The sequence below is a fragment of the Odocoileus virginianus genome, chromosome 29, assembly GCF_023699985.2.
Source record: "Odocoileus virginianus isolate 20LAN1187 ecotype Illinois chromosome 29, Ovbor_1.2, whole genome shotgun sequence".
NCBI classification, from domain to species: domain Eukaryota; kingdom Metazoa; phylum Chordata; class Mammalia; order Artiodactyla; family Cervidae; genus Odocoileus; species Odocoileus virginianus.
This window is the reverse complement of record NC_069702.1, coordinates 30,006,950-30,079,038: the sequence shown is the minus strand read 5'-3', so window position 1 is coordinate 30,079,038 and position 72,089 is coordinate 30,006,950. Positions and strand designations below refer to the sequence as shown.

Sequence of the window (72,089 nt, the reverse complement as noted above, 5' to 3'; positions counted from 1 at the left end):
ACAATTAAGAACAGATAGAGTCAGACATTATTTTTAAAAATGCATGATGTTAAAAGGTGATTTCATTTTGGTTATGATTTCTACTCCTCTTATGTGAAACCTACAGGATGAAGCTATGTTAAGACATGTTCAGTTCAGTTCAGTTGCTCAGTCATGTCCAATTCTTTGCAACCCCATGGACTGCAGCACACCAGGCCTCCCTGTCCATCACCAACTCCTGGAGTTTACTCAAACTCGTATCATTGAGTCGGTGATGCCATCCAACCATCTCATCCTCTGTTGTCCCCTTCTCCTCCCACCTTCAATCTTTCCTAGCATCAGGTCTTTTCCAATAAGTCAGTTCTTTGCATCAGGTGGCCAAAGTATTGGAGTTTCAGCTTCACAATCAGTCCTTCCAATGAATACTCAGGACTGATTTCCTTTAGGATGGACTGATTGGATCTCCTTACAGTCCAAGGGACTCTCGAGAGTCTTCTCCAACACCACAGTTCAAAATCATCAATTCTTCAGCACTCAGCTGTCTTTATAGTCCAACTCTCACATCCATACATGATTACTGGAAAAACCATATCCTTGAACAAATGGACCTTTGTTGGCAAAATAATGTCTCTGCTCTTCAATATGCTGTCTAGGTTGGTCATAACTTTCCTTCCAAGGAGTAAGACATGTTAGATAGTTTAAAATTGAGTCCCAGTGGCCAATGTGGACTTCTACAGTAGTTGTTCTGAAATATCTGTGTAGGACTGGGAGTGTGTTGGGGTGATAAACTAAGTCATCTCTTTAGATGAGAAGTTTGATGGCCAATGTACCACATTGGAACAGAAAGAATAACCAAAATCAAGACCTCTCCCCAGGGCTAACCATTGCTCCTTAAAAAGAGCCCACCAAGCTGAGTCACTTGAGAGCTCTCCCCAGGAAAACCCAACTTTATGCTATTGAGAGTTGTTGCAGAGACCCTGACCTGGAAGCTCTGGGAGAACAGAAAGTGACCTCTCATTCATGTTAGTTCCAAACTCATTGCCTGACCAGAGGCCACTGCTCCTGCTGAGATGCCTCCTTCTGGAAGCCTCCTTGGTGTGGTTCTTACTTCATTGTCTCTACTTTGACAATTCTGTGTTGTATGTAAATAGTGTGTAATAAGCTAAGTGATTCACAAATTGAATGTTTGCCACTCTCTCATATACCTCCAATAGATGATTCTTATCTGTATTACTTTGAGAATCACAGAAAATCTGACTTTAGGAGAAATTACTCGGTCAGAAGCTTCTAAATTCCATATGCTCTAATCATTCCTTATTGTGTGAAAATAACGGTTTGTGCGCTGTAAATCTTACACAAGTTCCTGTATTGAAGATAAAACTTTTAGTCAACAGCTAAATAACAAAAAAAGAAAAGAAAAGAAAAAAAACAGCAGAAACATGAATCCAGGAAGGTGGCAATTTATTTTAAACAAGTTAAATTTTAGAGTCAGAAGGGTCTGTTCTGCCATAAACAATTTGTACTTGCCTTTTCCAGGCACTGTATGCCTTTCATGTAGATGAAATTCAGAGGTAATAGAGAAGCAACAGAAAAAGCAACAGTGAAAACCAAGCATGTCAGGCTGTGGGTTTAAATATTAATACCTTAAAAGTTATTAAATCCTGGTGGGACCATTCATTTTAATTTAAATATATCTTTCTTTGCTTTTTGAGAGACATTTGTAAGTCTTGAGTTCATATTTTCACTTATCATTTGTTAAATTCTTTAAACTGAGAACTTAAGGAACTATTGTGTTAGATATTTAGATAAAAATGCAAAATCAGAAAGTCATGTTGAAACAACTTAATATTTTTACAACTTTTAGTATGATCTATGAATCTGCAGTTCCAGCAAGCTCTCAGGTGATACTCATTCTGACTGTCTCATATACCAGACTGAGTGAAAGTGGATTAGAAAATATAATTTAAATACTGTAGATGATACCATGATATTCAGATTTTCGTACACTTTATTATCCAACTAGTATCAAAAAGGTACATATTAATACAATTTCCTTAGATACTTAGTAATAACTATTTTCTTCTACTATCCTGTATAATCCTATTATCACATGGCTTTCCTTGAGAAACACAAAACCCTAAAGACTTAAAGAAAGCAAATTCAATTCCAAAAAAAACTGCCTACAGTTACTATATGAAATATAGACTACTGAGCTCCATGGTCATTTGACTTTGAAATAGGAATTTTTTAAGTACAATCCTAAAAGATTACCACATTTTTCTGAAAATTTGACTATACATTAAGACTTAAAATATTACAAAGTTATTTTAATAAAAGTGCAATTTAATAATTTGGATATGTTTATAATCAATGATGATTCCAAGTTACTATGCCATTTATCATCATTTATTAGACAACGGTAACATTTTTATTAGCTGTTATATTTTTGGAATAGACTTATTCCACCTTGGGCACGCATTTTATGAAGTAGGATAGCTGGTGTTCTACAGAAACATTTTTTACTATTCCATTTATTTTCTAACTTGAATAACTCAAGCATAGTTTTCCCTTTGTCTTATTCACACATGTCTAGGCTAATGCTGGGATTAACTTTTGATAACTCATTTGTTATTTGGTCACTCTACTTATCTTCTATTGTAAAAATCATCCTGTTAAGTTCATTTATAAATCTTTTCATTTGGTTATTTCTTCTAATTATTTTTATGGAATGTTTTCCCCCAAATATAACATTAATGTTCTATGGTTATTGCTTTACTTATTATCTGACTGCATTTTCCCTACGGATCGCCAATCCTGTTCGTGATGCCAACTGTCTTGCTGTATCGCACTGTGCGCATTGTTCGCGGAACCCAGGGAAGGCAAGGTGCAAGCTGAGAGGCTGGAAGAAAACGGGGGGCCGTAGCAACTGCAGACACGTTTATTCTCCCCTGGCTGGCACGGCAGCCACAACACAGCCTCTGTCCTGGCTGATGCAGCAACTGAAGCAGCAGCCACAACATAACCATAACGGAGCCATAATAGAGCCATAACATAACCTCATATAACATAACCATGATGTCACTCCAATGCAGTCCCAATGCAGCCTAGCTAGGGCTTTGGTGGTGAAACTTACAGGCATATATCATACACAGCAGCCCACGACCAACCGAATACCTCGTGACACGCATGTGCAGTGCCATAGGTGATCTCAGCTGCTACATAATCATTATTTACAAAGCATGGAGAAAGGGTGAGAGGCCAAGGGGCAAGAGAACCTGACCATGCTATCTTGGCTAATTTGCTCTTTCCCTACGCCCTATTTATCTTAATCATGTTCATTAGCATCTATATACTATGATGCCCTAAGACACTCGACTATATCCCGGTAGTCATGTACAGATTTGAGAGCTTGGACCATAAAGAAGGCTGAGTGCTGAAGAATTGATGCTGTCAAACTGTGGTGCTGGAGAAGACTTGAGAGTCCTTTGGACAGCAAGGAGATCAACCAGTCAGTTCAACCCTAAATATTTATTGGAAGGACTGATGCTGAAGCTGAAGCTCCAATACTCTGGCCACCTGATTGTGAAGAGCAGACTTATTGGAAAAGATCCTGATGCTGGGAAAGATTGAGGGCAGGAGGGGAAGGGGGCGACAGAGGATGAGATGGTTGATTGGCATCATCATTTCAATGGACATGAGTTTGAGCAAACTCTGGGAGATAGTGAAGGACAGAGAAGCCTTGCATGCTGGGTTCCAGGGGATTGCAAAGAATCAGATACAATGTAGCGACTGAACAGCAACAATCTCCTAAAAGTGTTAGTCACTCAGTTGCCTCTGACTCTTTGCAACCCCAAAGACTGTAGCCCGTCAGGCTCCTCTGCCCATGGAATTCTCCAGGCAAGAATACTGAAGTGGGTTGCCATTCCCTTCTCCAGGGGATCTTCCCAATCTAGGGATTGGACCCAGATCTCCTGCATTGCAGACAGATTCTTTGCTATCTGAGCCACCGCAGAAGCCACATCAATTTCCTAGACATCTCTATATATTCATTTGTTTCCCAGAATAATATATAAGCACCTTAGTATAGAGTCAATATAATTTTCTTTGAATCCTCTGAAGTCAAAACCAAATCTTCAATCTAATTGCACTAAAAGCTTTTTTCAAATCTGTCATCTCATATTTCTATATTACATTAAAATGAAACTGTAATATAACATACACCTAAATTCCTTGATGGCTTAAAAAATTTACTTCAAGAATCCTTCAGGGATTCAGCTTTGGGTTTCTTTCACTAGTATGAATTGATAGTTAAAGATCATCTTGTCTTTGGAGGAGACCAAAAACAGGAAAGTGCGTATTAAAGCCGGCTCTGGATTGTATCCTTATGGCACCACACTCATGAGATAGCAATATCTCTTTGTTGTGCTATGTTGTAAAGGAAATATCTTGACATTTTCAAGAGCCTGATATTTGGCTTTGGAGAACATTCTATCATTCTTTCTTTATCTAAAAACAGAAAAACAAGCTCTGGTCTATCAGTTTTATAAAGCCATCGGCCTGTCATGAAGTTTAAGATTATAGACAAAATAAGAATGCTACTCCTATGAGTACAGTCAGCAGTTTTTATTTTGAATGTCATGCATATTTCACAACTTTCTATCTTGTTGAGTACAATTTTAATATATCTTCTTGAATATATTAATATAACACTTTAATGTAGTATTCTAACCTAAAATATTAAATTTCAGTGTGGTTTATGTTTCCACTTACATTACACTCAAGTAGGATCATTTGAATTTTATTTGAAATCTCTTGTATTCACTTGAGCCATATTATTGCTTTAAATCCACTCAGTAATATGACTAATATCTATAAAGTTTCTTTGTTTCAAAGAATAAGGAAAAAATAAAAGTAAGAAGAAAAGAAGGGAAGGTAGGAGGGGGGGAAAGATGGAAGGAAGGAAAAAGGGAGATACAAAAGAAAGGAAGAGAGAAAAATGCAATCAAATATGTTAGAATAAACCTTGCATGTGACTTAGCAATGTAATTTTTAAAAGCCAGACTTATTCCAACAGTTATTTAGAAAGAGTCTCCATAGCTATGATACTTAGAAATCAAAATGCCAAAATTATTTGAATTATATAGCTGCCTCAAACATATGTATTTCTCTATGATCCAAAGAAAAAATACAATCTCAATAAAGAGGATGTTACTACTTTATTGTTTGAGTACCTAGAACCTTATTTATTATCTGAAAGTCTAATATATACTCAGTAAAATTAATTGTATTTTAACCTCAAGATAAATTCAGAATTTATGTGTTATTTCTTTCTGCTAATAACATGGTGGATTTGCAAAATTACTTTGTTTTTAAGGTTGACATGAACTTTTCTATGCTATTTTATTCTCATATCTAACTTTGCCTACTCTTCACATTTTTATTTCCATCGTTAAAAACTTCATTTTGCATAAATAATGCTCACATCACTTATTCATTCCTATTTTATTCAATTATTTTATCTATTATCCCAATTGCTGAAAAAGAAAGAAATTTTAATTTTCAAAAGATTTTAAATGTGTCCTTTGAATTTGTTTTTAACTTTTTCAAAGTTAGCAAGTAGTATTTTTTGGCAGAAAAAGATCACTTTCTCTAGACTTCTTTTCTATTCTAATTTTAACACAATATTATAGTAAAGTAAATGTGATTGCATCTTTTCCTATATCATGACATGGTTTAAAGATCTGTACAGTGCCTCCAAGTTGGAAAATTTCATTAAGATACTCTAAATACTTTGCATTCTGAATAACATCCAGTGCTCTTGATATGAATAAATAAGAGAAATTGACAGATAAAAAGCAAGTAAAACAACATAGTGGGCTTCCCTGGTGGCTCAGTGGGGTCTCAAAAGAGTTGGACATGACTGAGTGACTAAACAGCAACAAAAAACAGCATAGAAGTCACTATGTTACTTCTTCATGTCTTTGATTATTAAATTTTTAACAGAAATGTACTATTTACTTTTCAGGTGCAATATGGTTCTGCGATATTGTATCATTCTTGAGAGAAAAAGTTCAAGAGAAATCTATTACTTCTCTTACATTTTTCAATTAGGTAAAATATTAGTTTTATAAATTCTTTAATTATTAAATATTCCTCACAACATATTTTAATTTTTAGGTGTATAATTCAAATATAGTTCATATTTAACTTGCTGGCTCTGAATTCAATTGCATACAATTGAGCGAGGGGATTATAGCAAATAGTGCCAGATTAAGCTCTTATTTTCCTTTTAATAGAATTTTGGGACAATTTAATTGTTTTCTCCAATTCCATTTCTCATAGCCAACACACAAAACATCCTGCATTTTTGATCAGTTGTTTAATAGTCTGTCATTTATTCTTTTAAACATTTCTTCAACCTGTTCCTTAATCAACATCATCAGTGCCATTTTCAACAAATCAGCCCTTATAATTGTACTTTCTTTGGCACACTCCCATAAATGGCAATGCTGTCTGCTATTTTACACCACTGTCAATCTTTCTCTGTAACAATTTTTCAGTAATTAATACAAAATTCAACGCTTTCTACCTCACATGCTGATGAAGAGTCTTCCATGCCACTCTCAGCCCCCAAGAGGAGACATAAAATGTTTAGCCTCCCTGAAAACTTTACACTCAATTCTTGCCTCTCTTTCTCTTGAACTCAAAATTTCTGCTTCTCATTTGGCTACCCTCTCTGATTTTTCCTGTCTTCTCAGGCTTCTGACACCTTCCTTTTCCTCACTTCCTTCCTCTGTGACTCCCCTCATTTTGTAGGACATAGCACTACATTTACTCTGATCCTTTCCTAGATGTCCCTGCTTATCTGATTTGGTTGGTATGAACACTTTCCATATTCTCATAACATTTTGAGTATACTCTCACTACAACATTTTGCTTAACTTATCTAGTATGAGTTTATTAGAAAATATGTTCCTGAAATCAGGGAATATAATCTTAATTTTCTGTATATCACTATTATCACAATTCTTTAGCATGTAGTATGAGCCACAAGAAATGAATGAATTACTACTTTATTATATCTACTTTATTAAGATTCAAATAAAATCAAGTTTTTATACACTATCTTTATTCTTGTTCTGGTGGTTGACAAGGTGGTCCTCATGTAAGTATATGACAAAATTGAGAAGACACATTCTTATTAACTACACTGATGGGATTTCATTCCTATTAATTACATTAAAATATCTAATATATTTATGTTCTAAGCTACATTTTAGTAACCCCTATGTTGTCTACGAAATTTTTTCACACAAATATTTTGCTCAAGTTAGATCACAAAATTTTCTGGTGAAAAAATATACTCTCATACACACATACTGAGATGTATTTGGCTCAAAATCAAAATCAAAAAAGATTGCTCAATAAAGAAGTGGGGTAACAGAATAGAGTACTCTTGAATATAAAAATCACTGGCATAAAAGTCAATGTTTCCTGAGTCGAGTCCAACTGTGTCTTTATGCCCATCACACAACTTCCTTGAATCTCTGTTCCTCTTCTGGTAAAATTAGAGAACATTCCACCTTGAGTATACTGTGTATCTAGTTACCGGGAAAGTCATACAAGATTAGTGGACGTATTCCAAATGCTAACATATACTCTATTCTGAGTTTAAAATTGCAAATAACTGTCTGACGTGCTATGAAAATATGCAGTGTGCATCTACCATATGATTCCTCTGTCTTACCCGAGACCAAAAAAATAATTGTCTTCAAAGATCCTTGTACAAATAATATTATAATATCTTTATTCATGATATTCCCAAACTAGAAGCAGCCAGGGTGTCATTCAACAGCATTTCTATAATAGGTGGCTCAGCAATAATTGCAACAACATGGATAAATCTCAAAAACATTATGCCATGAGACAGAAGCTAGATGTCATACAGTATATGCTGTATGATTACATACAAATGAAAACAGGAAAAAAATGAATTATTGAACATTTCAGATAAGTGACAGTTTCTGAGAGAGGTGGCCAAGTGGGACAGGGCAGGAGGGAACTTCATGGGGTGATATAAAAGTAGCATACTTCGACCCTGGTAAATGATCCACCTATACAGTTAAAACATGTGCATTTTATCACACATAAATAATACTTTAATTCAAATACTTTAGTTCATGAATAGAAAAAAAAATTTATCACTGCAACTGAAGCTTCATTGTTGTTACTCAATTTCAGTCCCATCCATAGCTCCTCAGAGGTAACAGAATTTTGAAATTTGTATGTCAGTTTTCCAGGCATTATATTATGCCTGTGCTATACATGCATACAGTTCTTCCAATATATAGCAACATTTAGTTTAAAAGAGATTTTTCTGCATGATAAAGTAACATTTTGACTTTAAAAATAGAGATAAATATATGACTTGAGTTTCCATAAGATTTCATTCATAGATTTATCAAAGCATATCAAAAATACATTGAATTAAACTTCTTTTTAGAAAAAATGATTAGATACATTTCTCATGTCATTCCTCACAGCTCACATCGCTAGTGTTGTTTTTTCTGCCAGAGACCACTTTGTTTTAGTTAGAAATTACTGAAATTTTCTGCGTTATTTCCTATGAGCCAATATTCACTAATCAACTAGTAACATTTATAAGATAACATATCAAATTATCTTTAGCTCTTATTAACCTGCATTCAAGTTCTGTTTCCATCCTCAGGGTTGTTGGCCTTTTTGATTACTAATGACCTAACTCTCTGTTCCTTCAACTTTGCACAAACTCCCTCCATACATTATCTTCTTTCTGGACTACCTGGTTCTTTTACTTAAAGATATTTCTGTATGTAAGTAAGTGTCTTGATGAACTATTGATATAATCATTGCAATTTATTGAACATATGACAACATATATATGTCCACTGAAATAATATATGACTTTCAGTATTTTAGAATTTCCTTTCTTTCTTTCTGTTCATTTATATCCTACAGAACTTATCTACTCCAAGTCTTTTATTTCTAAGTGTAGTAAGAGCTTCCTTTTCTTTATGTTCTCATTTTAGCTGTACATCAGTTCAGTTCAGTTCAGTTCAGTCACTCAGTCATGTCCGACTCTTTGTGACCGCATGAACCGCATTGCTCCAGGCCTCCCTGTACATCACCAGCTCCCGGAGCCTACCCAAACTCATGCCCATTGTGTCGGTGATGCCATCCAACCATCTCATCCTCTGTCATCCCCTTCTCCTCCTGCCTTCAATATTTCCCAACATCAGGGTCTTTTCAAATGAGTCAGCTCTTCGCATCAGGTGGCCAAAGTATTGGAGTTTCAACTTCAGCATCAGTCCTCCCGATGAACACCCAGGACTGATCTCCTTTAGGATGGACTGGTTGGATCTCCTTGCAGTCCAAGGGACTCTCAAGAGTCTTCTCCAACACCACAGTCCAAAAGCATCAATTCTTTGGCACTCAGCTTTCTTTATAGTACAACTCTCACATCCATACATGATTAGTGGAAAAAACATAGTCTTGACTAGACGGACCTTTTTTGACAAAGTAATGTAATCAGTAGCATTAGAAAATACTGAAATCATGATAATAAGATTTTTCAATGATTAAAGAAATCAATCCCACTAGATAATTTTGTATTGTTGTACACTGTTTATATTTCAACCTAAATTTCTAGTTGGAACTTCAAATTTAACATTTATAAAACTAAGCTTCTAAAAGTATAGATATATGTTTATGTATAATTGAATCATCTTATTGTATATCTGAAATAACACATCATTGTAACTCCAATATAAAGGAAGATTTTTAAAATAAAAAAATTAAATAAATAATTTAAGGGGGGAAAAAAAACTAAGCTCCTAATGGTTTTCCCACAAACCAGATCCTCCCTCAACATCTGCCATACCAGTAAGTAGTAACTACATTATTCTAAATGATCAAGCCAAAAATCTGGAGTAATTATTGACCTTTTCCCTTTTCTCACACCTCACCTATAATCTATTAAATTCTACATTCTCTAATTTTCAAAGTATATCTAGAATGCTACCATTTCTCACTATTCTCTCTGCTGACATAATCACATGCCTATATTATTACAGTAGGCTCCAAATTGATCATATTTCTTCTCTTGCCCCTTCAGTCTGCTTTTAGTAGATAATCCCAAATTATCTTCTACTTGACAGCATCTTCCAATCAGTGTAACTGTTTTCTTAAAATCCTTTCAATATTGAAGAACCTTGCATTATGGGTCCCATTTTCCCCTCTGACTTCATTTCGACTAAATTCACTATTTTTCAGCCATGTTGCTTTATCCAATATTTTTCAAATTTGTCAAGTCGACTCATAAATCAGGGCCTTTGCAGATTAGTTCTTCCTGAACTATCTACAGTAAAATGTTTACTTCCTTCAAGTTTTTGCTGTTTTGCAAAATATTCCTTGGTCACCTCATCCCTATTCATACTTCCTGTACTCTTTCTCCATTATTCCCCTTACCATGCAAGATGATAAAAACAATGATGTGTTATTTATCATGAGATCATCTCTCTCAGCCAGTTGAAATATAAGCTCCTTGAAAGCAGAGATTTTTCATTTGTTTATGACTTTCTCCTAGATGCTTAGAACAATTCCTGGCTTGTACTCAAGAATTATTCACGGAATAAAGAAAAAAATCTTAACTACATTTCCAACTTCAGTATCTGTTCAACTATTTCATTTGTCACATTTATTAAAAAGTTCAAGTATGTGGTAGATTTGGGAGACCTTTTCACAGATGGTTCAAATCTCAACCAAATATTTAGGAACAGATTGGCATTTACTAGGTAGAAAATGTGATAGAAAGGCATTTCCAGTCAGAATGATCATGGACATTTCATGGTGCCCTGGAAAGATTGTGAATGTGGAATAAGACATGTTGAGAAATGAAGGCAGAAAAATTTCCTGAAAAGATTTTGAATGACCTTGAATTTTACGTTAAATATCTTGAACATTACCCTAGACAGTATACAAAACCTCAGAAATATTTTGATTCAGCAAAATTGCTTGTTACATTGATTTTGGAAAGAAAATATTTGTGAGGAAGTTAATGGAAAATGCATTTTGGAGATAACAGATGAGAGGTTACAAGATGTATTAGAAAGCTGTTAATAATTATCTAAGCAATGGAAGATAAACTGGGACAGAAAAAAGTAGGTAGCATGTAGTTACCAACTCACTTTATATAAACTATTTCTAATTATTATAATATTGGCTTTCCTGGTGGCTCAGCTGGTAAAGAATCTGCCTGCAATGTGGGAGACCTGGATTTGACCCCTGGGTTGGGAAGAAACCCTGAAGGGAAAGGCTACCAATTCCAGTATTTTGGCCTGGAGAATTTCATGGTCTGTATAGTCCATGGAGTCACAGAGTTGGACTCGACTGAGCGACTTTAACACTTAACAATATTATAAATTGGATTAAATCAGATAGTATTATTTGACAGATTCTGAAACTAATGAGAAAAGTTAAAAAAGTAAATACTTATAAAAGTTACTGCTAGCAAGTAGGAGAGCTGAGTTTCCCAGTGTATTACATAGACTTGCATATGGCTAACCCTATTTTTAGAGTTAGCAAATGATAAGCAGTGAATAGGAAGAATGTATTTTTCACTTATTAGTGAAATTTTAATTAACATATCCAAAATATAATTTTAGATGCTTATTTAAAATGGTCGTGACTAGAAGAGGCTCTATGGTATGTCTAGGCAAAAAATAAACAAAAAAAGCCTTATGTTGAGCCTCATAACTAGTATTAAAATGTGGAAGAACTGAGCTACACAAACATGAAATATAGACAATCATGACACATTATAAACCCCACTTTACCTGTTATCATGTTCTAAATCAAACTGAGTAGAAGCGTTCCTTGGAATATGGCGTACAAAAATTCGACAGAAAAGCAATTCTAATCATCATGACTTCTTAGAATTCAAATTCTCTTCAGGTATTTCAAACCACAGAATTACCATATTATGGAGGAACAAGATATAAATAGTGCTGTGCTAAACCATCAGAGATATTCCATTGCCTGGACTACTTGTTTTCCTTTCAGGAAACAAGGTAATATTTTCATTTATCTTTTTGCTAGTCTATGTACCTTGTAATATTGTAAAACCTAATAACATTGTTCCAAAAAGTATTTTTGAAAGAAACTAATGTCAGTGTACCTTAAGATTCTTTGAGAAATTGTTTGATAGCTAACACAGTTACTGATTTATCTCCTTTTCAGTGCTTCTTAAAAAAATTAACATACAGATGCTAGAAATTGTTATACTGCTCTATCTTATGATGAAATGTCACAGTCTTATTTTAAGGATGAGCTAATCATAATGAGGTTTTTGAAAATCCAGGGTGCTGCACATTAGATATATGACCTCCTGGATCACTTTCTTCATCTGTTAATCAGACACTTGTACCTAACAAAATTGTTCCACAGACTAGAGAAAGAATTTACAACATACCTAGCACAATGTCTGGCAATAGCGGATGCTTCATAACTACAACTATTTCCATGGTTCTCATTTATCAACATGCAAAAAGCATTTCTTTAACTCTTAGTTAATATTTGTCCATGTTCCAGTTTCTTTCATCCATGAAAAATAAAATATCTTATGTAAAATTAAGGTATGTGGCTATATATAATGAACTTATTTCAAAAATTTAAATTATAAAATTTAATATATTTATCATCTTAATTTAAAACATTATTATGAAATGCTTATAAAGTGAATGTCATGTGCATTATCCTGTAAGAGGAAACAAGAATATCTGCGATTCTTTAGTAGGAATGATAAATTAATAACAAAAGCAGGCAATGCTAATCTTAAGACAGAGAATAATTCTCACGCATACACATTCTCTAAATTTGCACAGGCAAAGATCACCAGCAAATTTAACAATTTTGAGTCAAATAAAATCTACCTGTTTAAAAGTAATTGATTTCAAATTTGTAGATCTACAGAGTAAAACACTATTACATGTCAAAAAGGCATTAGAATAACTTTATTTCACTTTTTAGTTCTTTGCTTATGCACTGGAAAAGTTGCATTGATATGTAGTCAGCAAACCTTGGGAACTTATATGTGGTCATAGTATTAGAGATTGAGATGGAGGGGTTCTTAGAAATCAAATCTTCTTAGTTAAAAATCTCATTTGGTGGTTATTCTAAGTCAGGTTCAGTGATGTTCAGTGACTTGCTCGAGGTTCAGCAGCCTGTCCCAGACTGAGCTGGGATCAGCAGGCTTCTTGTCCCCAGCACAGTGTTATTTTCACCTGCCAATTCTTCCCCTTATGAGCCATGTTTTGGCTCACCTGGAATCTGATTTTAAAATGATTTCTGTTGTTTTTTGCATTTCTGATATGACTCTCCATAAAATTTAAGAAGAATTGTAAATAATATGGCATTATTAGTATAAACATCATTATTTTTCATCACTGTATCTTTGTCTGAAATAGTACCTGACACAGCAAGTAGTCATTGAATAAGTGGGTAAATTAATAAATAAATTAGCCATTTATACATAGGGTCATTTATGCCACTAATTTGGTATACCCAAATGATCCTCCACAATTTAGAAACTAAGATTTTACATTATGTTGTGTTAATTTCTTCTTGTAAAGAACTCATCGTATTCAAATCATGTGTTTCTCAATGAATCTGCTTTTATCAGTCTTCATTGCCCTTTTCTAATTATCTGAAGATAATTTAATACATAATTAATGAGGAAATGTGATTATAAGGAGAGTAAAACTGTTATTAATTAGCTTCTTATCTGTTTCACAGGACCAAATAAACATGAAGTTCTTCATTTTTACCTGCCTTTTGGCTGTTGCCCTTGCAAAGCATGTAAGTATAAGAAGATACAGATGAGAATATTTTATGTAAATATAAGGATATTAAATTGTTTATGAGGATAACGTCAGGGGTAGACAGCAGGGAATAGAGAAGTGCATAAACTTTGAAACTTATAATCAAAGATGGCCTTGGCCCTGCCTTATGTAAGTTATGAAGATGGACAAAAATACCACTTCTAAAGTGCTCTCCTTGTAGGATTGGAAAGATTTTTTAGGTCTAAGTTAAAAAGCATACACTTTCTTCATAAACATTTGAATTTATTGGGGAAATATTTTCACTCCAAGAATCACTTCTTAAAAGTAAGAAACATGAAACCATAACAAGGACTTCTTTGAAAGTTCAGGAGAGTCACAGAGAAAATGTGGATTCCCAAACCATCTCTCAAGCACATGTCAGAATTTCCTCATTCCTGACTCCAGTAGCTCAGCAACAATGATGCTTTGATAGGAAACAGTGATGTGTTGAACAGTGCTAACTTTAGGAGTTGGGCTTCACAGGTGGCTCAGTGGTAAAGAATCCACCTGCAATGCAGGAGACTCCAGTTCCATCCCTGGGTCGGGAAGATCCCATGGAGAAGGAAATGGCAACCCACTCCAGTATTCCTGCCTGGAGAACTCCTTGAACAGAAGAGCTTGGCAGGCTACAGGCCGTGAGTTGCAGTCAGACAGTACTGAGAGACTAAACAGCAACAACATTTGAAAATGACTTGCCAGATAACCTAATGCAAAGTCAACCCTTCACTTCTCAAAGCAACATCTTCTAGTGAGAATGTTATAGAAATATTCATATCATACAATGATAAAGAAGGACTAGATGCTTCACATGAAGCGCTTTGAAGATACAGGCATGTAATCTGTTAGCTCCCTCAGGAGCAACTGGGCTTCTTCCCTTATCCTGCAGCCTGTGCTGCCAACACCTCTCCCATGCCCAGTTCTCACTTAATTCAGATTGGGCTTTTCTTGGGGCTCAAGAATCTTGTGGCTTAAGACTCTGCCTGCAATGCTGGAGACCTGGGTTCAATACCAGGGTTGGGAAGATCCCCTGGAGAAGGAAAAGATTAACCACTCCAGTGTTCTGGCCTGGAGAATTCCATGGACTATACAGTCCAGGGGGTCGCAGAGTCAGATGCTTTCACTAACTTTCACTTTTCAGATGTACCGTATCATCAGGGTGACCAGAGTTCTTTGCTTCCTTTCCATTTCCACACCTCACACATCAGTCTTGTAAAGTTTCTGTTAGTCCCTAAAGTTAAAGCCAAACCAAGAGCTTAGCTACAGTAAGAATTCCAGTTAGGTGAATATAAGATAAAATAAGCTTCAGTGGTCAATCTTACACCAAGTTTCATTGTTTCTTATTTATAATCTCCTAGTCTTAATTACTCTTCTCTGTAAATCAGTAATTGTCCTCAATCTTTCCCTTAAGAGTGATTAAATCTAGCAATTAACAAAAACTAAATAAAACAAAATATCATGGTATTTTAAACACTTTAAGATTCTGTAGCACATGTGCATATACATTATATTTTAAACTGTGATAGGATAAACTAAGAACCCAACACTTCCTAAAAGCAAGAACTACATTAAGCTATAAAAAGGATCTGTTTGAAGTACAGAATGATTTGCTGGTAATATTATAGGATATATATTATAATAATAATGAAAAATTCAGCTAAACATCATGCATTTCCAGAAACAAATTCCTAAAATTCTCTTGCCATCAAAACAACAGGAATAATGATAAAAACAAAACAAAATAGTGAGATATCTTGGCATTTTAAATCTACCATAAAACTGAAAACTGTTTTTGCTTTTGTTTATAGAAGATGGAACATGTCTCCTCCAGTGAGGTAAGATACTTTAGTATCAACAGAAAATCTTTTCAGTTAGTAAAAACAGAATATGCCCTGAACTATTGTCTTTAACATAATTTTTCACCAGTGAGTCTAGAAATATAGAATTAGAGAAAATTGAAAGTGCAACCATAGCGAAAAGGTATATAGAGAGGAATAAAAACCAAAAATCTACACATTCAAATCACCAAGATTAGATTAGTACATTTTTTTCTGAAGATGTCTCAATATTAATGACATATATTCACAAGTCATGATGAATATTTTGTGAGTACAGTGACAGAAATCCATTCTATGTTTCTGCAAAAAGGACTAAAGCTTTTCTGGAGCCACATTACATGCTACTTCCTAAATGACTTTCCAGCTATGGGTACATAACAGGTTCCCACAGCCACCTCCGGTGTCACCTAAGCATTTTCTTGTTTTCCTGTGATATGTTTAATCTCTTTTAAAAATACAGAAGAAAAAAATGTGATAATACTAAATGAAAAAGAACACTGACAATTGTACAGAGGAAATAGAAAACCTATTCTTTCTTCGCTGTGGATGATACTTAGGAAAGTTTTTGATTCAGATATTCATAACCCAAAGCACAATGCAAAATGAGTTAGGTATATGAAATATAATAGTTATGTAGAGGCAGTGAAACTTCAGTTAATTTTGTTCTGTAATTCAGGTAAAGACTAATATGTTATCTACCCCATGGATAATGGTTGTAGATCAATATATTATTAAGCTAATATGAGTTCAATTTAGGTAAATGAGTAATATTGTCTCTATTTTTCTAAGGAATCTATCAACATCCAGGAAGTAAGTACCAAATTCTTAAATCAAATATAATATATTTTAACTTTATTTAATCATAGTTATAAAATAAATTTATTTATTTTGTAGACATATAAGCAGGAAAAGAATATGGCCATTCATCCCAGCAAGGTAAAGTTTGATTACTTTAGTCTATTAATCTTCCACTGATGAGACAGCTTTTCTATCAAACATCGATCACTTTCTCATTCAGTCAAAAAGAGAATTATGTTTGTGATTCTGAATACGATGATGTTTTCATTGTTTTGTTTAAAATGCTATATACTAATGAAAGGAATTCTGGGAAAAGATTTGAAAGCCGTTTTTGAGCCACAATGTTAGAGCAGAATATCTTTGAAAGAATTTCTTGTTAAAGATTCATCATCTTTACTTTTCTTCCTTAATTCTGTACTCTCTTAATCACAAAATCATATTTCTTTGCTATAATTGTATGCTCAAGAATATTACACTACACTTCAATAAATGTTGTATCCTTTTGGCTTTGTTTTCTTTTAGGAGAACCTTTGCTCCACATCCTGCAAGGTATACACTGATTTCACATCTGCAGCATAATGTGAAGCAAAATATTATAGTATCAGAACTACATTGAAATTAACTTATATTTGGAAAATATATTTCAAATCAATCAAATTTGAAAACCAAGATTTTCTTTAAACAATGAGACCAAAATTATAGTCTTCTCAATTTTATGACTAAATTAAATGAAGAAAATATATCTTTGCATGAATCAACTAACACATTTGATTCCCAGATTCTATGAAGAATGAAGAACTTATCTTTCAGTGTTTTTCAGTATCAAACTTATCTTATTCTTTTTTAAAATTCTTTTTCTGTTGCAATATTTTCTTAAAACTGACTCAATCAATTTATCACAGAAACAATATATATTTGCTTCCTAATGCATGTCATTTGGCCTAGTGATATATTTTTCCTAATACATAATAAGTAATGACTATTAAAATGAGAAAGAAAAATGTATTCATGCCTTGCCTAAAGTTATCTTGTATATTCATTCATTCACTTGACAAATCTTTTATTCAACAAGAACTATGTCCCCAACATTATCTTAGTCTCTAGGAATACAATAATAATTATGAGACTCACTGACAATAAACACAGTAAACAACAATAAATACCACTGTCATCAAATAGGAAATTCTGTTATAACTTATACAAAACTCATATAATGAAAGTGAATCCAGTCTAATGCATCTTTTTATGAGAGAGGAATTTTTCCTTTTATATTCAGGAGAAAATAGTATAGCAATGCTGTGGGGAAATACATCTAATTGTTTTTCTTCTCTCTTTAAGGAAGTTGTAAGGAATGCAAATGAAGAGGTGAGAAATTTTTATATATTTGAACACATTTTTGTTCATATTACCAATATTTAATACTCTAAAATTAGTAATGGCATATGGGAACATGTTTAAATTTCCTTTTTTAGTAAACTGGAAAATAATTTATAAGTTGCTTCAAAATGACAGTTTTTCCCTGTCCACGTGAGTAATGTCCACTGTGTATTCTCTTGAGCCACTTACATTTAAATATATGATTGTTTTTATCCTTTCCACTTATTTGCTAAAGATGATTAAAAACAAGCAGCCAAGAAGCCTGGTTGCATTGCTTTTATTTCAATCCTTTTAACTTATCATATTAATGATCGTGTTTTTAATAGGAGACATATCCCAAGTAAACATTAACATGCAAAGAATAATGTTTGCATTTCTTCTGGTAACCTGATTTATATTGTATATATTATTTTTTTCAAGGAATATTCTATCAGCTCATCTAGTGAGGTAAGAGAACTTTTCTTTTAACATCAAATAGCAAGTTCATCCAAAATGGATTTTCAGCAGTATGTAGTAATTTGTTGTTAACATCACAAATAGGGTGAGCAATGGAGAAATAATTTACCCAAACTTAATGTCATATTGGGGAGACTGGAAAGTGACTATCTACACCCTGGTGTACATGGCTGTTCTTTCACAGAGATATCAAATATCTGACTCCAGAGGAAAGAAAGAAAGACATGCTCTGGTACTGATAGAAATACCCAAGCAGTGAGCACAATGGGGAAAGGTGTCTGGGAAAGGGAGAACCAAAGCCTTGGCTCAGAGCCTTGAGGCATAGCCTGAAGACTTCCTACTTAACATCTAGGAAGTCTGATTTACTGTTTCTCTAAGCCACGGGTCTGTCTGGAATGGAGAGCAAATGGCCTCCAATAAATAGCAATGTGTCCTCTAGAAAGGGTATGTTGGATCCACTTTGCCACATCTCACTAGGCTGACTTTGTAAACTTATTTGTCACCTGTCTGCACTTCCTAAGCATTTGATATTGAATGAATAATGCAGAATTGATGAAAACTTTAAAATGAAACATGTTTTCAGTTACATGTTATTACTTTGAAACTGAGGACTCTGAATTTTCAATTTATCGAATCTCTAATAAATACTGTAATTTCTCAGTAGTAGTAGCTTGGACTCTAAATATACTTAATGAATTGCCCTTTCTACTCTAGTACAATGCTAAGACTAAATCATGCAAGTTAAGTTAATCCTCCTTTTCTTCCCCGAAGGAATCTGCTGAAGTTGCCACAGAGGTAACTAATTTTCATTCAAATAAAATGAAATTCATATCGCCCAGCTTTGCTTTCTTTTTGTGTATTTTTATAGCAAGTGTTTTGTTTTCTTAACAGGAAGTTAAGGTTACTGTGGACGATAAGCACTACCAGAAAATACTGGTAAATTTCTCATACAAACTATAATTTCAAGTAAACAGTCATGGTACTGCTGCTTCTTCTCCAAATGTTCACATAACTCATTCCATCCCAGTTACAGAAAATTCTATGTTACTATACTAAACAACCCTTGTTAGGTAAATTTGCCATGTTGCATAAATTATCTAATTAAATAAAGTTATAAGAAACTTGGTTCTTCTATAGTCTACTTTTGACACAGAGAAGATTCAATAGGAGTAAATATTGATAATTTTCTTTCTCTCTAGAATGAAATCAGTCAGTTTTATCAGAAGTTCCCCCAGTATCTCCAGTATCTGTATCAAGGTCCAATTGTTATGAACCCATGGGAACAGGTTAAGAGAACTGCTGTTCCCTTTACTCCCACTGTGGTGAGTGCTGCTTTTTTATATGTTGTTTCTTGTTTATTTGGTTTTCTTTTTGTTTTTGGTGAGGAATGAGTTCAGGATAAAGATTTGTAAAATATCTAGAGATAAAATGTCCCAACAAGAGAAGTTTTAACTTAGAAAGTAGAACAACTGCAAAAATCTTATAGTCCAGAAATTAAATCACAAACAAAAATAGCTCAATATAATAACAAATAACAATAGCAACCATAGTGACAAGTAATTTAATTTAAATTGAACATATCTGTCCTAAGAGTTTGCTTCTATATCATTTTGCTTGGCTTCTCAAACAATTCTCTAAGAGGAGATGCTGTTGCTGCTGCTAAGTCGCTTCAGTCGTGTCCGACTCTGTGCGACCCCAGAGACAGCAGCCCACCAGGCTCCCCTGTCCCTGGGGTTCTCCAGGCAAGAACAGATAGTAATCATTAATTTCATGTAACAAAAAGATTGCTTTGTTAAGAAAATATAAAGAAATGAAGTAACTTACCTAGGTTCCAGGTTCTGTCTACCATTTTCTTTCATAAAACAGTCTATCTTAAGGAATGTTTTCTCATACAGGAAATAAATAATGAAAGTTTTCATGGTCCCTTTTTTTTTTTTTTTTTTTTGATATAGAACAGAGAGCAGCTCTCCACCAGTGAGGTAAGGCATTTACCTACAAAGGCAATAATCTGGTAACTAGCAAGATATTATTCACTTATTATACACTATATTAGACAGTCTCTGATGCAGTTGCTTAAGCAAAAACTGGATTTATATGAAAATTGAGAAACTTTTTCTGATTGGAAAATTGGAACTTTAGATCCCTAAGAAAAACCTGAGGAAGGCAGAACGAAAATGTACACATTGAAGGATACAAAGATTGGATCTGTGCTAGTATACTTTGCCAAAATGCTGTTACTACTTCTTTTTTTATAGCTCACCATTAATATTTCTATCACACCATGACACCTGGTATAGATCTTACATTTTAGAAACAGAGTGGGAGAAATCCAATGTATTATTCTGAAATAAGAACTCTGAAATAAGAACTCAAATTCATTCAGATGCATATAAATTGCTGTTATCCAAGGGTCTTCCTGCACATCACACATAATTAAACACATTTTCACATCACACAAGAAATTGCCTACTTTTATTCCTACTTCATAATGAATAAAATATTTGAGAAAAGAGAAATAGCAATTTCATAAGTAAGACTAAAATGTATCATTTCAATTTTTTCTTAAGGTATCTGCCAACTCCTCCCAGGAAGCAAAGCAAAACCACTTACATTAAATATAGTTAAGAAATTACTTTTTATGTTGTTACAGTTATAAAATATTATTTATTTGCATAATCAGGAGACAAGGTGGTTATGCATACCAGTCAGATAAAATGTATTTACATATTTATTGGTTTACTGATGAGATATGCCATTCATAATTCACTTAAGAAATATGCATTTAGGCAGATTATGCCCTTTACAGGAGAAGGCAATGGCACCCCACTCCAGTACTCTTGCCTGGAAAATCCCATGGATGGAGGAGCCTGGTAGGATGCAGTCCATGGGGTCACCAAGAGTCGGGTCAGACTCGGTGACTTCACTTTCACTTTTCACTTTCATGCATTGGAGAAAGAAATGGCAACTCACTCCAGTGTTCTTGCCTGGAGAATCCCAGGGACTGGGGAGCCTGGTGGGCTGCCGTCTATGGGGTCTCACAGAGTTGGACACGACTGAAGCAACTTAGCAGCAGCAGCAGCATGCCCTTTACATTATGTTAGACTCTTGGGATACAACAGCGATTTATAGGGCAATAAAAATAAATTGAATTGTTCTCTATAAAAGAGGAATTTTTCTAAATATAGTCAAAGGAAATTATGTATAGACAATACAGTGGGAATTAAATGTCTAATTCTTCTTTCATTTTTTAAGGAAAATTCAGAGAAGATTGTTGATATGGTAAGATGTTATTTCTATATGAAGCTATATTTAATTAATATTTTCAAAATCTAATATCAATAATTAGGCCTATCTGAAACATCCTGCTTTTAATAAAATAATTATATTTGTAAGTTATTTAAAAATATGATTTTTCTCCAACACTTAACTCTGTTCCTCTCAATTGTCTTAAATTCTTTCTGTTAAGTCCTTCCATGTGAGCAAGACTTTTCTATATCACAAAAGTTTTATATTATTTTCACTGCTTCTTTCTTTTTTAAATCAAATTTTTACTATTTTTGAACTAGATATTTTACTTCAATTCTTTTTACCTATTGTACTATTATTCTTTTTGTAAAATGAGAAAGAACTGAAACTCCACAAATATTAAAATTATATTGCTACTGCTAAGAATTCAATTATCTTGGTCCCCAAATTTTGACTAGTTTTTTTATTTCGACAAGAATCTTCTAGTAGTTAGTCCAGTGAGAAAAAATATACTTTTAAAATAAACAACCAACTAGTTTATTGCACTTTTCTGCTGTTAATTATTTTAAGCAAATTAGGTATCACTAATTTTTTAACAGAGCCACATCAAAATAGCCAATAAAATAAAGAAAAACACATGTAAGAAAAATACACAGATTCAGAGTCATTTTAGAGATCTGGAAGGAAGTATATCCAAAGGGTTGAGTAGCTGTTCTAGCCATGCTTTTGATAATGTTCAGCTGGACCCCGATTCATTGATAACAGGCATTTTTAAAATAAGCCAATGCCAAATAAACATCGTCAATTACCTTCACCATAGTTCTACCCTGAGCCTCCCTGGTTGTCTAGGGGGTTGAACACTGGATTTGGTCATGGGTTGTGTAAATCACAGTTACAAGAACACTTGCTGTGTTAGAATGAGTCAAGAGGAAAAACACAATGGGAAGACGTCCCAGAAGAGGATGAAACATGGATTGCGGCCCACAGTCTTGTGGCCTGAAGCACAGTACAACATCATCCTCCTTGAGAGCTTTAGGAGCATGCCTTACCCTTTCTTTCAATTTGGGGTTGAAACTCCATTAAAAAGGGCTTCCCAGATGGTGCTAGCACTGAAGAACCAGCCTGCCAATGCAGGAGACAAGAAACACAGATTCGATCCCTGGGTCAAGAAGATTGACAGAAGAAGGGCATGACAACCCATCCCAGCATTCTTGCTTGGAGCATCCCATGGACAGATGAGTCTGGCAGGCTACAGTCCATAGGGTTGCAAAGAGTCACATAGGACTGAAGTGACTCAGCATGCAAGGAGGCACAGCCATTAAAAAAGCAATGGTCTTGCCAGAAAGGATATGCATTCTTGGCTACATGCCTCAGGAGCCTGCTTTGTTTTAGTTTTCCCTCTCTCTCCCCATTTCTCCTCCACTCCCTTGCTTTGCATCTGCTATACTTGATGAGAATTTGACATTATATGAATAATATACATAAATGGAAACTCAAAACATATTTTCAGTTAATTATCATATGGACACAGAGAATGCTCTGATAGTGCATATTCAAACTCATTAAATTCATAATAAATTTCTATAAAATAGCATTTTGTTACCTGGTAGCAGTGATTTAGCCTTGAAATGTTAAAAATAATTAGCTCTAGTTCTCTACTGTAATGATACAGACAAAATTACTGGTGGGCTATTCAAGTAAAGCTGATCATTTTTTTTCCTAAAGGAATCAACAGAAGTTTTCACTAAGGTAAGTAATTTCCCTTCAAACAAAATTAATTGCATGCTATCCTATAATATTTGCTTTTGTATTTATTGCAGTTTATTTTTATTATTAACAGAAAACTAAACTGACCGAAGAAGAAAAGAATCACCTAAATCTTCTGGTAAATTTTTATACAAACATTTGCACCACATTCAGACTCAGCTTGGACACCACTGAACCACAATCCTCTCAACAACAACAAAGCAAATCAAAAATACTCACCTTTTTAAAACAAATTCTAATTTCTATAAGTCTTCCTTATACTTTATGAAAACTATTTCAAAAACATTCTTCCATTGTACCAGTTGTACTATTGCCATGTATCCACCCAACCAGTCATTCTAAAAACTCACTGACTTTTCATTTTGTAAAAATAGGAAATTATCCTGAAGACGGATACCACCATGTTTAATCTCTATAATAATCTATAGTTGTACCCATATAAATGGTTCAAAATAGAACACAGAGTAGAGGGATATTTAATTACAGAATAGGTGACAGGCAATATATTAATTCATTTACTTCTACAAGATAAATGACACTCAGAGATTAACAATTGGCTCAGTGTCACAGATTCTACTGAGTTAAATCACACATTCTATATGACTCTAAGGACTAAGATATTTCTACGAGATATGGAAAAGAAGCTGCAATCTAAGACACTGTTAAGAAATTATCCCCTTGCCTTCTTACACATTTTTTTTCTTTTTTTCCACTTAAGCATTTTGGCATTAGAATTTGAAATAACCAAAGAATATTTTTAAACCTACCGTTTATTTTATAAAAGTAAACATAATTTTATATGAATAAACTTTACTTCACTTAAATTTGTTTGGTATCATTTAGAATTTATCCAAGTAAAACTTTATTTGGTTAGGTCCAGGTGTTCTGACACATGGGATAATGGAATAATTATAATTGTCCTAGAAAAAAATCAGCCAGTATTACCAGAAATTCGCCTGGCCCCAGTATCTCAAGACTGTTTATCAGTATCAGAAAGCTATGAAGCCATGGACTCAACCTAAGACAAATGCTATTCCCTATGTGGTGAGTTCTCCCTTTTATTTTGAGTTTTAAAAATCGAGTTGTCGTTTGTAATAAAAATAAGATAGGGAAATGAAATATGTAAATGAAATTCTAAGTTCTAAAGTAAAAGCTAAGACAAAATTAAATAAATGTTCTAGGCTGGAAATTGAATTATAAATCATATAGGATGAATAGAGCTACAATAAGAAATAGTTATCATGATACATTGTACTTGCATTGGATTTAAATGTCATAAGTATTTGCTTATAATATTTCAGTTGATTCTATAGCATTTCCTGAAGGTGGGTCAGCATAGAGAATATCACTTCCATTTCACAAAAGTATCTGAAATCCCAAAAAGTAGCCTGACCAAACTCTAATTAACATTTCTCTCCTTTGTTTCATTTTTTAAAAAGTGTGACTGAGGAAATATATTTTAACATAAGGAATAAGGGAGAGAGCAGGAAATTGAACCTAGAGAACCAATAAGTTAATATAAAAATATAGGATTGGAATCCAGAAGACCTGACATAAATAAACTTTTGATTTGGGGCAAGTCACTTCATTTATATGGATTTTTTTAATATGATTTACTTTATTGGATATATACATAGCATTTAATGATATCTTTCCCATGATTAGAGAAAATAAGAATTTAGTATCTGTAGTTTGAGTATAATGTGTCAAAAATTTTTCTAAATATTTCCACAGAGTTGTAAATATTCTTTTTGTTTGTTATTATAAGCAATTAGCTAAAATATGTTATTTCATTTTCTTTTGAAGAAATACCTTTAAGATTCTTGAATTAACTGCTTCTACCTGGTTATGGTAAGTAACTTCAGGCTTATAATTTAAACAGTAAATGGGATTTTTGTGTGAAGGATGACTAATATTAAGTAATATATATACACGTGTTAAATTGCTTCAGTCATGTCTGACTCTTAGCAACCCTATGAACTGTAGCCCACCAGGCTCCTCTGTCCATGGGATTCTCCAGGCAAGAATACTAGAGTGGGTTGCATGCCCTCTTCCAAGGGATCTTCCTGACCCAGGGATCGAACCCATGTCTCTTACATCTCCTGCATTCGCAGGCAGGTTCTTACCACTAACACCACTTGGGAAGTATATAGCTTCAACTTTAAGTCATACTTGGTTTATGAAATGTTTTAAATTTTGCTTATACCTCTTGGATTCACAAATGTAAGTGATCTGTATATTTGCATGCATTTTATACATATTTTGAAAATAAATTATAGAGAAGGTTCTCTATAGCTGATGATAAATTCAGTCAGAAGCAAGAGCTCTGGGTGGAAATTGTCACAAGCATAATGGCCACAGGGATGTTAACCTGTCACCTTAGAGCTCAGATCCAGAATTTCAGTTTGGTGAAAGGTATACAATATAAAGTTTTCTTACACAAGTTAGTTTAAGGCAAGCATTATTTTCTCTGGAAAAAAATCATTTTTTTTTTAACCACATAAAACCTACTTCTCCTAGTGATTCTCTTTGACATTTTAAACATTGCGTTAAAACCATGATGAACAGTAAAGGAAACAAGTATACATCAATGTTGCTTTTTTGTGTAGTCACTTTTTCTTTTTTTGATACTGTCCTTGCAGTATATAAGTTATCTCCAATCTCAGCATTCTGTCTCACTCCAGATTTCTTGTTCTTTGTATGTGTCCTGTGATGGGACAAAGTAGGTTTCAGAGAAACGAGTAGTGACAGTAGTAGTGATTTATTGAGGCCTTGCAATGCTTGTCACAATACTAAGCCCTTTGCCTATATTAAATTTCATGTTCACAAAAACCTACATAGGCAATACTATTAGCCACGTTGAGATAAGGAAACAGCTGCTGCTAAGTCGCTTCAGTCGTGTCCAACTCTGTGTGACCCCATAGACAGCAGCCCACCAGGCTCCCCCGTCCCTGGGATTCTCCAGGCAAGAACACTGGAGTGGGTTGCCATTTCCTTCTCCAATGCATGAAAGGAAAAGTGAAAGTGAAGTCGCTCAGTTATGTCTGACTCTTAGCGACCCCATGGACTGCAGCCTACCAGGCTCCTCCGTCCATGGGATTTTCCAGGTGAGAGTACTGGAGTGAGTTGCCATTGCCTTCTCCTAAGGAAACTGAGCCCCATAGAAATTAAATAACTTGTTCACAATCACCATGTAAAAGTGGAAAAGCCAAGAATCCAATGCAGATTTCCAGCTCTGGGACTCAAACACTCCACTATTGATGCTAAGCTACAACAAAAGTCCAACTAGGGGATTTTTTTAGAACACTTTTTTGGCTTCAGGTTATGTTGTCACAAACTTGATTTGCTTTGTCATATCATTTTTTCTCTCTGAATGATGAAAAGAATTAGACAACTTTGCAAAATAAATTTCTGTGAAAAAAAATAATAACTATTATGAATATGAGCTGAATATTCAGTTGTGTTTAATAAATAGTTTTATTCCCTTTGCTATCACTATTTATATATTTATTCTACATTAAAAAAAAATTGATCATGTGTTCCATAATGTAGGAGAAATGAAGGAGACAAAAATAAGGTACCAAACTTATCCTCATTAAGCTCTATTCTAGACAAAGTCACAGAAATGCTATACAAGGTGCCAGATGCCAAGTTAGAGACATCAGAAATATGTGGTAGTACAAAAAGATCCAGTGATGCATTAAACATAAGTCCTAAAGTAAGTCTTTTCAGATAATTAGAAATAGGCTAAGCAAAGCAATGGCAAAGGGGGGGGAAAAAAGGTATCAAACTGATAGGAAAATGACAAAAGAAACAGAGAAACCAAAAATGCAAGTCAGTTTTAAAGAATTTAATAATTTTAGCAATTTCTTAATGTATCAGCCCATGGTCATTTTGCATAAGGATTTTGTTTTATTAAAATCTAGAGTTCAATTACATTAAAGGGTTTTAGGTGCAGGAAGCAATAACATTTTATGTGTAACAAATTATTTAGAAAATAAGAATAATTAAATGTTCCTTCAAAGTTGCTGAAGTGTAAATATTTACCACTTTATAAATAAATATAAATATTAATACTACTTTTATTTGTTGGATTAAAGAAACTGGCTATCAGTTTTCACTCATACATTAAATTATTTCACAAATAGTTATTAAAATCCTACAATGTTCTAGGTTATAATGTTGAGCACTAGAAAATATTAACTAATAATAGTTACAAATAATAACATTTTGGATACATGTATATGCATGGCTGAATCCCTTTGCTGTTCACTTGAAACTACCACAACATTGTTAATCAGATATACTCCAACACAAAATAAATTTTAAAGTTTGAAAAAAAAAAATAACATTCTGCTAAACTAGTATGGATGAGTATGTGTGGGTTCTGTATACAGACATACATTGTTTCTTCAATATAGATCTATAGGTAATATAGTATTCTGTTTTCCTTTTCAGGTTGAACTGGAAAATCTATCTTCTACAGTTTCATATCTACCACTTTACTTTATACAACCAGCATGTTTGGAGTGGCCCATCAATAAGACAAATCTCAGAGTATTTCCTGAATTATTTATACTCTCCCTGTTAGTTTATATTGAATATACTGGGTTTATATGGTGGTTTCATACAAACTTAGCTGATGATTATTTAAAATACTTTCCCTACTCTTTCTGAGTTATAGAAATATTTTTCTTTCCCTCTGAAAATAAAATTTCAAGTGCATTCTTTGGTGTGTAATCATCATTTCCATCATTCATACTAGCCCATGAGGCTGTGGATTATAATATTGTTTGTTCTTTAGTTGCTAAGCCATGTTCAACTCTTTGCAACCCCATGACCCACCAGGCTCCTCTGTCCATGGGGTTTCCCAGGCGAGAATACTGGAGTGGGTAACCATTTCCTTCTCCAGGGCATCTTTCTGACCCAGGGATCAAACCCTGGTCTCCTGAATTGCAGGTAAATTCTTTTCTGCTGAGCCACTGGGGAAACCTTCATGGATTATAACATAAAGAGTCTTATAATATAAACAGTCCTGACAATAACTCTGAACCAGCTTGACTACCATCAAAAGAACCATACACTTTCTGAGTAATTCAATCTTACTTCTCATAAATACTACTTATTATATTCTCCAAACACAGCTAGGTTTATAGTATTATTCAATCATCATTCTACCTTTTTTTGTTACTTTGTGCTCATCATCTGCCACAGCATTAACCCTGAACCTTCACCAGAGGCCCCAGTCCTCCTCTCTCTGGTCACCTTGTCACACTAAAGTAGGGAGTCAGGCACTGGGAACATAAACCTTCCAAAGCCCCCTATTAATGGTATAACAACTGGAGAAATAGAAAAAACAAATGGGTTCATGCATGGAACATAAGAAAACATAGCCAGAGAAGACAGAGGGATAAGGAACTTAAAGGAAAGTGAATTAAAGAGGAAAGAATAAAGATGAAAGCTATTTGAGCTTAGAAATTTCTGTGAAACACTTGCTTGTTATGGGAAGACATTGGAGGAGTTTTCACAGGCAAGTGACATTATATGATATGTATCTTTGATGAAAAGATTTGAAAATTGAAGACTTTTTCTTTGATTCAGTAGACTACTCCAGTCCTTAAACCTTCTCATTGTACTCCATTCTATCCAAGCCCTCTTAACCTCACTTTTTTTCCTATTCAGGCTGACCACTAAAGGGTTTTTCAGAAGAAGGGTACACATGGCATATATTTTGAAAGAGTGGAAGAAGTAGAAGCTAAGAGAATTTTACTTTGTCTTCATAGAACACTCCATCCCTTAACACTCTGAATATATTCCATTCTATTTCTTGTTCACCTCACTTCCTTTCTTACACAGCCCAGACTTCACCCTTGATTTTTTTTTAAAGTATCATTTTGATAACTCATGTAACTCTTCTGTCCCTCTGCATTTGGTGCTACTGGAAAGCATCCAACCATGAACTAAATTTCTACTGCCACTTCATGCAAAGCAGCTAAATACGAAAGTAAGTTTGTTCTTTAAACATTTCTAAACATGTTAGTCATGAAAGACTGCTCATCAATCTTTGTTGTCTTGGTGTTAGAGTTAGCTGCCTTCTTCAACTCTCTCTAAACTCCCAATTCTCTTACTGAAAAAAAACTACCTTCCTACTTTATTGACAAATATTGAGTTCATCAAGCCTAAACATTTTTTACCTCGCTAGCATAACACTTCACTAACTTGATCTAAATCTGAACATAACTTTGACTGTCTCCTTCAAATCTCAAAGGCTGTGGTGATCTTTCTCTGGTTCAAAGCTAATAGCTCCTCTGGTGCTTTTTAAAACTTCCTCTGTACTCTATCCTGTTCAGTGTTGCTCACTGGGCAAAGTAATAGTAATGATTATAACGTCTGAAACTTATTGAACAGCTATGTGCAGGGCAATTTATATATTTGTCTCAATTATCTTTATAACTATTAAATTATTAATAACTCTTAAGATTATACCTTATGGATGAGGAAATTTTAGCAAAAAAAAAAAAGGAATATGTTGTCTCCAGGGGCAACATTTTATTTGGATCTATTAATATTTATGACCTGGTGATTCTTACAATTATCTTTATTTAGCTATTTCTTACTGGAAATACTCCATTTCTTTCTCCTACACAAACATCAATGGTCTCTAGGCCTCTGGCCACGGCCACTTCTTTTCAATTTCAACATATTTTTTCCTAAATCATATTGTCCACTTTAAACATTTTAATTGCCACATACAATTGGCTGATTAAAATCAGCTTCTAATTATTTAGATAAATTCAGCTCTAAATTACTGTTCTCCAAATTTAGACAGATATACCCAGTTGACTTCTGAAACCCTGTCTATATTTTTTGGCTCTCCAAATTAAAATGTAAGCGATATCAGTGGCAATGTGTAAGCAGACATCAACTCCTCAGTAGTTCAATAATCAAAACATTATCTGGCATTTGAATGAATTCCATATGTTCCATATACTCCACACCTAATATTTTATTTGTTTTGTTGTTTTAGTCGCTAAGTTGTTGTCTGACTCTTTCTGACCCCAAGGACAGTAGCCTGCCAGACTTCTCTATTCATGGGATTTTCCAGGCAAGAATACTGGAGAGCGCTCCCATTTCCTTCTCCAGGGCATCTTCCTGGATCAGGAATCCAACCTGAGTCCCCTGCATTGGCAGGCAGATTCTTTACCACTGAACAATTAGGGAAGCCTGATGGCAATATTTTATTACCACAAATTAAACTGGAGCATAGCATTTATCATAGCTGCGTTTTGCAATCAACAAATAATCTTCAAAGATTTGTCAAACACTATCTAGATGCAAGTTTATATTATTGGTACAGAGAGATACCTAAAGAGTCTCTTATAATTGAAAAAGACTTAAAACATATGAAAGCAGGAAAACACATTACAAAACTTTGCAGATGGATTGTATACCTGTGGCAGCAATAGTTAGTGGCATATCTTTGTTGAGTATTCCTCTTGTAAATTAAACATCTTGACATTTCCAAGAGCATAGCAGTCAATAACAAAATATAAAGTATCCTATTTCCATTATTACAAAATAGCAAGATACATTCTGCTCTATCCGTATTTTGAAGTCACCTACTATTTGTGGATATTAGGTTGTACATAACAGAAGAGTACTCTCATGTTTATTCATGTCTATTCTTTCCACCTGTCAAACATAATCTGCAGATTTCCTAACTTGTTGACTCACAAAGTAATGGACTTAATTATACTAATTTTCAGTGTAACAGTCAGAAATAGAGGGTCAACGAAGTTTACATGTGGGCTTCCCTGGTGGCTCAGATGGTAAAGAATCCACCTGCAGTGTGGGAGACCTGGGTTTGATCCCTGGGTTGGGAAGATCCCCTGGAGGAGAATTCCAACATCTGTATAACTGACTCTGGTCTGATGGCTTCTTTTTTATCTTCATAATTTTTTCTTGACTTTCTGTGTGTCTTGTAACTCTTTGTACTGAATGCCAGACATATGTTATAGTTCAGAATAAGATGAGGAAAATATTTTATGCTTGTATATGAGTACTTTTTTTCCTTCTATGAGGCCTTTAGTAGTGGGATTTGTATTAATTGACTCCACGGAGAGAATATTATGCACTTGAAGAAAGGATTCTCTTGCTCTGAATAAACACTGCAGCCACTATTATGATTCAAGAGTGTATCAACCTAAATCACTTCATGTTGCTCTGATGATGACTTGAGCACTGCCAACCAGTACGATATCTTGTTGTCATTTCTTATTGAGTACTACGTATAACTGGAGATACTGTGGTCAATAATAAATTCACAGGATGGAGCAGCTCTTCTAAGTTTTAATGGTTATAATTATTTTGGTAGGTAATTCATATTTGTAACACTCAAACTGTAGAAAATTCTGAAAGAGATGGGAATACCAGACCACCTGACCTGCCTCTTGAGAAACCTGTATGCAGGTCAGGAAGCAACAGTGAGAACTGGACATGGAACAACAGACCGGTTCCAAATAGGAAAAGGATTCCGTCAAGGCTGTATATTGTTACCCTGCTTATTTAACTTATATGCAGAGTACATCATGAGAAATGCTGGGCTGGAGGAAGCACAAGCTGGAGTCAAGATTGCCGGGAGAAATACCAATAACTTCAGATATGCAGATAACACCACCCTTATGGCAGAAAGTCAAGAAGAACTAAAGAGCCTCTTGATAAATGTGAAAGAAGAGAGTGAAAAAGTTGGCTTAAAGCTCAACATTGAGAAAACTAAGATCATGCCATCCAGTCCCATCACTTCATGGCAAATAGATGGGGAAACAGTGGAAACAGTGGCTGACTTTATTTTTGGGGGTTCCAAAATCGCTGCAGATGGTGATTGCAGCCATGAAATTAAAAGACCTTTGCTCCTTGGAAGGAAAGTTATGACCAGCCTAGACAGCATATTAAAAAGCAGAGACATTACTTTGTCAACAAAGGTCCATCTAGTCAGGGCTATGGTTTTTCCAGTGGTCATGTATCGATGTGAGAGTTGGACAATAAAGAAAGCTGAGCATCGGAGAATTTATGCTTTCGAACTGTGGTGTTGGAGAAGACTCTTGAGAGTCCCTTGGACTGCAAGGAGATCCAACCAGACCTGGGTGTTCATTGGAAGGACTGATGTTGAAGCTGAAACTCCAATACTTTGGCCACCTGATGCAAAGAGCTGACTCATTTGAAAAGACCTTGATGCTGGGAAAGATTCAAGGCAAGAGGAGAAGGGGACGACAGAGGATGAGATGGTTGGATGGCATCACCAACTCAATGGACATGGGTTTGGGTAGACTATGGCAGTTGGTGATGGACACGGAGGCCTGGCGTGCTGCAGTCCATGGGGTCGCAAAGAGTCGGACACAACTGGGCAACTAAACTGAACTGAACTGAACATAAGAAGAGAGACCGTACTGTTAATTTTTAAACTATTTGTTTTTCAATTGTATTCCATACTTAAAATGAAATAAAGCATAAGATTCTTTCATTGCAATTACCAATTGATGTCAAAAAATCAGTCAAGTAGTGCATATTTGGTCTTCCCAGGTGGCTCCAGTGGTAAAAAAAAAAAAAAAAAAAAGAAAAGAAAAAAACCCACCTGCCAATGCAGATTCAATCCCTGGGTCCTGGATTGGGAAGATTCCCTGGAGGAGGGCATGACAACACACTCCAGTATTCTTGCCTGGAGTATCCCATGGACAGAGGAGCCTGGTGGGCTACAATTCGCAGGTCACACAAAGTCAGACTCGACTGATGTGATTTAATACACACATACCTAATACATATTTGCAAAGTGCGTTTTGGAATTACATTTAAACTTCCTTAGTTTTATGGTTCAGAAATAAGCATGTAATTTACACTCAAATCAGCCAAATTGATAGGTTTTTATTTTTTTAGTTTTAATGTTGATTTATTTCAAACAGAAGAAGAAACATTAGATTAAGGATTTCTTATAAACACCCCTGGAGGAAAGGGAGTGAGGCACATTGTCCAGATTAAGACAAGACTGGTACCCCACATCCCCATCCCGGCACACACACTCTATTAAGATGCTCACATTTTTAAAGAGTTGTTTGTTGTTGTTGTTTTTTTAAATTCTCTAGTGGGTCTCAGATAAATTTTAATAGAGTGTGTTGCCTGCAAGAGGAAATGGCAACCCACTTCTAGTAATGCCAGGGAAGCCTGGTGGTCTACAGTCCATGGGGTTGCAAAGAGTCAGCCAGGACTTAGGGACTAAACCATCATCAGTGTCTAAATGCATGGCACATTTATATTCTTTCCTGGTTTGGAGAGGTTGGTAATACAGGGTGTTATGTAAATCTAACCACCAAATACTTAAATTCTCACATCAAGGCTGCATGAGAGGAGACGTATCAAAGAAAAATTTGTCTTCTCTAGGTGTAGATTGGACTTAAGAGTTCACAAAACCTGAGACGGATGGGTTTCTACTGAGGAATTCTCATGTTCTTCTGAAGGATTGAAAAATGGGGTCAAGTAAGCAGTTCTCACTTTAAATCTATTTGAAGAAAAAATAAAATCTGAGGGAAAGAGAGGATAAAAAGCATTACTTGAATGGGTCATAAATGTTCTTTGTTGTTTTTTTTCCTTTTTGGAGATTTCTAAAATAATAAATTACAAGTGATACATGGGTAGATAAGTGAATTGAGGCAATGATACCTTGGTGAGATTTTTAAATGCTGATACATCTGAGACTTTTCCATTTCTCAAGTTTTCATTTTAAGGAGTCTGAAATTATAGTTCTATTATCCTTTACTAGCTATCAATTTTTCTGAAAGGAATAAAAATTTTATTTTTACATTCTTTATGAAGAAGAAATATTTATTTCTCTTCAAGAGAATTGTTAATGCATTTAAGCTAATTAATAGTTGTCATATTAAAAAAAAAGGTCAAATTTAATTTAAAATATGATACAAACATCTCTGCAAGGTGATCTAACCCATCCATCCTAAAGGAAATCAGTCCTGAATATTCATTGGGAAGACTGATGCTGAAGCTGAAACTCCAATACTTTGGCCACATATGCTGCGAAGAATTGACTCATTGGAAAAGACCCTGATGCTGGAAAAGATTGAAGGTGGGAGGAGAAGGGGATGACAGAGGATGAGATGGCTGGATGGCATCACTGACTTGATGGACATGAGTTTGAGCAAGCTCCAGGAGTCGGAAATGGACAGGGATGCCTGGCGTGCTGCAGTCCACAAGGTCACAAAGAGTCGAACAGCACTGAGCAGCTAAACAGAACTGATTATAATATATAATAATTTAAGTTGATGTTAAACAACTTATGTAGGATTTCTTTTAAAAGCACATCAAAAAATGTAAATGTGCATTTTCTGACATAATTTATTTTATCTTTATTTATAGATTTTGGCCATAACATATGATCAAATTGATAGGTTTCCAAAATAATGGTAAGGTAAGGGAGAGGTTCTTCTAGATTATTCATCATATGATATGTCAGTTATCAAATAATTATTAGACAATATGATAATTATTGATATAGCAAACTAGACAGCTGCCATATAATTTGTCTTTGGAAATTGACTGCAGCCAATAAAAGATTCATATTTCAAAAACCTAGATAGGGGTACATGGAGTGATTTAGAAAGACAATCAATAGTTAACTTTTCATTGTTCATCTTTAGGACTCTACAATGAGGTATTGTTGTTTAGTTGCTAAGTCATTTCTGACTCTTTTGCAACCCCATAGACTAGCCTGCCCAGCCCTCGGGATTTCCCAGGCAAGAATCCTGGAGTGGATTGCCATTTTCTTCTCCAGGGTATCTTCCCCAACCCAGAGACTGAACCCACATCTCCTGCACTGGCAGGCTAGTTATTTACCACTGAGCTACCAGGGAAGTCCACAATGAGGTAAAGGCTACTTTAAAAATAATTAGACTAAAAAAATAAAAAATAAAAAAAATAATTAGACTATAATGAGGAATAAAATATTGTCTCCTTTAGGTATAAATTAATTATATTTTTTGTTTAGCTAATTAAAATTTTTCATTTTCTTTACAAAACATTAAAATATAACAGAGGGAAATTTTGATATTCTAAACAGTTTGGGAAAGATTCCTTTGATTGGTGAATTTTTTTCTTTTTCTTGTTCATTTATAATATGACCCATGTTAAAATGACAAGGCAGCTTGCAAAATAGGTAAAACAGAATTTTTTGAGAAGTTAAAAAGATTTTGATGAGGGAAAAAATAAGGCTAGAAAAAAAAGATAAAGCCAGACATGAAGTAAGTTCACCCAGATGAGGCACCACAACACCCTATAGAGTTCTAAAAATGGCCAAGACATCTGACTCTGAAATTCTCTGTACACAAAGAACAAAAATAAATGCAAAATCAGAAATAAGCCATGTCAGTATCAATAGGACATGAAAACAGTAATACTTCAAGAAATTCTGGTCATTGAAAGACATCTGCCATGAAGATACATTTGGCTTTGGTGTCATTCACATTAGGTAATGCTGACAGTAGATGAACAAGGTGATCAAATTTTCTGTGAAGATTCTTCCTAGTCAGACTAATAAGGCCATAGACACTTTTATTATTCTGTAGAAGAAAAATATGAGATATATTGTATGTTTTCTGAAACAATCAATTTATAACATTAATGTTCATAGGGTCAACCAACATGAAGTTCCTCCTTTGGGCCTGCCTCATGTATGTTTCTTTTGCAAGGGTAAGTAAACGGACTTTTAAAATTGTAGCAATAGTATAATCATCAAATAGTTGTAGACAGCTGTTCTACAATTGTATATTGTAGTTATAGTGTTGATAATGATGCAGAGACATGTTAATGAGTATGTAGTTTATTGTACCAAACTTTTCAAAAGAAATTTTCAGATGCCAAAATAATAAAAGTTGTGTAATCTGAAAATGAATAAGCAGCAAGGAAAAGAGGTGAATTCAGAAAGGCAGTGGGTTGGAGGAGAATAAAATTATAGGGAACCAGAATTCCAGGCAGATGATCTTAATAGTTTACATCTTCAGATTATACAAAACTGAATTAGGCTTCCTCTGGAAATGAAGTCCCATTGCTGGAGGTCTGATGTAGTTGCTGTTTTTCAGTCACTAAGTCATGTCTGACTCTTTATGACCCCATGGACTGCAGCACTCCAGGCTTCTCTGTCTTTCACTATGTCCCAGAGTTTGCTCAAATTCATGTCCATTGAGTTGGTGATGGCATCCAACCATCTCATCCTATGTTACCCCCTTCTCCTCCTGCCTTCAGTCTTTTCCAACATCAAGGTCTTTTTCAGTGAGTTGGTTCTTTGCATCAGGTGGCCAAAGCATTGGAGCTTCAGTTTCAGCATCAGTTCTTCCAGTAAATATTCAGGGTTAATTTCTTTAGGATTAACGGGTTGGATCAACTTACAGTCCAAGAGACACTCAAGAGTCTTCTCCAACACCACAATTCAAAAGTATCAGTTCTTCAACTCTCACCCTTCTCTATGATAGGTCCAACTCTCCCATCCATACATGAATACTGGAAAAACCATAGGTTTTACTATACAGACCTTTGTCGGCAAAGTGATGTCTCTGCTTTCTAATATGCTATCTAGGTTGGTCATAGCTTTTCTTCCAAGAAGCAAGCATCTATTAATTTTGTGACTACAGTCACCATCCAGTGATTTTGTAGCCCAAGAAAATAAAGTCTGTCATGGTTACTATTGTTTCCCCACCTATCTGCCATGAACAGACGGAACCAGATGCCATGATCTTAGTTTTTCAATGTTGAGCTTTAAGCCAACTTTTTCTCTCTCCTCTTTTATATTAATCAAGAGGTTCTTTAGTTCCTCTTTGCTTTCTGCTGTTATAGTGGCATCATCTGCACATCTGAAGTTGTTGATATTTTTCCCAGCAATCTTGATTCCAGCTTGTGCTTCATCCATCCTGGCATTTTGTATGATGTACTCTGCCTAAAGGTAAGTAAGTAGGGTGACAATATACAGCCTTGATATACTCCTTTTCCAATTTTGAATCAGTCTGCTGTTCCATGCCCAGTTCTAACTGTTGCTTCTTGACCTGCATAAAAGTTTCTCAGGAGACAGGTGAGGTGGTCTGGTATTGCCATCTCTTTAAGAATTTTCCACAGTTTGCTCTGATCCACACAGTCAACAGCTTTAGCATAGTCAACGAAGCAAAAGCAGACATTGTTTTGGAATTGCCTTGCTTTTTCTACGATCCAGAAGATGTTGGCAATTTGATCTCCGGTTCCTGTGCTTTTTCTAACTCCAGCTTGTACATCTAAAAGTTCTTAGTTCACATACTGTTGAAGCTTAGCTTGAAAGATTTTAGCATTATCTTGCTAGCATGTGAAATAAGCCCAATTATATAGTAGTTTGAACATTCTTTGGTATTGCCTTTCTTTGGTATTGGAATGAAAACTGACTTTTTCTAGTCCTGTGGCCACTGCTGAGCCTTTCAAATTTGCTGGCATATTGAGTGCAGCACTTTCACAGCATCATCTTTTAGGACTTGAAATAACTCAGCTGAAATTCCATCACCTCCTCTACCTTTTTTCTTACTAATTATTCCTAACGACCCCTTGACTTCACACTTTGGCATGTCTGGCTTTAGGTAAGTGATCACACCATCATGGTTATCAGGGTCATGAAGACCTTTTTTATATAGTTTTCTGTGTATTCTTGCCACCTCTTCTTAATCTCTTCAGCTTCTCTTAGGTCCTTGCTGCTTCTGTCCTTTATTGTGCCCATATTTGCATGAAATGTTCCCTTGATATCTCCAATTTTGTTGAAGAGATCTCTCGTCTTTCCCATTCTGCTGTTTTCCTGTATTTATTTGAATTTTTCACTTAAGAAGTCTTTCTTATCTCTCCTTTCTTGTCTCTGTGGAACTCCATAATGAATAACCATAGTGAATTAACTTTTTCCTTTGTTTTATAAATGCTTCCAGTTTATTGATGAGATAAAACTTTTTTTTTTCATCTATGTATAAATGTATTTTGGAGGAAATGGAAACCCACTCCAGTATTCTTGCCTAGAGAAATCCATGGACAGAGGAGCCTGACGGGCTATGGTCCATGGGATTGCAAAGAGTTGGACATGACTAAGCGACTAACATGCACATAAATATATTTGTTTCTACCTTGAAGTATATTTTACATTTTAAAACTCTCTGATTTTTAGTATGCAATTTTGTGACTACTGTTGCTGTTAAAATATTGATCCTATTAAACTCATATTTGATAGAAAAATGTTTATGAAGTATACCTATATTTGTGCTCAACATATTTACTGTAAGAATTTTCTTTCTTTTCAATGAACAGAAGCATTAAGCAAGTATACACCCTTTATAGTGGATATAAGTTTTGCTATGCCCGGATTTTCTCCTCATGCTTTGACAAGGTTTTATGACAATATTGTAGTGAGTTTACTTCAACAAAATAAGTGATGAATCTAAGAAGATTTTGCCTATATGAAAGGATAGCAGAAGAAAGCATGATCTAGGAATTACTAGCAGGAGAAATATATCCCAAAGTGTTAGGTGACTTCTGTGTGGCAAATGCTCAAATTATCCCTATGTAGCGCACCAAGACATTCATCAGTTCACTGCCATTAGAATTTTTTTTTTTAGTTCTTTGTCATTTTTGCCTCAATTCTGATGACAGGAGAGTGCTAAGAAAATAATACTTATATCTACCCACAAGTATGCAGTAGATCAACACAACAATCTGTCAAAGAAAGGCCAAGACACATGATCCAGATGTGTACAGTTTTAACCAAATACCATTAGACATAACCAAATACCATTAGACATATGGCAAAGGAATAGAAAATAATTTTAAAATGAAAACAATATGAGATACTATTTTTAATTTCTTACAAGAGTTAAGATTTTAATCATAAGAATTAGAACTCCCTGATCACAATATGAATCACTGTGTCTGTCTCTATGAACACTCTGGAATGTCTATTGTTTGTATATCATGCATCTTACCTTCATGATCCAGGAGCAAGTATTTTAACTCAGTAATTCAGGAAACTACTCTAAAATTGGAAATAATATTATGCACAATATTAAATTTTAATGAAGAAACTTCCTACCTGGGAGACAACAACCCTGGCACAAGCAAAGAAATCTTGTCTGTTCTATGCAGGTAGACAGCACAGAGTAGGCATTCATTTGATACTTTTTTAAAGTTCTTGAAAATACATCAAGAAAGATAAAGTATCCCCAAACCATTGAGGAACAATCTACATTCATTGAGAAGTTATATTGCAAAGTCTTTAGTCCCTGGGGATTATGTGATAAACCCAAATGATGATATAATATAATATTTACCCATTAAATGTCATCACAGTCATAAGTAATATAGAGATAGGATGGATGTAATCATTTTTAATTGACTACTTTGCTCTCCTTTAGGATTACGGTGACAACATAGGCAGTCCTTACCCAGTTAACCCATCTGCAAGTATTCCTTACCCAGTTAACCCATCTGCAAATATTCCTTATCCCATGCCAGACAGTGATTACACTCCTCCTGTCTATCTTACAAAGACTAACTTCCCCAATTACCCTGTGAATCCTGATCGTGATACAGCAGTACCCTCAAATCCCCTGGTTTTCACTGTTCTTGGAGCTCCCCTCTACAGCATTGCTAGTCTTCCCATATCTCCTTTTCCCCGTCAACCTCCTCCTACTGGGGTTTTCCGCCTTGTTCCTGCCTCAAGTAGACCTACGGGACCTTTTTACCCACCTAATGAAGCTGCACCTTCTGCAGACAATACATATATAGTTGAGATTCTCGTCCCACCTACTACACCCCCACATACTCTCCCAGATATCCAACCACTTGCTATAACAGAGCCTGATGAAGCCGAGCCTGCAGCAGCTGCCCTGCTGGCCTAGAACCTCACTCCTCAATTTCTTTTGACCAGGTAAGTGGCCTCAGTCTTAGTCCTGTGATGCGTGAGATTTATAGTAGCAGGAAAGAAACAGTCTCTCCATAAACAAACATATATCCACTGAGATATTTTTGAACAGCTTTATTGAGATAGTATATACAACAAACTACCAATACTAAAAGTGTATACTCTGATAAGTTTGGGCATGTATATACACCCATGGTTTGTTGACATCACTGACTCAATGAACATGAGCTTGAACAAACTCAGAGAGATAGTAAAGGACAGGGAAAGACTGGCTTGCTGCAGTTCATGCGGTTGCAAAGAGTCTGATATGACTTAGTGACTGAAGGACAGCAATGAAAAAAACACCAAGATAAGACTATATTCACAATAGCCAGAGGTTATTCTACTGGTTATTTTTTCATTATTGTTTGTTTTAAATATTCACACACTCCCCTTTTTACTGTTCTTGTTGTACTTTCTGTTGGTACAGATTCATTCACAATTTCCAGAATGCTATATAAGCAGAATCATACTGTATATACTCTTTTGTGCCTGGTTTCTTCCACTCAGCATAATTATTCTGAGATTTATCCATGTAGTTATGCATATCAATAGTTCAGTCACTTTTTTTGCAAAGTTGTGTTAGATTATATGGATATATCATAATTTTTACCCATTCATTTGTTGATGAACATTTTAACTTCCAAGCTGAATACCATCTATACCATTTATTTATATCCAGTTACATATTGCATGCAGTACTGTCTTAAATTGCTTAGTTCAATAAAAACTGATTAGATGGACAGCCTTGCCTTGCTTCTGATATTGAGGGAAAAATTTATTCTAGGATGTAATTAGGTTGCTATGATTTTCACCTTTAGTAAACAGGAATGGAAAAACATTTTGATCTAAGGATAATTTTTCCCATTGCAGAGATCAAATCATTCTGAGTGCTCAGCCATATGACCTGTGATAACTAAGCTTTTTTACTCTGGCTGTGTGATCAAGGGCTTCCCAGATGGTTCCAGTGTTAAAGAATCTGCCTGCCAAAGCAGGAGGCATAAGAGATGCAGGTTCAATCTCTGGGTCAGGAAGATCCCCTGGAGGAGGGCCTGGCAACCCACTCCAGTATTCTTGCCTGGAGAGTCTCATGGACGGGGAGCCTGGCAGGCTACAGTCCATAGGATTGCAAAGAGTCAAACACAACTGAAGTGACTTAGCACCCATACATGATAAAAATGTTTTTTCCTGCCACATACTGTGCCATTTTGAGCACTAGATGTTTTTCATTTCATCTTTTCAGATGGTTCTTGACCTGACCTGAGGTAGTATCATCGTATCTTAGGATAATCTATTTATTTATTTATATTGACTTATAGTTGATTTACAATATTATAGTGTTAGGTATACATCATTGTGATTTGATATTTTTAAAGATTGTATTCCATGTAAAGTTGTTACAAAACATTGACTATTTTGCCCTGTGTGAAACAGTATATTCTTGTTGCTTACCTATTTTATACATAGTAGTTTGTATCTCCTAATCCCATACCCCTATCTTGTCCCTCCCACCTTCCTTCTCCCCACCAATAACCACTATTTTGTGCTCCATAATTGTCTTTTTCTGTTTTGTTATATACAATATTTTGTTTTAATTTTTAGATTCCACATATAAGTTGATAACACAGAGACTGTCTTTCTCTGTCTGACTTATTTCACTAAGCATAATACACCTAGGCCCATTCACGTTGTTGCAAATGGCAAAAGTTCATTCTTTGTTAGAGCTGATTAATATTTGTATATATTGGTATATATGTGGAGGGAATGGCAATCCACTCCAGTATTTTTGCCTGGAGAATCCCATGGACGGAAAAGCCAACAGGCGACAGTCTGTGGGGCTGCGAAGAGTTGGATGCGACTGAGCTACTAGCACATATGGGGCTTCTCTGGTGCCTCAGGTGGTGAAGAATCTACCTGCAAAGTAGGAGGTCCATGTTCAGTCCCTGGAATGGGAAGATCCCCTAGAGAAGGGAATAGTTCTCCACTCCAGTGTTCTTACCTGGAGAATCCCATGGACAGAGGAGCCTGGTGGGCTACAGCCCATGGCTGACTAATATTCCATTGCACATTTACAATGGAATATTAATATATATATATATATTAGTATGTGTGTATATGTGTGTGTATATATATATATGTAAAATATATAATATAAAAAATTATTGTAATTTTATGTATTGTATTGTAATGTAAAAAATTGTATTGTATGTATGTATTGTAATGTAAAAATGTATTGTAATGTATGTATTATAATGTAAAAAAATATATATATATGTAAAATCACACCTTCCTTATTTGTTCATCTATTGATGGACTTGTACCTTGCTTCCATATCTTGGCTATTGTAAATAACGCTGCTGTAAGCACAGGATAACCTTTTTTTTTTTCATTTATTTTAATTAGTTGGAGGCTAATTACTTTACAATATTGTAGTGGTTTTTGTCATACATTGACATGAATTAGCCATGGATTTACATGTATTCCCCATCCTGATCCCCCCTCCCACCTCCCTCTCCACCGGATCCCTCTGGGCCTTCCCAGTGCACCAGCCCTGAGCACCCGTCTCATGCATCCAACCTGGGCTGGTGATATGTTTCACCCTAGGTAATATACATGTTTCGATGCTGTTCTCTTGAAACATCCCACCCTCGCCTTCTCCCACAGAGTCCAAAAGTCTGTTCTATACATCTGTGTCTCTTTTTCTGTTTTGCATATAGGGTTATCGTTGCCATCTTTCTAAATTCCATATATATGTGTTAGTATACTGTAATGGTCTTTATCTTTCTGGCTTACTTCACTCTGTATAATGGGCTCCAGTTTCATCCATCTCATTAGAACTGATTCAAATGAATTCTTTATAATGGCTGAGTAATATTCCATGGTGTATATGTACCACAGCTTCCTTATCCATTCATCTGCTGATGGGCATCCAGGTTGCTTCCATGTCCTGGCTATTATAAACAGTGCTGCGATGAACATTGGGGTGCACGTGTCTCTTTCAGATTTGGTTTCCTCGGTGTGTATTTGCAGAAGTGGGATTGCTGGGTCATATGGCAGTTCTATTTCCAGTTTTTTAAGAAATCTCCACACTGTTTTCCATAGCAGCTGTACTAGTTTGCATTCCCACCAACAGTGTAAGAGGGTTCCCTTTTCTCCACACCCTCTCCAGCATTTATTGCTTGTAGACTTTTGGATAGCAGCCATCCTGACTGGCGTGTAATGGTACCTCATTGTGGTTTTGATTTGCATTTCTCTGATAATGAGTGATGTTGAGCATCTTTTCATGTGGTTTTTTTTTTGCCATCTGTATGTCTTCCTTGGAGAAATGTCTGTTTAGTTCTTTGGCCCATTTTTTGATTGGGTCATTTATTTTTCTGGAATTAAGCTGCAGGAGTTGCTTGTATATTTTTGAGATTAATCCTTTGTCTGTTGCTTCATTTGCTATTATTTTCTCCCAATCTGAGGGCTGTCTTTTCACCTTGCTTATAGTTTCCTTTGTTGTATAAAAGCTTTTAAGTCTCATTAGGTCCCATTTGTTTACTTTTGCTTTTGTTTCTAATATTCTGGGATGTGGGTCATAGAGGATCCTGCTGTGATTTATGTCGGAGAGTGTTTTGCCTATGTTCTCCTCTAGGAGTTTTATAGTTTCTTGTCTTACATTTAGATCTTTAATCCATTTTGAGTTTATTTTTGTGTATGGTGTTAGAAAGTGTTCTAGTTTCATTCTTTTACAGGTGGTTGACCAGTTTTCCCAGCACCACTTGTTAAAGAGGTTGTCTTTTTTCCATTGTGTATCCTTGCCTCCTTTGTCGAAGATAAGGCGACCGTAGGTTCGTGGATTTATCTCTGGGCTTTCTATTCTGTTCCATTGATCTATATTTCTGTCTTTGTGCCAGTACCATACTGTTGATGACTGTGGCTTTGTAGTATAGTCTGAAGTCAGGCAGGTTGATTCCTCCAGTTCTATTCTTCTTTCTCAAGATTACTTTGGCTATTCGAGGTTTTTTGTATTTCCATACAAATTGTGACATTATTTGTTCTAGTTCTGTGAAAAATACCGTTGGTAGCTTGATAGGGATTGCATTGAATCTATAGATGGCTTTGGGTAGTATAGCCATTTTGACAATATCGATTCTTCCAATCCATGAACACGGTATATTTCTCCATCTGTTTGTGTCTTCTTTGATTTCTTTCATCAGTGATTTATAGTTTTCTATGTATAGGTCTTTTGTTTCTTTAGGTAGATACACTCCTAAGTATTTTGTTCTTTTTGTTGCAATGGTGAGTGGTATTGTTTCCTTAATTTCTCTTTCTGTTTTCTCATTGTTAGTGTATAGGAATGCAAGAGATTTCTATGTGTTAATTTTATATCCTGCAACTTTACTATATTCATTAATTAGTTCTAGTAATTTTCTGGTAGAGTCTTTAGGGTTTTCTATGTAGAGGATCATGTCATCTGCAAACAGAGAGAGTTTCACTTCTTCTTTTCCTATCTGGATTCCTTTTACTTCTTTTTCTGCCCTGATTGCTCTGGCCAACACTTCCAAAACTATGTTGAACAGTAGTGGTGAGAGTGGGCACCCTTGTCTTGTTCCTGATTTTAAGGGAAATGCTTTCAATTTTTCACCATTGAGGGTAATGCTTGCTGTGGGTTTGTCATATATAGCTTTTATTATGTTGAGGTATGTTCCTTCTATTCCTGCTTTCTGGAGAGTTTTAATCATAAATGGATGTTGAATTTTGTCAAAGGCTTTTTCTGCATCTATTGAGATAATCATATGGTTTTTATCTTTCAATTTGTTAATGTGGTGTATTACATTGATTGATTTGCAGATATTAAAGAATCCTTGCATTCCTGGGATAAAGCCCACTTGGTCATGGTGTATGATTTTTTTAATATGTTGTTGGATTCTGTTTGCTAGAATTTTGTTAAGGATTTTTGCATCTATGTTCATCAGTGATATTGGCCTGTAGTTTTCTTTTTTTGTGGCATCTTTGTCTGGTTTTGGAATTAGGGTGATGGTGGCCTCATAGAATGAGTTTGGAAGTTGACCTTCTTCTGCAATTTTCTGGAAGAGTTTGAGTAAGATAGGTGTTAGCTCTTCTCTAAATTTTTGGTAGAATTCAGCTGTGAAGCCATCTGGCCCTGGGCTTTTGTTTGCTGGAAGATTTCTGATTACAGTTTCAATTTCCTTGCTTGTGATGGGTTTGTTAAGATCTTCTATTTCTTCCTGGTTCAGTTTTGGAAAGTTATACTTCTCTAAGAAATTGTCCATTTCTTCCAAGTTGTCCATTTTACTGGCATAGAGCTGCTGGTAGTAGTCTCTTATGATCCTTTGTATTTCAGTGTTGTCTGTTGTGATCTCTCCATTTTTGTTTCTAATTTTGTTAATTTGGTTCTTCTCCTTTTGTTTCTTAATGATTCTTGCTAATGGTTCATCAATTTTGTTTATTTTTTCAAAAAACCAGCTTTTAGCTTTGTTGATTTTTGCTATGGTCTCTTTAGTTTCTTTTGCATGTATTTCTGCCCTAATTTTTAAGATTTCTTTCCTTCTACTAACCCTGGGGTTCTTCATTTCTTCCTTCTCTAGTTGCTTTAGGTGTACAGTTAGGTTATTTATTTGACTTTTTTCTTGTTTCTTGAGGTAGGCCTGTAATGCTGTGAATCTTCCCCTTAGCATTGCTTTTACAGTGTCCCATAGGTTTTGGGTTGTTGTGTTTTCATTTTCATTCATTTCTATGCATATTTTTATTTCTTTTTTTATTTCTTCTATGATTTGTTGGTTATTCAGAAGCATGTTGTTTAGCCTCCATATGTTTGAATTTTTAATAATTTTTTTCCTGTAATTGAGATCTAATCTTACTGCACTGTGGTCAGAAAAGATGACTGGAATGATTTCAGTTTTTTTGAATTTCCCAAGACTAGATTTATGGCCCAGGATGTGATCTATTCTGGAGAAGGTTCCGTGTGCACTTGAGAAAAAGGTGAAGTTGATTGTTTTGGGGTGAAACGTCCTATAGATGTCAGTTAGGTCTAGCTGGTCCATTTGTGTCCTTTAAAGTTTGTGTTTCCTTGTTAATTTTCTGTTTAGTTGATCTATCCATAGTTGTGAGTGGTGTATTAAAGTCTCCCACTATTGTTGTGTTACTCTTAATTTTCTCTTTCATACTCGTTAGTGTTTGCCTAGGATAACTTTTTAGATCTTTGTATCTGTGTTTTTATCCTCCTCTTTCCTTCAGATTCTCTGCCCTGTGAATTTTAGCTATCTTGGTGTTCCTAGACTCCCAGCTCCAGCTCCCTTCACTAAGGCCTCGAAACAATGCAAGCAGTAAGCTAAGATAATCATAGGGTTCATTTCCACTGCTTCTTGTCTCTTAGAGATTGCTGTTCTTCATAAATTGATATTCAGATATTGAGAAATAGTTGCTTCTCATATTTTGGTATTTTTTAAATTTTTAAATGAATTTTTTAAATTCATTTCAGACAAGAGGGTATATTCAGTTTCTGTTACTTATTTTAACCAAAACTATAGTCCTCTAAATTTTCTTAAAAGCAATGATTTAAAAAAAAAAATAGAAGCCCTTTGTCCCTAAGTTTTAGAGCTGTGGCTATTTTAAAAAAGGAAAAGAACGATTCCAAAGTACATGGAAGATACTCTGAAACCTGGGCACAGGCTAAAGACAAATGAGAGCTTAAACTCAGCAGTGAATAATTAATAAAGTGTATTGCCACTAATTGAATACTCCTAGTAGTTGTTTGCTAGAAGGAGGTAAAACTTTGCTTCTTGTACCCTTATTCCTGATAGAGATCAGGATCAAGTTAAATGGTTGCATGGAACTGCTCCCCAGAAGTTTAAAGTGCCATCCTGATGCTCCAATGCTCTACATATTAACATGTTCCTTTAGTATGTGTGACACAAAGTACTCTCCTTCCATCAGTCTATATACATACTTATAATTTCTGACTCACGTGGAGATAAAGAGATATTTTAGAAAGTATGGGTACAAAGAAATAAGACTTCAGAAAAGTGGGCCTTGAAAACACTGCTAAATGTATTAGGCTGTTTCTTATATCCAAAGGAATTTATTAAGGACCTTTATTACATAATTTGACCAGTTCTTTGTTTCCAAAAGCTAAGTCTGATAGCAGTTATCAGTTCAGTTCAGTTCAATCATTCAGTCATGTCTGACTCTTTGCAATCACATGAACTGCAGCATGCCAGGCCTCCCTGTCCATCACCAACTCTCAAAGTTTACCCAAACTCTTGTCCATTGAGTTGGTGATGCCATCCAACCATCTCATCCTCTGACATCCCCTTCTCCTCCCACCTTCAATCTTTCCCAGCATTAGGGTATTTTCAAATAAGTCAGCTCTTCACATCAGGAGGCCAAAGTATTGGAGTTTCAGCTTCAACATCAGTCCTTCCAATGAACACTCAGGACTGATCTCCTTTAGGATGGACTGGTTGGATCTCCGTGCAGTCCAAAGGACTCTCAAGTGTATGCTCCAACACCACAGTTTAAAAGCATCAATTCTTCAGCAACTCAGCTTTCTTTATGGTCTTACTCTCACATCCATACATGACTATTGGAAAAATCATAACTTTGACTGGATGGACTTTTGTCAGGAAAGTAATGTCTCTGCCTTTTAAATGCTGTATAGGTTTGTCATAAATTTTCTTCCAAGGAGCAAGCATCTTTTAACTTCATGGCTGCAATCACCATCCACAGTGATTTTGGAGCCCAAGAAAATAAATTCTGTCACTCTTTCCATTGTTTCCCATCTATTTGCAATCAAGCGATGATCTTAGTTTTTGAATTTTGAGTTTTAAGCCAGCTTTTTCAGTCTCCTTTTTCACTTTCATCAAGAGGTTCCTTAGTTCCTCTTCACTTTCTGCCATAAGGGTGGTGTCATCTGCTTATCTGAGGTTATTGATATTTCTCCTGGAAATCTTGATTCCAGCTTGTGCTTCATCCAGCCCAGCATTTTACATGATGTACTCTGCCTTGACGTACTTCTTTCCCAATTTGGAACCAGTCTGTTGTTCCAAGTCCAGTTCTAACTGTTGCTTCTTGACCTGCATACAGATTTCTCAGCAGGCAGGTCAGGTGGTCTGGTATTCCCATCTCTTTAAGAATTTTCCACAGTTTGTGGTGATCCACACAGTCAAAGGCTTTGGCATAGTCAATAAAGCAGAAATACATGTTTTTCTGGAACTCTCTTGCTTTTTTGACTATCCAGCACATCTTTTCAATTTGTTCTCTGATTCCTCTGCCTTTTCTAAATCCAGCTTGAACATCTGAAACTTCCCAGTTCATGTACTGTTGAAGCCTAACTTGGAGAATTTTCATCATTACTTCGCTAGAGTATCAGATGAGTGCAATTACGTGGTAATTTGAACATTCTTTGGCATTGCCTTTCTTTAGGATTGAAATGAAAACTGACCTTTTCCAGTCCTGTGCCACTGCTGAGTCTTCCAAATTTGCTGGCATATTGAGTGTAGCACTTTCACAGCATCATCTTTTAGGACTTGAAATAGCTCAGCTGGAATTCCATCACCTCCACTAGCTTTGTTTGTAGTGAGGCTTCCTAAGGCCCACTTGACTTCACTCTCCACGATGTCTGGCTCTTGGTGAGTGATCACACCGTCATGGTTATCTGGGTCATTAAGATCTTTTTTGTATAGTTATTCTGAGTATTCTTGCCACTGCTTCTTAATATCTTCTGCTCCTGTTAGGTCCATACCATTTCTATCCTTCATTGTTACCTCATTCCTTTATCCTTTCATAAATCTTTTCCAATTTGACTGTTATAAATATTCGCTAGACAGGAAAATGGCAAGGCTTTATTTGACTGTTAACCACATCAGGATTTCTGCTGAGACGACATCAGTGCTTACAGTAGAATTGAAGACCTAATTTGATAGCTTTTACTATTGTTGGTAGGACTTCCCTGGTGGCTCAGACAGTAAAGCATCTGCCTACAATGTGGGAGAGCCAGGTTCAATCCCTGGGTCAGGAAGATCCCCTGGAGAAGGAAATGGCAACCCACTCCAGTACTCTTGCTTGGAAAATCCCATGAACAGTTGATCTTGGTAGGCTACAGTCCCTGTGGTTGCAAAGAGTTGGACATGACTGAGCAACTTCACTTCACTGTTGTTGGTGATGCTTCTTAACAGCAGCTATTAAAAAACAAATTAAAAGGCTTAAATGTTGAGTTAAACTTTTTCTACTGTCATATTCTTTGATGTTTTTATTTTACCATTTTATAAGATAAAAGAGTATTTATCAGTGAATTAATTCAAGATATTCCAAAATTTAATACTTTCATATTTTCAATAAACATTTATAATTCTTTCCTTACTATATTAATGACAATTCATAACAGGTAAAAGAAAGAGTACTACTTTTCTAGAAAAGCTTTTTAAGACAGAGAAGGAATTCTACTTCAAGTCATTCAGTATCTTGTGAGACTGGTGATTTGATCCCAACACTCCCACACAAAATGTTCTATATAATATATGCATGCATGCAAATAAATCATAACATTGAATTAACATTGCATTTTTAAATTGTTATGAGAATGCATAATAGCTGTAAGAAGATAGAGGAAAACAAACTTGATTCTCTTAAATGTGACTTTTAATAGTAGCATGGATTTGTAGATAACCATTCAATATAGTCCCTTAATGTTAAAATCTTTATGCAACAAGAGGAAATTTCTATAGCCATTTGATAATTTTTATACAAAACTAATATGTTGTCTTTCTTTTTCAGGAATAACTGGAACAAGAATCAGTGAAAGCTAAAAAAAAGTTATTTTATTTTCAAAGATTACCATTCTGTTATATTAAAAATATATTTCAATAAAAAACACTTAAATAATCAGTCTCACCATATAGGTTTGTTTGTTATATTTTTTCATTGGATTTAATTTATATGAAAATGATATTTATAGTGTATTTTTTTTCCAATTCACAATTGTAAAAGGTTACTTCTTAACTATGTAAATAATAATTGTCAGAGATTTAAACATCTGTTGGCAATGTGTGCTTTTCTTTTGAATAAACCCTATATAAAAAATATAACACAAATAGAATTTTTTATTTTTTGTTTCCAATTTGTTTCTTCTGAAAGTAAACAGAAAGTAGTTTGTTAGGGAAATTAAAATGGAGGAAGTCTTGTTCAAATTTCAGAAGTAGGAGAGCTGACTTGCTTCTGACCTGTCTGGACACTGTCTGGGTTCCATGCCTGTCTGTAAGCACAGCAAGTCAAGTGGTACTTTAGTTAAGAAAGGGAATGGGTCTTGAAATTCTTGAGTCCCTGAGGGTCTGGCCAATGCCCCAGGGGTCTAATGAAATCCTTTGACTTACGGAGTGAAACACAGTATTTTAAAAAGATTAAAGTAAAACCAGAGCTGCATTTTTGTGCACAATCTGGTAAAGACATCACTTTCTGGCCTGGGATAATAAGTGGGAGCCCTTGAAATTGCCATCTGAAGCCTCACCCATGGGATGGATGCACTGCCTGGGACCCTTTCCCAATTGGGACTTCAGATTGCTGTTAACAAGGGACTTCCCAGTGCTGTTTAACTCTGTACGTCATTCGGCTCCATTTGGTGATGTATGTGCTATTACTTTTCTCTGTTGCATCTGTTCCTTGTAATGACTGTGTATTTAAATTAAGTCCAATAATCTTCTATTAAATATTAAAATTGCTTATTGTGTGTGATGAGTGGTTTCTTTAGTTAACAAATCCTTTGAACGTAAAACAAAAATAAAACTTTCAGCAAAACATAAAAAGGAGACAAGCATCATTCCATGGCTATCTCCCCATTTCCCTTCCCCTAAAATGTTTCACCTGCTTTTTAAACATTTATCTAACATCAATTTACATAGAACTTTGCAGTGCTAGGCACTGTTCTAAGCTCCTAATAATATGTTTACTAAGCCCTTATAATAAGCCTGCAAATATATACAATTTTTCCCACTTGAATGTTAGGCAACTGAATAACAGAGAAGATAAATGATTTGTGAAGATTACACAGCTGAAATGTATCAGAGGCAGAATAAGAAAGCATACCAAGGAAACATGGAATTAGAACTTTACTGGAAATTAGAAAATACAAACTAACCTGAAGTTAAGCATGATAAGTGTGCTAATTTCTTTTGGTTATTGTAACAAATTACAAAGTTGGTGGCTTAAATAAATAATAATTCATTCCCTCACATTTCAGGCCGTCCAAAATCAAGTTGACTAGGCTGAAACTAATATGTCACAGGGTCAGTGGTGCCTTGATAGGCCTTTGGGGAGCTGTGACCAACCTAGTTTCTTTCTGTAGCTATTAGCATCTCTTAACTTGTGGCTGCATCATTCTAATCTTCAAGGAATAAAGCATCAAGTCTCTGTCTGATTATATTTTTTACAGTATTTTCTCCCATATATGTTTTCAAATCTTATCTTTAAAAGGTATATGTGATTGCATTTGGGGCTTCCCAGGTGGCGCAATGGCAAAGAATCTGTCTGCCAATGCAGGACACGCAGGAAACACAAGTTCAGTCCCTGGGTCAGGAAGATCCCCTGGAGGAGGAAATGTCAACTCACTCCAGTATTCTTGCCTGGAAAAATCAATGGACAGAGGAGCTTCGCAGGCTACAATCCACGGGATCACAAAGAGTCAGACACAACTAAAGATTGCATTCAGGGCCCACCTAGGTAATACAGTATAATCTCTCCATTTTTGAACTCTAAACTTAACCACATCTCTCAAAGATGCTTTTTTTTTTTTCCTCTTTTGCCAAATAAGGTAACATTCAAAGGTTCCAAGCATTGGAACAAAGAAACCTCTTGGGGAGGCCCCAGAGGCAACAGGCGGAATTCAGATTGAAGTTAGATATCAAGTTGATGGAGAATAACTCCTTAGTTAAATCACCCTACTCAGACATGGAAAGATAGATGATATTTGAGCAGTGAATGAAACTTTTGGCAAACTCATAGCTCTTTATGTTTAAATATATAAATGCTTATAAGTCAGTTTCTAGTAAAGTCGGTGTGAATCTGAAAATTAGGAGAAAGAAAATGAAAAAAGCCGAGATCCTACAAACAGAATTGGCCCAACATGAAGCAAAAAGATAGGAACTTAAGGAGTAGATTAAGAGGCACAAATTTTTATGTATAAAATAAGCTACAAGGTTATATTGTGCAACACAGGGAATATAGTTAATATAATATTTTTTTTAAAGTGTGAATCACAATACTGTACATCTGTAAGTTCTATAGTATTTATATCCATTATACTTCAATTAAAAGAAACATAGCAAAAAATGCTAAAGACAAGACTTTCACTTTAAAAACGAAATGAAAAATAGGTTAACATATTTAAAAATTCACCTGGGACTACTTAACAAAGAGAGGAAGGAAAACTGAAGACAGAGGACCCTGGAGCCATGTCTCTTGGCTTGTGGAAAGGTGATGGCAGGAAATACTGGGTAGGCTGCTAGTGTGGTGACACGGGTTACCAATAGCCTGGAAAATTCAAAAGCTAAGAAAAAGTTTTGAAATTTTGATTCATTGGGGCCCCAAAAACCACAAACTTTGACATTAGTAGAATTTTGACTTCAGGAAATAGTTGAGGATGACTCAGAGAGTTCTAGTTAACAGACGAGATTCTAGTGCCAGAAACACTGCATCCTAAGTCAGGGTCCCGGCTGTAACAACTGCTAGCTTCATGACATTAGCCACTTAACCTCTTTAGGGCAAACTTTCAGCTGTTGAAAAAATGGCCTCATAATGATCTCAACCCTTTAAAAAATTGTTGTCTCTAAAATCACAATATCTAAAAGAACTGATATAGTTAAGTTATTGTAGCCCAGATGCCAGACTTCTAAATCATCCAGTAACAAACCCTGGCACACAGGGGTTACTTTAAGAGTATTTGGTAAACAAGATCCTATATAACCAAGTTATTTGCATTCAGTACATACAGTTGTCAAGTATAGCAAAGTATTCTCTCTGGTAGCAAAAATAAGTATTTTGATGGTTGTTGAATATTTGCCAATCTCACCATCAACACTGACTGCCCATTTAAATAACCCTGTTAAATGTCTGTTTTGTCAAGGCACACACAAAAATTTGGATTTATTTGGTAGGGTGGGTCTAAGTAAAGGTATTTTTAACATTTCCAAGGTAGTTCCAAAGTGCACCTAAGATTGGGAAAAACTGATCTTTGTATCGTAAAAAAGGAGACCTGAAAATTTAATCTAAATAAGTTCTAGAAAAATAATTTCATCAGTTTTTGTACACAAGGTAAAATCCTCCAAATCTATGGAAAAACACTCAAAAATAAATAGGTATGTTTTTTGAAAGCTAGAAAAAGTAGTTATCTACAGCCAAATGTTGATAAAATTGAAAAGGATTACAGGCATTTTAAAAGACAGACTGGAAAGATTATCTAAATTTCAGAGGTTGAACAGGGCCCCTAAGCATTGGAAACCACTAACAACTTTTTGATCAGGGAAGGATGGAATGAAAGTATTATTTTTACAATGATAATATGGACAGAGTGTATGCTCCACATTAGAAAGAGGAAAAAAAAATGGGAGAACACCACTCAGGAAATCTTAGTTCATGACAGTACAAATAAAAAGCAATAGTGAGAAAAAAGAGGATTTAGAGTAAAATTTTATTATAGATTTGAAAAGACAGACTTTTCCAAGGATGGAAATGAAGAAAAGAGGAATCCAGGGTTTCTGGTTTGTTTTACTAAATGAAAAGAGAACAGGAAAACCTTAGAAGAGAAGATGATCCATTATTGTTTGTTTGTTATGTGGAGCTCTGCTTTATATTTTAAGAGGGGAAAGACATAAAAAAAGACAATTCGGTTATGTTAATTTTGAATGTTAAAAATGACAAAATATCTAATTATGAACACTGGGCAGACAAAGATGGTGTATAAAACTTCATGGGAGAATTGAAAACCGGAGATAAAGATATGACATATTTTCATCCAATACATATCAAGCATCCACCCTCAGTCAGGTCACTTATAAGTGACACTTGAATTCCTAGAAGCAAAGTTTAGAAGAATCAAATAAGAGCAATATGAATTTCTGCCCCAGGTGTCATTTTAGATAATAATGAGAGCCCAAGCATAGTCAATCAAAAGTTTAACTTTATTAATTAATCAGGCAGTGATTGAACATACATCAAATGTATGACAGAGACTAAGAGGGCATCACTTCTAGAAGTTTACTGCCTAACTTTGGAGAACTATAAATAAACAATTATAACTTGATAGGCAGGAAAATGACATGCTTGTATGTGTTATTAGTCATATAGCATATACAGAAAATTACCCCACAGTAACTCTCCTCCACACACATTATCCACCCAGCAGTAACAGTCACGTTTTTAAATCAAGTGTTACTCAAATCATATCATTTGACTCTTTCAAAGCCTCTAGTGTTTTCTCTATTAACATAGACTATATTCTAAACCCTCACCAGGGATACAAGACTTACCTGCTTTAACTAAGGATTTTTCATTTCCTATCACATTCTCCATTTTGCTCCATGGTCAAGACACAAGGACTTTCTATTTATTTTCAACTATGGTGTGTTTCTTATCCAAGAAACTTTGCTCTGCTTTATGAATGACTGGGTGCTTTTCCACCTTTCAGTTCAGTTCAGTTCAGTCACTCAGTCGTGTCTGACTCTTTCCGACCCCATGAACAGCACTACGCCAGGCCTCCCTGTCCATCACCAACTCCGGGAGTTTACTCAAACTCATGCCCATTGAGTCGGTGATGCCATCTAACCATCTCATCCTCTGTCATCTCCTTCTCCTCCTGCCCTCAATCTTTCCCAGCATCAGGGTCTTTTCAAACGAGTCAGTTCTTCGCATCAGGTGGCCAAAGTATTGGAGTTTCAGCTTCAGCATCAGTCCTTCCAATGAACACCCAGGACTGATCTGCTTTAGGATGGACTAGTTGGATCTCCTTGCAGTCCAAGGACTCTCAAGAGTCATCTCCAACACCACAGTTCAAAAGCATCAATTCTTTGGTGCTCAGCTTTCTTTATAGTCCAACTCTCACATTCATACATGACACTGGAAAAACCAAAGCCTTGACTAGATGGACCTTTGTTGGCAATGTCTCTGGTTTTTAATATGCTGTCTAGTTTGGTCATAACTTTCCTTCCAAGGAGCAAAGGTCTTTTAATTTCATGGCTGCAATCACCATCTGCAGTGATCTTGGAACCCAAAAAAAATAAAGTCTGCCACTGTTGCCACTGTTTCCCCATCCATTTGCCATGAAGTGATGGGACTGGATGTCATGATCTTAGTTTTCTGAATGTTGAGCTTTAAGCCAACTTCTTCACTCTCCTCTTTAACTTTCATCAAGAGGTTCTTTAGTTCTTCTTCACTTTCTGCCATAAGGGTGGTGTCATCTGCTTATCTGAGGTTATTGATATTTCTCCCAGAAATCTTGATTCCAGCTTGCACTTCTTCCAGCCCAGCATTTCTCATGATGTACTCTGCATATAAGTTAAATAAGCAGAGTGACAACATACAGCCTTGACATACTCCTTTTCCTATTTGGAACCAGTCTGTTGTTCCATGTCCAATTCTAACTGTTGCTTCCTGACCTGCATACAGGTTTCTCAAGAGGCAGGTCAGATGGTCTGGTATTCCCATCTCCTTCAGAATTTTCCAGAGTTTATTGTGATCCACACAGTCAAAGGCTTTGGCATAGTCAATAAAGCAGAAATAGATGTTTTTCTGGAACTCTCTTGCTTTTTTGACTATCCAGCACATCTTTTCAATTTGTTCTCTGATTCCTCTGCCTTTTCTAAATCCAGCTTGAACATCTGGAAGTTCACAGTTCACGTATTGCTGAAGCCTGGCTTGGAGAATTTTGAGCATTACTTTACTAGCGTGTGAGATGAGTGCAATTGTGCGGTAGTTTGAGCATTCTTTGGCATTGCCTTTCTTAGGGATTGGAATGAAAACTGACCTTTTCCAGTCTTGTGGCCACTGCTGAGTTTTCCAAATTTGCTGCATATTGAGTGCAGCACTTTCACAGCATCATCTTTCAGGATTTGAAATAGCTCAACTGGAATTCCATCACCTCCACTAGTTTTGTTCATAGTGATGCTTCCTATGGCCCACTTGACTTCACATTCCAGTATTTCTGGCTGTAGGAAGAGTGTGAGTGATCACACCATTGTGATTATCTGGGTCATGAAGATCTTTTTTGTACAGTTCTTCTATGTATTCTTGCCACCTCTTCTTAATATCTTCTGCTTCTGTTATGTCCATACCATTTCTGTCCTTTATTGTGCCCATCTTTGCATGAAATTTTCCCTTGGTATCTCTAATTTTCTTAAAGAGCTCTCTAGTCTTTCCCATTCTATTGCTTTCCTCTATTTCTTTGCATTGATCGCTGAGGAAGGCTTTCTTATTTCTCCTGGCTATTCTTTGGAACTCTGCATTCAAATGGGTATATCTTTTCTTTTCTCCTTTGCTTTTCACTTCTCTTCTTTTCACAGCTATTTGTAAGGCCTCCTTAGACAGCCATTTTGTTTTTTTGTATTTCTGTTTCTTGGGGATGGTCTTGCTCCCTGTCTCCTGTACAATGTTATGAACTTCCATCCATAGTTTATCAGGCACTCTGTCTATCAGATCTAGTCCCTTAAATCTATTTCTCACTTCCACTGTATAGTCACCTTTGGATCCACATAAATAAATATCCTGTTTCAGAGTTACTGTTTCTGAATACCCTAATTAAGTCCTCTCCACCAACCCAGTTGTTTTAGGTTCTGTCACTGGATTCTTTTCTTCATGGTAGCTATTGCTATTTTTTAGTTTTCTAAGCATTTGCATATTTGTCTCCTTTGTGAAGTAAAGTGAAGTCGCTCAGTCGTGTCCAACTCTTTGCGACCCCGTGGGCTGTAGCCCGCCAGGCTCCTCTGTTCATGGGATTCTCCAGGCAAGAATACTGGAGTGGGTTGCCATTTCCTTCTCCAGGGGATTTTCCCAACCCAGGGATTGAACCAGGATCTCCCGCATTGCAGGCAGACGCTTTATCCTCTGAGCCACCAGGGAAGCCTTTGTAACCCTCATCAAAAGTATAAGCTCCTTAAAGGCAGGAATTCTTGTGTCTACTCGCAGCTTTGTTACCATGATCTACAACAATACCTAGGACATACTGGGTATCAGTAAATATTTATGGAAGGAAAGGAGAAAGAATGGAGTAATAAAAGAAATTAAGGAATGAAGGAAGAAGAGAGTCTTACAAATCTTCAGAACATTTTCAGTGTGAAATAATTTCTTGTGAACATTTCTTATGTATATAATTTTGCCTATTATCCTACACTGAGCCACAATACTAACGTGTGTAGCCATGAGGACATAGATTTCAAAAAAATGAGAAACTAATAAATAATTATGGATATAAATTGAATTTAGGTATAAATTACAAGTGGATTGACTTCTTGTAATGAATAGCAAGTGTTAAGCTACCTGGATTTGTGTCTCATGTGAATACATAGCAAGGGCTTCTTCCTTAGAGGAAGCTCTCAGTGACCAAGTGTACATGACAATACACTCGTGTGTGAATGTCAATCAGCCTTTTTTCCCAGCCATCACAAGCTTATTTAAGAGGCTGTGTATCAAATGTTCAGGCTGACAAAGATGGAGGGCAGGCATGGGCTTAAAACCATCAACTTTCTCTTGCATAGGCTGCGGCGACTTGGCTACTCTTAATGTGTCAGGGCTTCCCCAGTGGCTCAGATGTAAAGAATCTGCCTGCGATGCAAGAGACCCAGGTTTGATCCGTGGGTTAGGAAGGTCCCCTGGAGAAGGGAATGGCTACCCACTCCTTTATTCTTGCCTGGACAAAGGAGCCTGGTGGGCTACAGTCCATGGAATAGCAAAGAGTCAGACAGGACAGAGCAGCTATCACATTTCACTTCACTCAACAGAGACCCAAGCTGAGCCTTCAATATGGTTATGTATCTGCAAAGTATTAAGTACCTGTGAAGTTGTTACTGTTGTGTCCTTTTACATGTCAATGGGATTTTCCCTCCAAATACAATTTCTTTGCTGTGTAAATAAAATCAAACAGTTGAGTATGGAAAAATATTCACTTCTGGCCTAACCCTCTGATTTATCCACAATATAAAACAGAAAATTTCCAGAAACTGTTTAACATCAAATTACTTTTGTTCTTTCACAGGACTTCCTTAGTGGCTTAAACAGTAAAGAGACTGCCTGCAATGTGGGAGAGCCGGGTTCAATTCCTGGGTAGGGAAGATCCCCTGGAGAAGGGAATGACTACCCACTCCAGTGGTCTTGCCTGGAGAATTCCATGGACAGAGGAGCCTGGTGGGCTACAGTCCATGGGGTTGCAAAGAGTCAGACACTAACATACTATTTCTGCTTCTTACAGGAATAGACCTTTAAAAATGACTGCTGGCTTGCCTACAATTTTCCAGACATTATCTTAGATGCTTTCACATAAGAGCTATATTTTTAAAACAATAAACAGAGGATAAACATTATTCCAATCATTCTTTACTCCTCTGTCACATGTCACATATGATATCATCAGTAAATCCTAATACCACTCCCTTCAAAATATATCCAGAATCCAGTCACTGGTAATGAACTACACTGCAAGTATCTTGGTTATGATCACCATCATTTCTCACCTGGGTTTCACAGTAGCCCTCAACTGTACTGCTTACTCATTCTTCCCTCTTAGAATCTATTCTTAACACAGTTGCAAGAGTAAGCAGCTGTAAGCAGGGTGACGATATACAGCCTTGACATACTTCTTTTCCTATTTGGAACCAGTCTGTTGTTCCATGTCCAGTTCTAACTGTTGCTTCCTAACCTACATACAGGTTTCACAGGAGGCAGGTCAGGTGGCCTGGTATTCCCATCTCTTTCAGAATTTTCCACAGTTTATTGTGATCCACACAGTCAAAGGCTTTGGCATAGTCAATAAAGCAGATATAGATGCTTTTCTGGAACTCTCTGACTTTTTCGATGATCCAGCGGATGTTGGCAATTTGATCTTTGGTTCCTCTGCCTTTTCTAAAACCAGCTGAACATCTAGAAGTTCACGGTTCGTGTATTACTTAAGCCTGGCTTGGAGAATTTTGAGCATTACCTTACAAGCATGTGAGATGAGTGCAATTTGTGCGGTAGTTTGAGCATTCTTTGGCATTGCCTTTCTTAGGGATTGGAATGAAACCTGACCTTTTCCAGTCCTGTGGCCACTGCTGAGTTTACCAAATTTGCTGGCATATTGAGTGCAGCACTTTCACAGTACCATCTTTTAGAATTTGAAAATTTGAATTTTTAGTATGGTTTCAATAGGGCTAGGGGAAAAACTGCAGTGAAATTAAGTAACAGTTTTTCTGCAAGGAAATGAGTCATGCCTGATAGTAAAGAAGTAGAATTATGATTACTTCATTGTAATTGTTGCTAAAATCATCAAATAATTATGGAAAAGAGTAGATTCACTCTAACAAATACAAAGGAAAATCTGAACAATGCACATGAAAAGGGGATTCAAGTATGATCTGCGTATCTTTTCATTTCCATCCAATAGTGTTATTAAATGTTCATAGCAAATGAATTTTCACATTAAAAGATATGAAATGTATTTTGTATTGTCTAATTTCAATCCCTGCCACCTCATTATGAGCTCTATTGTATTACAAATTCTTACTGAAGAAAGGAAATAAAGCCTACAATGATGGCTCTAGAAAAATATCAAAAGCAAGCTTCATACTTTAAGTAGGGTGATATATATGGAGAAGAGGTACATACTACCACTTTAATTTTGTGAAATATAATTTCTAATATTTATGTTAATCTGTGGCCCTATTTTACACAAACCAAAAGATTTAAGTGCTTTACTCTACATAAAAAATCAATTTCCCAGACTTTTAATTATCTCAATTGTTTCTCTAAGATGCCCTGTTACTCCTCCATACAGCTAAATTACACATCTAGACACAGTAATATAAATAGTTGGCATTTATTTCCCTAATATAGAATGAAATGTTGCTTATCTTGGGATAGGTGGTTTTTAGCAATCCTAAGGGTTAAGAGCTCAACATTCAGAAAACTAAGGTCATGGCATCTGGTCCCATCACTTCATGGCAAATAAACAGGGAAACAGTGGCTGACTATTTTTTTGGGCTCCAAAATGACTGCAAATGGTGATTGCAGCCATGAAATTAAAAGACGCTTACTCCTTGGAAGGAAAGTTATGACCAATCTAGACAGCATGTTAAAAAGCAGAGACATCACTTTGTCGACAAAGGTCCATCTAGTCAAGGCTATGGTTTTTCCAGTGGTCATGTATGGATGTGAGAGTTGGACTATACAGAAAGCTGAGTGCCAAAGAATTGATGTTTTTGAACTGTGGTGGTGGAGATGACTCTTGAGAGTCCCTTGGTCTGCAAGGAGAGCCAACCAGTCCAGCCTAAAGGAAATCAGTCCTGGGTGTTTACTGGAAGGACTGATGCTAAAGTTGAAACTCCAATACTTTAGCCACCTGATGTGAAGAACTGACACATTTGAAAAGACCCTGATGCTAGGAAAGATTGAAGGCGGGAGGAAAAAAGGACGACAGAGGATGAGATGGTTGGATGGCATCACCGACTCAATGGACATGAGTTTGAGTAAACTCTGGGAGTTGGTGATGGACAGGGAGGCCTGGCGTGCTGCTGTTCATGGGGTCACAAAGAGTTGGACACAACCGAGTGACTGAACTGAGCTGAACTGAAGGGTTAAGAAATGACAATACACAAAGGACAATTGTTAATGATGCCATCTTCCAGAATAATTATAAAATAGTCAAATGTCTTTATTGTCTGTAGGCTTACAAACCTATTCCCTTCTAACCTAACATATGTTCTCTCTCATCCTATATTATTCCTATCTAAACCTAGTCTTTCAAAGACACCTTAACAATATGAGTGACCTTCCCACCCACTTCTCTCTGAAGGCAACCTATACTTTCATCTCTAACCTTCTGAGAATCTAAATCCTTAAGCACATACTCATTTAGGTAAATGTTTAAGCATTCTTTGTCAAAGAGCAGCACTTAAAAGAACTCAAAACTTTGGCTGCATTTGAACAGAGTTCACAAGTTCTAATGAAAATGAAATCACTCTCTTGGAGAAAATTCTGGAATCAGTGAGCAGGTGATAAGGAGAACTCATAGATGAAAAAAAATTCTGGCTCTTGAAATTGCCCAAGCGCATAAACAGGTAACAAAAACACAGCTTACAGCTGTGCCTTTGCCTGTGTACACAGATGCCTGGCCTCTGGCCGGCCCTTTCAAGCTTTAGTGAACCAAAGGTCAGTACTGTTCAGGACGCTTTGAATCAGCCGCGGAGTTTATCTCAGGTGAACTCTTGGCTCCCTCCTGATCCTTCCTCATGCCTTTGTTTCCCTTGGTTTTTCAGTGATTGACAAGCAACCTGTCTCTGTTCTTGTGTGCGAATGTCGTTATTGGTTCTGTAGTCACATTTATTTTCCTTGTACTAAACTTTAATCTCCCTGGTATATGCCTTGAGAAAATCATCCTTTGTTGCCATAAATGACTTTAGTCCATGCCCTTCCTAGTAGAATTTTTACGGAAGTTGGATATACCTCCTAATGTTATCACAGAGATGGAGGGATTATTTTGTAAGCTTCTGAGTTGGCATCTAAATTATCTCTAGCATTTAACATTCTAAACTGTGTCTGTGTCCCATTTAAAAATATATATACATACGTCTAGATTTTAACAGATTCTCACTGCAAGGGATACCACTAGATTGCCTTATCTTTCTTTTTTTTTTTTTTTTAGAATGATAATTAGCAATTCTTTTTTTTTTTTCCATTTTATTTTTTTTTTTTTATTAGTTGGAGGCTAATTACTTTACATCATTACAGTAGTTTTTGTTATACATTGAAATGAATTAGCCATGGATTTACATGTATTCCCCATCCCAGTCCCCCCTCCCACCTCCCTCTCCACCCGATCCCTCTGGGTCTTCCCAGTGCACCAGGCCCTAGCACTTGTCTCATGTACCCAACCTGGGCTGGTTATCTGTTTCACCCTAGATAATATACATGTTTCAATGCTGTTCTCTTGAAACATCCCACCCTCGCCTTCTCCCAGAGTCCACAAGTCTGTTCTATACATCTAAGTCTCTTTTTCTGTTTTGCATATAGGGTTATCATTACCATCTTTCTAAAGTCCATATATATATGTTAGTATACTGTAATGTTCTTTATCTTTCTGGCTTACTTTGCTCTGTATAATGGGCTCCAGTTTCATCCATCTCATTAGAACTGATTCAAATGAATTCTTTATAATGGCTGAGTAATATTCCATGGTGTATATGTACCACAGCTTCCTCATCCATTCGTCTGCTGATGGGCTTCTGGGTTGCTTCCATGTCCTGGCTATTATAAACAGTGCTGCGATGAACATTGGGGTGCACGTGTCTCTTTCAGATCTGGTTTCCTTGGTGTGTATGCCCAGAAGTGGGATTGCTGGGTCATATGGCAGTTCTATTTCCAGCTTTTTAAGAAATCTCCACACTGTTTTCCATAGTGGCTGTACTAGTTTGCATTCCCACCAACAGTGTAAGAGGGTTCCCTTTTCTCCATACCCTCTCCAGCATTTATTGCTTGTAGACTTTTGGATAGCAGCCATCCTGACTGGCGTATAATGGCACCTCATTGTGGTTTTGATTTGCATTTCTCTGATAATGAGTGATGTTGAGCATCTTTTCATGTGTTTGTTAGCCATCTGTATGTCTTCCTTGGAGAAATGTCTGTTGAGTTCTTTGGCCCATTTTTGGATTGGGTCATTTATTTTTCTGGAGTTGAGCTGGAGGAGTTGCTTGTATATTTTTGAGATTAATCCTTTGTCTGTTGCTTCGTTTGCTATTATTTTCTCCCAATCTGAGGGCTGTCTTTTCACCTTGCTTATAGTTTCCTTTGTTGTGCAAAAGCTTTTAAGTTTCATTAGGTCCCATTTGTTTATTTTTGTTTTTATTTCTGAAATTCTGGGATGTGGGTCATAGAGGATCCTGCTGTGATTTATGTCAGAGAGTGTTTTGCCTATGTTCTCCTCTAGGAGTTTTATAGTTTCTTGTCTTACATTTAGATCTTTAATCCATTTTGAGTTTATTTTTGTGTATGGTGTTAGAAAGTGTTCTAGTTTCATTCTTTTACAGGTGGTTGACCAGTTTTCCCAGCACCACTTGTTAAAGAGGTTATCTTTTTTCCATTGTATATCCTTGCCTCCTTTGTCGAAGATAAGTTGACCATAGGTTCGTGGATTTATCTCTGGGCTTTCTATTCTGTTCCATTGATCTATATTTCTGTCTTTGTGCCAGTACCATACTGTCTTGATGACTGTGGCTTTGTAGTATAGTCTGAAGTCAGGCAGGTTGATTCCTCCAGTTCCATTCTTCTTTCTCAGGTGCCTTATCTTTCAAATGGTCTTTTATGTCGGTGTGACTTAATAAACAGCAAAGGTCAAACAGATGGTCCCTCTCCCTCACATATTCAATCTCAACAGATACATAGCTCTTCTGGCAGAGGTAGTCTGAATATTCTGATATTTACACCTCCACACTTACCTACAGAAAAATACCAGATATACATCTACATTGTGATTACCAGTGAGCTCCATAACCACAAATCCATCCAGCGTAGTTTGGCCTTTATCCTCAGCTTCTTCAGTCTTTCATATTCATCAATATATCAGGCTGCCTAAAATTAAATTTAAATTATCTACACTTATCTGGAGTGCATTTCATACTGTATGGCTCTTGTCTGTTTGGGAAAGTTGGAGTGTAACGTGATTAATTACTTTATGGCTTCTGTTAGGAAAAGGGGGGTTTCCCAGGTGGTTAGTGGTAAAGAACCCGCCTGCCAATGCAGGAGATGTAAGGGAAGCACGTTGGATCCCTGGGTCAGGAAGATCCCCTGGAGGAGGGAACGGGCAATCCATTCTAGTATTCTTGCCTGGAGAATTCCATGAACAGGGGAGCCTGGCAGGCTACAGACCACAGAATCGCACAGAGTCAGACACAGCTGAAGCGACTTAGCAGGCACACACACATACACATACACATTTGGAAAAAACGAATTACACTATAGGAAGAAAACACCCCCCCCCCCCCCCCAAAAAAAAAAAAAAAAAAAAAAAAAACCTCTCTATGTATAGAGCAGGAAGAGAGCGCCCTCACGTGGGCATTGGTAAACACGATCTGCTTCAAGGCTGACAGTTTTAGCCTGATTTGGGCCCATACTGTGGCCACTGCAGCCATTTCTAGTTGAGCTAGCCTTCAAATCTCTCTCAGCACAGCTTTATAAGTAGCTGTATGCAATCAGTTGTGACTGGCATTTATAAAAGTGTTGTTCCTTTAACTAGCCACAGAATCGTTTAGATAAAACACCCAAAGGTAATCAGATTCACCAGGAACTTACTACAAGATTCACATGTTCAGGTTTCTGATTTCATATTTCATTCAGTAATTTACTCTACATTTTAATAATTCTATTTTAATGATTCAACAAAACAAACATATAGAAAGAAAACCTTAATTCTGCAACTAAACCACATCACCCTCCTGTATTCTGTCTCTCTTTCTCGGTTACACACACACACACCATGCTTCAGCACCGTTTCATTCTGTGATCTCTTGGCCTGCTACCTGTAGTTTACTCTTATAAAGACAATCTAATAATTTTTATCCTATCATCACATGTCTATATACAAATAGTCATACAATTTGTAGCTTTGCTAGCTCAATGCATAGTTCATGAATACTGAGATTTGCATCATAAAGTAAAATTACTGACTATATATATATATATATATGTATACATTCATGAATGGGAACCTTTAACTAGCTGTTAGTTCATTAGTGTTTCAAGAGTAAGTTTGTAAATAGAAACCATAGAAAACTGAGAGCATCAAGACCATCTTTAGATCAGTGGACTCAGAAATTGCTGAGTCATCAGCTGAGACATCACTTACAGATGAATTGTAGAACTCGAAGTTTAAAGGGAAACTGTTAATGATCACTGAATTGTTTGTTAAAGAAATTGAGCACCAGGACTGAGAGGTTGCGATGAATGAAGTGGAAATATCAGCAACAGTAATTTAATAATGATGGTTACAGCTTCTATTTGTTATTGTTGTTGTTCAGTCACTAAGCCATGGCCGACTCTTTGCGACTTCAGGCTTCCCTGTCCTTCACTATCTTCAGGAATTTGCTCAGATTCATGTCCATTGAGTCAGTGATGCTGTCTAACCAACTCATCTTCTGCCACCCTCTTCTACAGCTTCTATTTAACGAATACCCATTATATGGGTATCAGACAGTGATAAAGTACTTCCCATTGATGAAGGACTTTTAGTCCTTAGAGACCAATGAAAGAGGCAGAACATTCCAGAGGATGTTTTGCCTTAGAGGATGGCAGTTTTAATAAGAAAGAGAACTTACACACAGGGCTTGTCTTGGGTAGCCACAAGACCAGTAATCTCTGCACCTGCCCACCAAAATCTTAAAAGTCTGCACAAAGGCCTTTCATTGGGTTCAGTCTTGTATACTGTCCACATTGTCTTGACAACACATTTCCCTCTCAAGGATGCATCCTGGAAAACGGTTCTGGTTGTAGGAATAGTGAACAAAAGTTATATTCCAAGACCAGGGTAGGTGGGCAGTGAGGAGCCTCTGATTGCTTGGCTCCGGTTTGGTGGTCAATTATCACATCCTTTTGATGACTTCCTTCACCACAATAGCTCCACAAGGCAGATACTATTAGTCTTATTTCACAGATGATGAGACTAGGGTCTGGAAAGATCATGTAGTTCACTTGAAGCCCCTTGAGTTAACAGACCATAGAACTAGGAGGGTCTGTTGCCTATGCCGTTCACAAGGTAGTGAAATGGTAAAGATAAATTATGCTCTAGTAACAAACCACCCCCAAACCTCCGTGACTTGAAATAACAAGATTTATTTCTCCATTACACTACATATTTACTGTGAATCACTTTAAGTTCTGCAACATAGTGTTCTCACTGAGAGAGTTTGTTTAAAAAAAAAGACACATATTGATGGAAAATATCTATGACATCTATGACATTGCCAGTGACCACAGCAGAAATAAAGTGGTGAATTAGCTGAAAGCTTCCAGCCAGAAGTCACACATGCTTTTTCTTTACTCATACTTAATCGGTCAAGGCAAGTCACTAAGTTTAAGGGCTAAAAGTAGAAATTTACACATGACCAAGAGGAAGAATGGAAACGTTTGCTAAACACTGCTACTAACTATTGCATGTACCCTTTGCTTAATGGATAGATGCCACATGCCAAGAGAATAAAACCCAAACACATTTATTTGTCTTAGAAAACCCTGTAAGATGTGGCCTCTATCTTTCCAGTTGCCCACAGGAATCCTATATTCTAAAGATCTCAAACCAGTAATTATGCTCCCAAAGTATCAAGCTGTGTCATGCCCATGAGTTTACACAAAAGGTACACTTTACTTGGTATTTTCGTTATGGATTATGAATTTCTCCTCTTTTTTCTTTTTAAGGCCAAGCTCGGAGGTTTCATGCCCTATGAAGGTTTATCAGACCACTCCATCCTTGATCCACATATGCCAGGGCCTTACCTCTATTCCATCCTCATCAAACAGCACGACACTCATTACTTTACACGTAATTCTCATCTGTTAGACTGTGAGTGCTCTGAATGCAGTATCTCTGGATCATTGTTAGTACTCAATAAATGATATCTGGATGAAGAAATAAAGTCATCTGCATTTTAATATGGGATACCAAGATTTAGTATAAAGAACATATCATATTTAAACTATCATTAATTAATCAAGGAAGGTTTGAAAAAATATAGGACAGCAGGAGATAAGCATATGGGCAGTAATTTTCTATACTTTATTTTTTTAAAACTAACATTTTTCTAAGTAATCATTTTTTTTTTTAATGCAACCTGGTGACTTCAGATTGGAGTGGAAGATCACATATATATGAATAGTTTGTGAAGCTTTTTTCAAATGATTGTTATCTCTTAGAGACTTCTTCCTAGAAAATCAGATGTTTCAAGTTGCCCTTAAAAAAATTTGTTGAGAATTATTGCTATGATGAGCAATGAATTTTCTCATCTAGTAGCATCTACTCTCTGTAGATATGCTGTTAATGTGTCCCATTTTACAGACAAGGGTACAAATTCAAAGAAGCTAGTTAACTTGCTCAAAAGTATATGGCTGGTAATTGCCTGAAATGGGATTCAAACAAGACTTTTTGATGATGAAATCATATTATTAATCATGCCATTTGTGTAATAAATGAGGAGATGTAGTGAATAAGTTTAACATACTCATTCATGCATTTATGATGTTCTAATAAATCTCCCTATGCATTGCCTTATCAGATCCTTTCACAATGTTTTAGCCAAACAGCATTGTTGTAAACTTCAGCTTTTATCACTGTATAAGTGATGGTTTAGGACTCACAAATTTTGCTGTAATTGTACTTCATAAACAGCTGTGAGTTTTGCCAAATTCTAGGGCCTGTATTGGACTTGGCTGTCCTTGGTGGTTATACATCTGGAAATCTTATGACCATCTTACCTATCTCAGCCATCACATGTCACTGGGAGTCTATGCCCTTGAATTCTGTGGTGCTTTTGACATTTAAAGGAAAAAGCCAATGCACTTCTTTTCTAGGAGCTTCTCCTAGCAAGAATTTCTTAATATCACAATTAGCCCCATGCCAGATTTCCACTGTCATTCATTTCTGGGCTCTAATTTTATCCATCTGTGCCAAAAGTATTTTTACCTGAAAGCACATCTAATCTTTGAATCTAAATCAGTTCTCTGAAGTACTTATGAAATATAGAACTAGGAATTTTTTCTACCATCCCACATAAAGAAATTCTATATTTCCTGACAATTTTTTCAAAATTCTACTTAGAATAGAGATATCATATGTTTATTCTGGCTTTCAATGATTTCCTAGGTCTAGACTTTGTGTGAAGGCCCTGAACAAATGCAAGTTGCTTGTTTCAATAAGCCTTCTTCACTTTACTGGGCAAATACTTAACATGACTGCTCAGTGAACATTACCTCCCAGAGAAATCAGGATGAGCAATTACTGAAGAAGGCGTGTCCAAGTAATTAGTCCTGCTGTCCTTGCAAGCAAAGGCTGTGCTGCCACAAAATTATTTTCCACAAGTCATTTCGTTCACATTGGTTTTTAGGAGAGTCATTTCAACCCAGACTAACACTTATTCAAAGTCCAGGCTTAGACAGGTAACCCATCCTCAGACATTTTGCAAATCATTACATCATGTTTATTCCAGTCTTCTTATAGAGATTAGTTGACATTTTCGTAAGTGTTTCTTGGTAATACTTTTTCACCCATTCATACCTTCAGGTTTAAATTTATTTTGTAGCATTTTTAAAGTTCATTTATTTTTAATTGGAAGATAATTGCTTTACAATATTGTGTTGGTTTCTGCCATACATCAACATGAATCAGCCACAGGTATACATATGTCCCCTCCCTCTTGAGCATACCCCTCACTTCCCACCCCATGCCACCCATTTTTAATGAAAGTGTCTTAAAGACACTATTTTTTCATCTTTGACTAGTAAGTGACAGTCTAAGAAACTGATATTTTTCACCATAATGTAAAATAGGCATCACAGCAGAAAGGAATGTATTAATAATAATCAATGAAGGTTATGTGCGTGTGTGTGTGTGTGCACTCAGTCGTGTCCAGCTCTTTGTGACCCCATCAATGCAGGTTAAATTTCTTCAACTCTTACTCGTGCATGGATACAAAAGAAGAAAAATGCATTTGTGGGAATGTAGGTTCATAACCATCAGACCCACAACAAAATACTATTCAGTTCACTAAGTGAGATTTTTTTTAATGTATAGGTATATGAAACTGTAAACATTAAGATTCTGGAATAAGTCTTTAATTAACTATGTGCTTTAGTGTAGTACAGTTGTTAAGAGTATTGGGGAGTTGTATAGATCTTAGTTCAGATTTGGCCCTGGAACTCATCAATCACATATCCTTGGGAAGATTTCAGAATCTCAATGATAATATTTTCAGAGAAGGTAATGGCACCCCACTCCAGTACTCTTGCCTGGAGAGTCCCATGGACAGAGGAGCCTGGTGGGCTACAGTCCATGGGGTCGCAAAGAGTCGGACACGACTGAGCAACTTCACTTTCACTTTTCAATATTTTACCCAACTTTAAAATGAAACTATCAATATCTACAGCTCAAGATTGTAGGATGATTAATACAATTGTGTTGATGTATGTAAATAAAGCACTATGTACAACACCACACAATTTACCTGTTAGTAATATTTTTGTTCTAATTAATAGGGCTAATAAATAGGGGCTGACTGTGAAGCTTTACAGAAGTTTGCAAATAAATGTTTGCCTGAATTATATACACTTTTATATATGGAAAAAGAAGAGATACAAGAGGAAGCGTATGTTCTGGGAGATTCCAACACATATGTTCAGAAACTTGATGAGGTATCCCACACAGTCATGAGTTTAATTCCAGAAAGAAGATTGAGCTGTTTGTAAGTAATATTACTAAAACATCCAGTTAAGCAGATATTTATGAAAACACAATATGCACAGAGTTTCTATGTTTCTGAAAGCAGTCCCAATGAGGAAAGTTGTCCATGGCACTGGTTTATTAGTTCTTGGCTTATGCTGTCTTAAATAATTGTTTTTGTAGGTGGAAGATATTCTTGGAAAAGGAATAGAGAAAATCAAACTTCCTTTACTGAAATGTGACCAGAACAATAAGCACTGTTATTATGTGACCTTCCCGTTTTGTAATCCCAGCTGAGGGCACTTTAGCTGTATATTGGAGCAATATTCTTGGATACATTTCCTCATGTCAGAATGAGTTTCTTCAGTCTATTGAAGAAACAGAAATAAATTGTCTGAAAATTAGTATCTCTGTCTTAGAAAATTCCCAAGGGATCTAAGGCAAGCCTCTGAAAATCCAGAAATCGAGACATATTAATTACAACAATATATTTCAAGGCTTATATTATTCATCACACCTGGGGAATCGTCAACAAATAATGAGAAGGAAATTTTAATCAAAAAGATCATGACATTTACTTCATGTATCTCAAAATTATATGGGGAAAAGACTGTCCAATGTCTTCATCCTGGGCAAACATATAAAGATGGTTTAGAAATAAATACTTACTTTAGGAAAAGACCTGAGTTCAAATTTGACTTTATCATCAATGAACTATGCCCTCTTGGGCAAATTATAGAATCTGAGCCTCAGTCTTCTTGCAAGTATAGTGATGATAATAATACTTTGTAGATTCTTATGAGGATCAATTGAAAAAAAACATGTATTCAGAAACACAGCTAAGAGCCTGAAACATGGCACCAAACAAATGTCAGTTTCACATTTCTGTAAATACTTACAACCTTAGCATAAAGCGAACTTATGTGGAATACATCATGGAAAACATTACTGACCAGGGCAACAAAACTGTATTATTTGGGAAATTCAAGCATTATCCATTATGCAAAAGCATTATTTTGATAAAGCAAAATAATTATTTTGTGTGCCTCTTGAGATTCAGTCTTTAGGAATTTTAAAAACTAGATATTAAACAACAGGTAACTTGAAAGGGATCTGGTGGGAGGTTTTACACTATGGAAATTGAGAAATATTAAAAAATTAGGGTTTTTTTCCCTTTTTTTTTATGGTCAAAGATCTACTTAACTGACTTTTAACACACCACTGACTAAAAGAAAGGTTAGGATTTGAGAGAAAGAGGAATTGGTAAAACCAAGTGAATGTGTCTTAACAAAATGTTGAAATCAATATTTTAAAACTTTTCCAAAAATATTTTTATTAATAGACTAATTGATTGATAATACATATCCTTAGTTTTGGTTCAGGGACCTCCCTGTAAGCAATGCTCTGTGAATCTTCTTTCTCACATTACACTGGCTCTTTGCTGTTCACTTTTTAGTTTCCTGCACCAAGTCCCGTTCCATTTACCGAGCTGGTTTTTGTAATAAAATATATTTCTGCATATTATGCTTCATTCTTTCATTCACTCAACAAAAAATCTGGGTCAATTTTATGCCATGCCCTGGGGATGCTCAAGGTGCCTATTGTCTAATGATGAACCTCACTATCATTGGGTGCATTTTATATGAACAGAATATGAATTATCTCAACAATCCTAGAAGGATATCCCCATTTTGCAGAAAGGTAAACTGAGCCTCAGAGAAGTTAAAACTTGACCATAATTCAAAGGCTTGCAGCTGACAGAGCCAGGCAAAAAGACTCGAGTCCCTGTTCTTAATCTCAAACTTTATAAAGCCTCTCTTTGAAATGCAGACAAGTTAAACATTGTTTATGAATGAATGCAATAGACTAGGAAGTTTTGTAGGAGTTTTTGGAAACTAAATTTCTGTAGCCCTGGATTTTCCTGGTTCTAACTTCGTACTTCACAAATGTGCGCTGTGCTAAGCTTTCCGGTGTATGCTCCACAAAACTGCCGGGTGCTTTTAAGCCTAGTGAGATGTCTGTTCCCTCTCTCCCTCTGAAACTTGGTCAGAAATGTGTTGCAA

General features: G+C 35.9%; 2 protein-coding genes across 3 annotated transcripts; both read left to right on the top strand.

The window, feature by feature from the left end:
* The first annotated feature begins 13,821 nt into the window (after positions 1–13,821).
* LOC110124825 (alpha-S2-casein) lies at positions 13,822–27,837 on the top strand. The gene is made up of 17 exons (XM_070458014.1): positions 13,822–13,872; positions 15,701–15,727; positions 16,520–16,540; positions 16,625–16,666; positions 17,051–17,077; positions 17,867–17,893; positions 18,326–18,352; positions 19,133–19,156; positions 19,253–19,297; positions 19,561–19,683; positions 20,314–20,340; positions 21,614–21,640; positions 23,333–23,356; positions 23,448–23,492; positions 24,299–24,418; positions 25,654–25,789; positions 27,833–27,837. The coding sequence occupies exons 1-17, from the start codon at positions 13,822–13,824 to the stop codon at positions 27,835–27,837; spliced, it is 798 nt and encodes a 265-aa protein (XP_070314115.1).
* A 1,355-nt stretch (positions 27,838–29,192) lies between these two features.
* PRR27 (proline rich 27) lies at positions 29,193–50,264 on the top strand. Of its 2 annotated transcripts, none has more exons than XM_020873545.2 (4): positions 29,193–29,378; positions 36,063–36,121; positions 39,832–40,346; positions 50,157–50,264. In XM_020873545.2, the coding sequence occupies exons 2-3, from the start codon at positions 36,074–36,076 to the stop codon at positions 40,315–40,317; spliced, it is 534 nt and encodes a 177-aa protein (XP_020729204.2). In that variant the 5' UTR covers positions 29,193–29,378; positions 36,063–36,073; the 3' UTR covers positions 40,318–40,346; positions 50,157–50,264. The 2 variants fall into 2 exon arrangements, with proteins under 2 accessions (XP_020729204.2, XP_020729205.2); XM_020873546.2 differs by lacking the exon at positions 29,193–29,378 and adding an exon at positions 33,822–33,901.
* The last annotated feature ends 21,825 nt before the right edge of the window (positions 50,265–72,089 follow it).

Bases quoted from the DNA above. Each gene is read 5' to 3' on its own strand.
- LOC110124825 (XM_070458014.1), top strand. From the start codon at position 13,822: ATGAAGTTCTTCATTTTTACCTGCCTTTTGGCTGTTGCCCTTGCAAAG. The intron at 18,353-19,132 runs GTAAGAGAACTT...TCTTCCCCGAAG, and splicing joins CTATCAGCTCATCTAGTGAG to GAATCTGCTGAAGTTGCCAC. The intron at 19,684-20,313 runs GTGAGTGCTGCT...TTTTTGATATAG, and splicing joins TTCCCTTTACTCCCACTGTG to AACAGAGAGCAGCTCTCCAC.
- PRR27 (XM_020873546.2), top strand. The intron at 36,122-39,831 runs GTAAGTAAACGG...GCTCTCCTTTAG, and splicing joins TGTATGTTTCTTTTGCAAGG to GATTACGGTGACAACATAGG.